This window comes from Hyaena hyaena, unplaced genomic scaffold (assembly GCF_003009895.1).
Source record: "Hyaena hyaena isolate Hyena2069 unplaced genomic scaffold, ASM300989v1 scaffold_256, whole genome shotgun sequence".
Classification (NCBI taxonomy): Eukaryota; Metazoa; Chordata; class Mammalia; order Carnivora; family Hyaenidae; genus Hyaena; species Hyaena hyaena.
In genome coordinates this window covers 132,427-203,002 of record NW_024080885.1, presented here as the reverse complement: position 1 = coordinate 203,002, position 70,576 = coordinate 132,427, and the positions used below count along the sequence as shown (strand labels likewise).

Sequence of the window (70,576 nt, the reverse complement as noted above, 5' to 3'; positions counted from 1 at the left end):
TCTCCCTGTTAGGGAACCTGGCTGTTTCCAAGTCCTAGGACCCTTGGGCTACTTCCGGAAGTCAGAATTGATGGCCAGTTGCAGCCATTCCCACCATGTCCCCAGCAGGGTAGCCTCAGGGAATTTCTCATAAGCCGATGAAGTTTCTCTGGGGCAGGGCCTGCTTATAGGAGTGGCCAATAGAGGACCATCAGGAGTCCTGTCCAAGTTAAACCATTCCCACTTGGGAACAGCACAGGCTGAGAAGAGAGGTCTGCTTGCTGGGGGCCAGCGAGGGTGACAGGAAGTGACTGGCCTGTCAGAGAGGAGGTGCACAGGCCCTCAGCCAGCCCTGGCTATTGTTGCCTCAGCATCTCCTATACAGCCCCCTGCATCCCATAGCCCCCTCCCTGGCTGGTGCAGGGTAGGGGTGGAGGTGAAGAGGCCCCTTTCCACCCCCACAACCCCAACCGGGATCTTGCAACACTGGGATGGGGGCCCTGGGGGCCCAGGCATGTGGCAATCCATGGGGGGTGGGGTGGGGAGGTGTGCACTGAGCAGGGGAGCAGCTTTCACAAGCAGCCACTGCAGGACTGACCTTGGCTGGGCTCACCTTGGGCAGCTTCCTCTCTCTCTTCCCGGTATCACCAAATAGGCTTCTTTCTCCTCAGCCGTTTCCCGGGGGCCTGAGGTCCTGTCTCACAGCTCAGCACTCTCATCCTGGTCTCCAGTTCAGCTCGTGAAGGAAAAGTGGGCCTGAGCCCACTGCGGAGCCTAAAGCAATGGGAACACACGTGTGAGCTGCTTGGACCTTGATTTGCTGGTTTCTTAAAGTCACCGCATCCTGAGGACTAGCACTTCTTTCTGCCTCTTCTTTCCCTCAGAAAAGGGGGTGAGGGTGGGTTGGAAAAGGGGTTGGGTGCTGGATGCTTGCTCTCTGTGACACCTCAGTTTCTTAGGGACTGTCCTGTCCCACAGAGGGAATGGAAAGAGAATGCTATGCAATTCCATTCTAGACGGAGGGAGGTGTTTTCCTGCTTATCCCTTTCCTCCTTTCCGTTCAGCCAGCCTCACGTGGCTTTCTTTCTTTTTCTTGATCACCCGGACATCTTAGCACCTTCGCCTTTGCTCTCCCCTCTGCCAACCCTTCTGCCCCAATGTGGCACATCTGCCTCCTCCTTGACATGTTTTCAACTCCAGTGTCACTTTCTCAGAGAAGCCTTCCTTGACCACCCCAACTAAAATAATCCCCCTTCCTGCTTATTTATTTGGTTCCCCCAAATGGAGTTATTAATGGATTGACCAAAGGTGTTTGTAAAGGTGTGACTGAATGGGATTAACAGAGCCTGCAAGATGAAGAAACCGGCTCGCTGCAGTGGGGGGTTATTACAGCCCCCAGGGCCACCAGAGCAGGGATCCTGTGGAGGAGAGCAGTGGACAGTACTTGTCCCCCACTGGAGAGAGTTGGGGAATAAGCACCCAACTTTGCCCTCCTGCTGCCCTCCAACGCCCCGTCATGCCTGGAACCCAGCAGGATGACTAAGGATGGGGGCACCTAGGGGTGCCTGGGTGGCTTAGTCGGTTAAGCGTCCAACTTTTGCTTAGGTCATGATCTCTCGGTTCGTGGGTTCGAGCCCCGCGTTGGGTTCTGTGCTGACTGCCAGCTCAGAGCCTGGAGCCTATTTCAGAGTCTCTCCGACCCTCCCCTGCTCACGCTGTCTCTCTCTCTCTCCTAGAAATAAATAAAAATATTTAAAAAAAAAAAAAAGGATGGGGGCACCTAGAAGGGCAAAGGAAGACAGTGCATTTGCTTGTTGCCCTTTTCTTCCTACTCATTCAGCTAAGAGCTGGGTCTGGCTCGGCCACTACCGTGTTCTCAACATCTTGCAAGGGCCTGGCACAGGAGAGATGCTCGACAAATACTTTTTGAATAAGTTACTTTGGCCCAAACCAGGGGAGGTCAGATTAAAAGCCTCATTCAGAACGTGTGACTTCTGGCTACCTGTTGTCCCCCTGGGATGTGACCTGCCAGAGAATTGGGCCATGCTCGACACTTCTGGTCATGCAGGGACCAGGCGTGTTCTTTTCTCATAGCGCGGCTGGGACCCTTCTCCAGCCCCGGTGCCAAGCACCTGCCCTGAAGATGGAGAGGGGCTGGGAGGAAGCCCAATTCAGAGCTGTGGGAAAGAAGCATGGAGTTGATGCTGAAGCAACCCAGGTCCCATCACCCAGAACCTTGGAAATAAGTCAAGGGGCAGTGGTCTTGAGCTGAGAGGAGGAAATCCGGAGGTTGAGTCACTTACCATGTTCTGTACAAACCCCCCTTATGCAACCCATCCCCCTGGGCTAAAAGGAAGGTGCGGGATTCTCCCGGACATCCACAGAGACTGGCGCCTCCTCCCTTACAAACTCAAGAGGCCCCACAGATGAGGGAATAAACCATCTATAGAGGTTCAGCTCTGTCTGCGCAGACCAGAGCTGGGCCAGTGGGATCCAGGAAGAGATGTACGACCGGGTGCTGAGGGACACAGAAGCAAAGGCAGGAAAGGGACTGAGTCCTGGGTGAGGCCGGCTTGGTGCACACGGATGCCCAAGATGTAGGAAGTCTCTGCCCTTGGGGATGTGGAGATGAGGGGAAGGGAGGGAGAAGGTGAGAGAGGTGACGGGGAAGATCCAGACTTTCCCTCCTATCAGAAAGTTATTCCTTAATGTCTAACTTGGGCCTTCTCAGCAGCGGCCTACAAGTCACTGGCAGCCCAGGAGAGACTCTAGCCCCTATTGTGTCTCATGTCTCTCACTGTGCCCATAATTCCTGGTTACTTATTGAAGGGACTCTCAGGCCCACCCTGTGCTGTGTGTCTCTGTGGGGAGGGTGTGAGCACGGAGTAGAGACAAATGCTATGTACTGACACAGCAAAGGGACAGAGAGAGCCTCAGGAGAATGACTCTTATCCCCTCTGGCCCTCAGCTGCTTTATCTGTAAGATGTGGCTCACACTATCTTGCTTGTCTGAGGCCAAAGCCCACCAGCCGATCTCTTGAGGTCTCTTCTAGCACCTCTTGAGATCTGTGATTTTTGTGGAGCGTTTTTTGGTTCTGCCTATAAGCAATCGTGTGACTCTGGCTAAGTCCTTTTCCCTCCCTGAGGCCTCAGTTTCCTCACCTGCAAACTGAGAAGTTTAGATGAAATCTTGAGGTCCTTTCAGTTCTAGCAAATATTCATTCGTCTTACCATGTGCCAGGCCCTGTTTATCCATGAACATAACAACACTGTGAGGTGGGTACTAATACTAGTCCTGTGGTACAGATAACAAAACTGAGGCACAGAGAGAAGTCACTGGTTCAGGTCACACAGCTAGAAAGAACTGGAGGGAAATTCAAATGGAGCCTCTTGGACTAGAGTTCTATGCAAGAAAGAATACTTTGCATAAAGGATTTTACTGGTAGGAGTGCCTGGGTGGCTCAGTCAGTTAAGGGTGCGACTTCTGCTCATGTCATTATCTTACCTTTTGTGACTCTGAGACCAGCGTCTGGCTCTGTGCTGACAGCTCGGAGCCTGGAGCCTGTTTCAGATTCTGTGTCTCCCTCTCTCTCTGCTCCTCCTCTGCTCGTGCGTCTGTTCTGTTTCTCTTTCAGAAATAAATCAACAATAAAAAACAACAACAGGGGCGCCTGGGTGGCTCAGTCGGTTGGGCGTCCGACTTCGGCTCAGGTCATGATCTCACGGTTCGTGGGTTTGAGCCCCACGTCGGTCTCTGTGCTGACAGCTCAGAGCCTGGAGCCTGCTTCAGATCTGTGTCTCTCTCTCTGACCCTCCCCTGCTCATGCTGTCTCTCTCTCTCTCTCTCAGAAATAAATAAAACATTTAAAAAATAAAATAAAAACTCTTTAAAACAACAATAACAACAACAAAAACCAAGGGGTTTCACTGACAGGGGATTGTTCTCGTAGTTATCAACTTTCTCCTACGCACACAGGTCTCAGGCCTTTCCCAACGGAGTCCTCCCCCAGGCACTCAGATTCTAGTGCTTTGGGGAACCCGAGCCCCAGAGAATGAGGGACAAAGAGGGAGTGGGTGAGTAGGAGCCATGGGGGGATGTCAGCCTGGTGGGCTCAAGCTGTGGAACTGGAGGCAAGGGGTCGAGTCCTGGATTAAGAGCTAGAGGACCATAAATGTGGCAGAGCTATCTGAAAGCTGGCAGGCGCCCCCAGACCTATATATCAAGGTGCTGGGGTCAGCAGGCCTAGGCAAAGGGACTGGGTGGTGCTGCGATGCCCCCACAAGCCACAGAACCCTGATAGGGAAATATCCAGAGGCTGCTCCAGGCCTCTGGGGTTGCAGGGGTGGGGTGCCTTCATTATCCAGACGGATGGAGTGGGTTGGGGTGGGGGCAGGGGGAGAGAGGAGCAGAGCGACAGACACACAGCCTGGCTGTGTGGTGTGTCAGGGGAGAGCTGGGGGCAGTGTATCTGTATTCTTGGATATTTATTTGTGCCTGAACCGAGAGGTATGCAGTCCCAGCCACGTGCATTCCCCGCCCTTGAGGCCCCCATGCCACACATGCAACACGCCCCCCTCCCCGCAATGCCCAGGCCCAGTGTGCAGGCCCATTCCTGAGTCATAGTGCAATTTTATTCAGCCAAAGAATCATCATGCTGGGGTCTGCCCTTCTCCCTTGCCACCCGCTGCGATTTGTCCACGGTCTATGTCTCAGGCTCGGCCTGTGAAGGCCTCTAGGACCTCAGCAGGGTCAGGCCGGGCTGGGGGCTGGTGCCACAGTCTGCCAGCCCAGCTCAGCTGCAGCCCCCCACACCCTTGATGAGGTTGGCAGCCTCGGGGATCTGGCGGAAGAGGTTTCGGAGGGTGTCCAGCTCCTGAGTCAGCTGTTCCACACGGCTGCGGAGGCGCTCATTCTCTGCCATGTACTCCAGCACCTTCTGCTGCGTCTCCAGGATGCGCCTCTTGGCCTTGTCCCTGCTCTTGCGGACGGCGATGTTGTTCCGCTCCCGCCGAAGCCGGTACTCCAGGCTGTCCTTGTTCACCGCCTTCTTGCCTTTGTGCGAGGGGCCAGCTGGGGACGGCGCCTTGAGGAGGGGGCTGCAGGGGGGTGCGGCAGCGGCCACAGGGGCCTGGAGGGGGCACAGAAGCACGAGAGGTGAGGCTCTGGCCAGGAAGCAGAGTGGAGGCAGGGCAGGAATCCCAGTGGCACGGGCACCCTTGGGCGGCAAAGAGGTACGGGATCCAGAGCCAACTTTTGGCTCTCAGTAAGAACAACCACTGCCCTGCCACATGCAGAGGGTCCCCTGCTCTGACCAAAACTTCCTTTCGTGTTCCCACATGGTCTGAGGACACTGTCGTCAGTCTATCTCGAGTCTCTAGTCCTACGATCAGTGGGTGTTTTCTCTTCTAGAAGCAGGCGGCAGAGAAACAAGAGGAAAGGGCTGATGGGCAGCAGAGAAGCTGGTGGGATCTGAGGTCAGGACAGGTTGGCTGGCCACAGGGGCTGCGGGACACACTGGGTTCCAATCCCTGGGGTACAGGAAAAGCGTGGATTCACAGAGAAGCAAAGAGGGGTCCTAGCCGGGTGGTGAGCACAGAGGACTTTGGGCTAGGTCAGTTCCACAGAGCAACACCAAACACAAGACTCATTAGGGTAAGCGGGGAACTCAGAGTCCGGCACCAGCACAGGCCTCTCTCCAGCACCTGGGTGGCAGGGACCGGAGACCTGCTCTTACCTTGAGGACGCGCAGGGGCTGGCTGGGCGCTGCCAGGGCTGGGGGCAGGTGCATGGCCGTCTGCCCACAGTGTGCTACTTGGTACTGCAGAGGATTGTAGCCACCACGGCTGGCCCCTCGGCTGCCCTCTGGCCCCCGGGGCTCCTCCTTCACGGCCACGGCCCTGGGGTCGTAGCTCCCCGGGCTGCTGTAGATGCCAGGCCCCAGCGCCTTCCTGTCAGGGCCGAAGGTGTGTGGCGGGTAGGCGAAGGGCCGTGGGTCGGGCGGCAGGTAGTGGGGGAAGGCAGGGGCTCCGGGTCCCTTAAGCCCTCGGGCCTCAGGTGCCGGCTTCACAGTGAAGAGGTCAGAGAGGAGCTGTTCCTCCCCAGACTCGATGTAGGCGGAGAGGTCGATGGAGGCCTCATGCTCGCACATGTCCCCCAGCTCTCCGGGCCCCGCTCGGCCCCCCGAGAACTCGAGCGGCTGCTGGCCAGCCCGGGGCTCACACTCGTAGTAGGTCCCGTGGGACATGGCCGGCCCGCCCCCTCGCCTCCCCGCCCCTGCGGCCCTGCTCTTGGGGCACCCTCTGGGATGCTTGGCCTGCCCTCTCCCTATCTCCCCCTGCCCTAGATCTGCCCTAGATCTGCCCTCTCCAGACTCCTCTGTCACCCACTCCTGTGTGGCCTCTCCTCCCTCCTCTGCTGTTTCCTTTTCCTTCCTCTGTAGTCAATGCCTCTTTTCTCTTCCCTTTTTTCCTCCTCTCTCCTTGGGGTGACTTAGGGAGGGGCAGGGCACACCCCAGGGGAAGGGGTGCAGAGCTTAGATAAAGGGGGCCCCTGGCCTATTTAGCAGTTGGGAGCACTCTTTGGTCAGGGTCCAAGCCAGGGTTCTCAGATGCCTGGGAGCTGATGCTTCTGGGGATTCCTCCCCCCTCCCTGTTGAGTCCAGGGGATTCCAGAGTCCTCCCTGAGGGCAACACCTCACTCTGAGTGTCCTCCTCCCTCCGACTTCTAAAAAGTTCTGTGCAGATGAGGTGCCAAGTCAGAATGAACAGAGAAAACCCTCTGCCAGTGCCGACCCCCTGCCTGATCTGAGCTCCTCCCTTGACACGCCTCCCTCTCTGCCACCACCCCCTCCCCCGCCCCCCAACGCTGGGCTCCACCTACCCCCAGGGGCAGCCCCTTCCTTTTGTAGCCCCACCTCCCAGGACATTCTCTTGGGTTCGGGCCAGAGGGTGTTTGAGGGGTTTAGGAAGTAGTGACAGGTCCTGGGACCAAGCCACACCCGGGGCCTGCACTGTGGCGCAGAGCATTTGCTAGGTTCTTGTACAGGGTCTGTGCAATAGCCCGAACACTCTTTTATTTTTCCAGCCCCCGGTTAGCCCTAGCAGCCTGGCACTGCCACTGACTGCCAAGGCTTGGGTGAGGCACCTGCTCAGGACTTGGGCCCTGTGCCCCAGACGCAGGCAGGCTGCTGCCCTAGGAGCCGACAGCCGCACTCCTCTGGTGACTCCAGTGCTCTCTCCTCCAGCTGCTCCGCACTGCCAGAGCCTCAGGCTGGCACTGTGCACCCCCCCCCAACCCCCCCTGCTCTGGTCCTGGGGCTCTGCCCTGTTTCCTGTGCCTTGTGCCGCAGGGCTCAGGCACTCACTGCAGCTCGGTTTGCTGTCTTTCCTTCTGCATAGCCGTTCTCTGACCTCGATGCGTGTCTCTTGGGTCCACTTCCTCTTGCAAGGCTTGAGAAGACTTCTCTTTTGTCATCACCTCTTCCTGGGACTCTGTTGCAGGGTTTCCAGGAGAAGCCCAAGCTCTGCACCTTTGGTCTCATGCTGAGCCCCCTCTCCCTTCCCTTTTCTTTTCCCTCTGGGAACCCCCCACCCTCTCCTGTTAGAGATATTACAGTTGCTCTGTTTTTACCTGTTGAATTTCACTTACAAAAGGGACTATAGGTCCAGAAAAGGAAAGGACACAGAAATGTCACCAAGTCTTTTATCACCAGCAGATGTTGTGAGTAACCTGTGGAGGCCAGAAGGTTTGATAAATAGGGTACATGAAGGGCCAGACCACCGTGGGGGCAAATGCAGAGGCGATATGTGTGGCATTGAATGCTAAAATAAAATATGCAAATACAGACATGGCTGTTTACCTGTCAGGCTGGTTAGCGTCTTCCTCCCTCCCTATCCCCCAAGGGCACAGCTTGATGTACTTCTCTGAGAGCCCTGTCCTGGAATGGGGAGATCAGCGTGCATCCTGGAGATGGATGTCAGGGACCAGATGGGGAGAAATTTGGCTTATCTCCTTTTCAAAGGACCTTGGGTCAAACAGGTACCAGGGCTGAAGTACTTCAGTTTGGCAAGAGTGCCTCTATTGACCACCAGGTGGCAATGTTGGTCCAGAATTCAAGATTCGAGGGCTTGCTGTGGTCAGGCATCAGGTGGACGGCAGAGGGCAGTCTTCCACAGCCATGGCAAGAGCAAGCCGCCCCTGGGCCCCCAGGAGGAGGAAGAATCATGGCGGGGTGGGGACTTGCAGTGTGGTTACTGGGAGAGTGGCAGGATAGAGGACTGGGGCCAGGGCCTTGTCTCAATGAGAAGAAATTCTAGCCCTCTCCGACTTTGGAATAGTGACGATGGTTAAGGCTTGGCATTTTCTGGGGTTATGCTTTTTTGATCGTTGAAACATTTACTTTTCCATGCTGATCATTTCCCTGTGAGTTAAGGATGAAGGTAAGCAAGACAGAGGGTATTTTTTATCTCTGCCTTATAAAAGAGGAAAACAAGGCTGAAAGGCTGAACCTCCCAAGGTCATACAAGGATGCAGCACTGGCCCTGGGGGAAAAGGCAGTAGGCTCGTTCTTGAAACCCCCAGGCAAGAAGGGGTACGGAAAAGGGGAGCTGTGTGACTCAGAGAGCCATGTTTGCCCTCAGTCAGCTGTCCTGGGGGAGGGAGAGACCGTGTCAGTAGCCAGCAGCCAGTGAACGGTGGGGGGTTGGGGGGGGCAGCGCTGGAGGAAGCCGGGAAGTGTGCAAATAGAGCTGGCAGGAAATGAGAAAGGCTGGGGCCACAGGGAGATAAGTGATCTCGGTCCCTCACCTCCCAGGCTGGTGGCTGACGTTGCTGGAGTACTGACATCAGTGTTTCCCAGTAACCGAGGGGTTTCGCGGGGGTGGGGAGGGTGGTATTATGGATGTCTCTGCAGGGGAGGAGTGGGCACTGGACAGGAACAAGGGAGGGGAGGTCAGTGCCAGGTAAGGGCTGGGGGATTCTTGGGTTCTGTGGAGTTACTCTGGAGTGGAAAGGAGACTCCTTGGCCAGCAGGATCATTTTCTCCTCTACTGCTTCAGTTGCTACCTGTTTGCATTAACTGAAACAATGCATGATATATTATCTTAGTGACTTTGTAACAGGCCTCAGTTCAAAAGTCACCTCCTTCACCAGCTTCTTCCAACAGGGAGGCAGCCAAACAAGGCAGTGAAGTGTCGGAGAGAACTGGGCTTACATCCTACCTCTGTCATGTCCCAACTGGGTGACCTCAGGCAAGGTACTTAATCTTACTTGTAAAATGGTGGTAAAGTCTCCTTGGTTGGATTGTTTAATTAAACTTTGAATAAGATAATGTATGGAGAGCAATTGTTGTCAGTAAATGTTCAGTCTTCTTCCACCCTTCCTTTGACCACCTCTTGTGGTTTATCTGTGTCTCTTATATAGACAAGCTATCTGCAGCCTCCGGGGATCTGGCCGACTCAGCTCGAAGTCCACCCAGTGTGGGCAGTCAGCAGTGCCCAGAAATGCACACGTATGTGCCATGTGCCTTCTTTCCCTTGAAGACTATTTGCTCCTTGAGGGCAGGGTCAGATCTGTTTTTTGGACTTCTTTAGCTGTGGTGGTCATATTGCCTGAATTACAATTAGGAGAGGTGGATTGTCAAGTATGAATATTTTCGGGGAGTCAGTGGGACAAAGTATTTGAAATCTGTGCTGATCTGGAAAATCCAGGAATAAGTTTGCTATTCTCATAGCATATAGCAAACCCCTTGGACACGATGGTTCTAAGATATGTTGTCCGCCTAACAAATGAATGCTCAAGCAGCTATGATTTCAGTGACCCTCAAAGTCCCTAAGGTCAGAGCATCCGAATTCCTACCATTAAAGTGACTGACAGGGTTAAGACAGGGTAAAGGCCCAGGTTAAAAATAAATGCATGTTGCCCAGGAGGAGACCCACATTCGCCCATTTGGCCAGCTTAAAGAGGTCAGCAAATGTCACCTTAGGGGGATGGTGGTGGTGGATAGGAACATGTGTCCCCACAAGGTGAGAGGGGATTGGGAAGGGCTAGACTTGCTGGAGTGAGGCAACAGGGAGGATCCGCTGGCAGCCCATGGAAAGCAAAAGTGTGTGTATCGGGGCAGAGGGGGTACAAACGGATGGATGTGAGTCCTGGAGAGCAGCCTCTTGCACAAGACTGGCCTCTGCCCCGTTTTGCCCTTGCTCTCCGGGGACAACTTGGGCTGGGAGATTGAAGGGCCCTTTGAGATTAGGTTTAATCCTATTTTTTTTTTCTTTTCTCCAAAAGTGCTATATAGGTTAAATGACTTGCCCAAGGACACACAGCTGTTTAGTGGCTGCTGACCTGGGACTCAGAGCCAAGCATCTGTGCCCTGTGACTGGCACACCTCCAGTCTCAGTCTAGAAGAAATGCCAGGCACAAATGAGGAGAGTTGGGGCCAGGCCAGGACTGCGAGTGGAGGCATGTTGCCTTCCTGTGTCCTCACGTGTCCCAGATGGTAGGAGGTGATGTCTTAATAACCCCCCTCCCCTGCCTATGTCTGCCAGAAGTGCTGGCTCTGGAGTAATGCTGCCCCAGGACAGGCAGCTGGGAGGCTGCCCACAAAGGAGGCACTCCAAGCAAGGACTGGGTCTAATCCCATCAACTTCCTCCAGCAATTAACCCAAAGCACCAGGCAGACTTGTTCCTACTGTATCTGCTCCTTCTTTTGTCCTCACTCAACAGCCTTCCTAGTCTTCCGACCAGACGCAGTCCTGTCAGTCTGCTCTGTGCAGCTGAGGGGGACCCTGCCTCACCTCCTAGTCCCCCCAGTCAAACCCCTCGGATCTGGCCGGGTGCTTTCCTAAGTCTCCCTGGCATCTCTCCACAGGCTTAGCCTGTCCCTTCCTTTCCCACCTGGCGCCAGCTGTCCTGGTGCCAGAAGCCTTTGCTGACCCGGCCTTGGGGAACCACCCTGCCTTTGCCTCCCTCCACTCAGCTTAGTCCTGTCTGTCATCCACATCCCACTGGGCAGTGAGGAGGTTCTTCTTCCCAGCTAGTTTGCGGGCTCTCTGTACAGGGCACAGAGCAGGAACTTTAACACTTTCCGACTTTACTGAAGAAATGAGAAAGCTTTTGGTTCAAAACGAGAGGGGATTAAAACAACAACAACAACAGCAGCAGCAACAACAACAACAACAGACCCAAAGAGGTGGTTGTTTGTATGGCACTGGGTCCCTGGGACAGAGCAAGGGCCATCCTAGGACAAAGCTGGCAACCAAAGCCTCCTCACGAGATAGGAAACGCCTGGGGACTCTGTCTCAGAAGATCATTGAATTATTACCACCAACAACTTCATTTCCATTTAAAATTTTATTACATCAAAAGAAACAAAAAACAAAAAACAAACAACCCTCCACAAAACGAACTCAACCAACTCAACCCTCAACCAACTCAAAGACAGAAGATTATTATCCAGGTATATAAGGCCCTCCCCCACCCCCACCCCAAACAACCTTACATTAAAAAATCCAAAAGAAATAGAAATACCAGCTTCAAAAATATTTATCCAAAAAAGTAAGGCATTCACTTTATGAAACAAACAAACAAATCAACCCCAACAATTGAAGGAGGGATGGAGGTTGGAGGAATGAGAACAGAGAACAGGAAGACAGTCCCCTGACCCTCCAGGGGCCAGCCCTAGCCCGCCCTCCACTTGGAAGTGACCAGAATTCAAACCAAACCTGGCAGCTCACCAGTAGGGGGTCAGGCATGCCAGGTGGGGAGTTGGTGGAGCCAAGCAAGCCAGGACGACTCCCCACGTGTTCTAGTCTAAGCAGATGGTACAGGGAGGTAGCAAAGGGGGACTCCTGCTTTGCGATGAAAGGATCCTATACCTTAGCACAGCAGGTGTGGCGGGGAGGCTGCAAGACGCAGGGCAAACATGGTGGCCTTCCTCTGGAGTACAGGGAAAGGCAGCGTCCGCCCACAGGATGGCCAGAAGTCCACATACCATAGAGAATGTGTCTCCAAAATGGGTACCTTCTGCTGCTGCCCTTTCATCCTGTCTTGGAGGCGGTCTAAGACAGGCAGGGGTGGGACCAGAGAGGGGGCTATCTGAGTTGGAGGAGGAGGAGATATGAACTAGCCTTCACAAGACACTCTCTCCCCAGACAGTCTCCCAGCTTATGGGATGGGCACTTCTGGGGGGTGGGTGGGAAATTGCCCTCCATTCCAGGAAGGCTTTTCATACCAGGTCTGTCCTGAGGGTTAGAAATCAGGGAGTATTTTTAGGTCCAGTTCTTGGATGGGAGGTGACTTAAGGCTGATTTGGCTTGGGTTTCAGGCCTGAAGGGCTTGAGGAGCCTTCACATTGGTTGGTCCGGGAGCCAAGCCAGAGAGGAGGAAAAGGACATGATGGGGGCACCAGCAGGAGGCATGTTGGGGGCGGGGGGGGGGGTATGGCTGCAGGGATAATGGAGTGACTGCTCCTTCTCATGGGAGTGGGGAGGGAAGAGGAGCTGAGCAGATTTGCCATCAGGAGAGAAATGTCCACTACATTGAAAACAAGAAGACTTTCTGGCTTTAGGAAGCTTTGGCACCGAGTGGGGGTCAGGATGCAGGAGGGGCAGGGCTGGGTTTCTGCAATTTGAGCCTTTCCCAATCTGTTCCACAGGCCTGGCTTGGGGTTAGGAGGAGGGGGTAGTTCTCCTGCTCATTGGTCCTTAGCTCAATAGGGAGGTGGTGTCCTGACAGGAACCTTGCTCTAGCCAGGGAGCCCAAGCTGGGGTGGGGGGAGGTACACGGGGAGGGAGAGAGGAGAGGGCAGAGGGAAGCATATCTCTGATTTCTTGGGTCCCTAGTGAAGGGCAAGGGATACTGGTCTCTCCAGCTGACTTTTAAAGAGACAGATTTGCTTGAGTCTGTCCCTCCCCAACAGACTCTCTATTGCTTTCATTTCTCTGAGGGGAGGCCTCTCTTGGGCTCAGGAATGGGGAGGAAAGGCAGTACTGAACTGGGCTCCTGAGGAGGCAAGTGAGGTTTGAGCCCTCAGGGTGGTGCGGGGAGGCCCTGTAGGGTACCCCCAGCAGCTCCACTCTCCTCCCACTGCTTGGAGCAAACTCTCACCAGGGTTTTAGACACAGGCCCTGGTGGCAAGAAGCTGGTTCTTTGGGTACAAGTGTCAGTGTCTTTGTTTATAGTTTTTTACACCCACACCTATGATCCACACACCCAGATCCACACACCTGTGTGCGTGCCTGTGTGTGTGTGTGTGTGTGTGTGTGTGTGTGTGTGTATGTGTTGGGGGGATCTAGGCCGGGAAGGAGGGTAAAAAGTGGGTGTAGGAGGAAAGAGTCAGTTGAGAGGGGATGGTAGTCCTTAGGGCTGGGGCTGCTCCGAGTCCTTGTCCTTGCTGGCAGTGGGTTGGTAGATGGGCTGCCGCTGTTCCTCTGTGTCCTCATTTAGCTCCTCTGTCCCCGAGCCCCCCTCCACCTCGGGGTACACAACCACACACATCTTCTGGCTCCCCAGAGTTAGCAGCTCTATGGAAGGTTACACAGAACAGATCAGTGCTGAGCATCCTACCAACCCTGCCCAGATCTCCTGCCCCAGATGTAGACTTAGTAGAGCTGCCAGCACCTTCAGGAGACTTCCATTCCAGGAGATAGCTATCTTGCCGCCTCCTCTGTCTCTGGGCAGCCTGTTGGTGGCTGCCCAATCCCATCAAAGCCTAGCTCTTCACCTTCCCTACTATGCCTGCTGACCACCACTTCCAGGGTCTCCTCTGGCCTCCATCCCAGGCAGCTCCTGCAGGATGGCTGTCAAGTTGCCTATTCTTACAGGGCTAAGGTCTGTGTGCAAACCTCAGCTGTTCTCCTCTCCTCAGAAGTCTCTGGGAAGGCACCCACCCTTTCTCATCCTGTCTTCTTCTATGGAGCTCTGTGGACCAGCCTAGGCCTTCTGACCAGGACACCCAGTCCAGACCAGAAGGCCCTCTAGCCATCCAGCACCCTCAACAACTCACCAATGAAGTTATTGAAACACTTGGGCTTGTGTTGCCAGTAAACACCCAGGAAATAGACGGGCACTCCTGTCAGCATGATGGCCAGGCCAGTACCACACACCACGGGCTCCGACCACAGGCTAAAGATCAGCAGGAAGGCCCAGAACAGCAAGTAGATGATGGGGAACAGCAGGTTGATCTGTGGAGCAGAAGTGCTGTTAGCTGTGTGGACCCCATGGGCCCCAGGATCAGGGTGTCCTCCTTCTCAACCTACAGGGAGGCATCTTTGAGGGCAAAGGGTAGGCTTCACTCAGCTCTGTGGCTTCCACACCCCTATGCCTGACAGATCAAGTGCTATGTCAACAAGCGTTGGTGAACTTGGGTAGTGGGACAGGAAGAGGAGAGAGGAACTGGGAAGGAATGATCCTCACTAGATCGTCTCTTCTGGGCAGGATCAAAGAAGGCTTTGTCATCCATGCCATGTGTTTGTGGCAGCCAGAGAAACCCACTGAGATTGATAAGCTTGCTGGTATATTGGTATATATTTGCTGAGGTCATAGGGTGGAGGAGAAGAGGAGTAATGAGGGAGGGTAAAGAGGGAAGTGGCCTGGATCTGTCAGGCTCCTTGCCCCTTGCCCAGCTCTAGGTAGGGCCCTCATCTGAGCACCATGTGGGCAAATGTCCATCCCTCTCAATATGGGAGTTCTGATCCCAGGGTCAGTCTCAATGTGTTTCTCTCAAGCAACTTGAGAAGATAAATCTGCCAAGGCCCAAGAAATCAGGAAACCTACCATAGTATAACGCAGTCTTGGGCCTCAGGGTTTTCAAAAAGAAGCATCAGCTCTATGGGTTTCATCCTATCTGGTTGGCCACAGGTAGGAGTTCCCAGTAGAGTCTTCTTCAAGACTCTAGATTCAGCTGCCTTTCTCTTCCTTGTCATCTCTTCTCAGAGAGTATGCAAGGGTTGGGGGAGGGACGGGTTATTCTACATTGTTATACTTCTAGCAGGCTTTCTAAGAGTGGTAGGAAAGTGGCAGTAGAAAACAGATTTGGAGAGCTAGAATTCCTCAGCTGGAACAACCTTCTGGAAGGATCTAGTCACCTCTGTTTCCAGAATAGGATTGTTCAAATAGCTCAGTGGTACACTCTATTCTTCTAATCTGCAGGAGAACCCAGGGTACTCTCACATATTTTGTTCTGAGCAATCCCATTCATTCCCACCACACAATTATCTCTTGTAGCCATCAATAGGTTCACCAAGCACCCTACTACATATAGGGCCATCGCAGTTTAAAAAGGGATGCTCATGGAGGGCTGGAGTGGACTGGGGAGCTTCAGGGAAGAGGAGGAACTTGAGGTCTATGTGGAAAATGGTTAGGATTTGGATAGGCAGATGGGAGAAGGAAACTCATTCTGGGATGGAGACATAGCTCAAGTAAACTCAGCTATCTGGAAGGATGAGGAGGAGACAGGCCAGACCAGCAGGTTCAGGGAAACGTTGGAGATAAGGGAGTCTGGAAAAATCAACTGGAGTTTATAAGAGTCATAGGAAACCAAGAAATGACCTGATGAAAGTACCATTTAATCTAACTTATTCTTCCAGCTGCAGTTTGTTCTGGTCCTGTCTCCAGCGGAAAATGGAAACAGCTGGCCCATTCATACATAGCCCTTGCTTCCCAGAGGGTCTGCTACCATCATAGAGATTATGATCAGTGGTCAGCAGCTGAGAACAAGGTGATTTAAAAATCTGAACTGAAGCTAGAACCAGTAGAGGAGAGGGAGGGGGTCCCAAGGGCAAGTTCTCGCACCTTGATAGGGCGGGGGATGTCAGGCTTCTTCCAACGAAGAACTATCTGTCCAGCAATTGTGACTCCATAGAAGAGGTAGTTGATAAAGCCCACGTAGTTGATGAGCGTGTACATATCGCTGGTGACCAGCATCAGCAGGGTTGAGACGCACTGCGGAAAATGGGAGAAATTCATCATAATCAGAAAGGTATTTGGACACTGGAGGAGCTATTTACAGGTCAGGGGACTGTTCTGCCTCTAGGAAGACAACAGCATTTTATGATGAATGTCTCAAAATGGAGACTTTACAAGCATCTCCTGGTCATCCTGGCCATTGCTAACACCCTCATCGCCAGAAGTTATTTCTTATTGCAGGAGTGATAATAAAAACATTTAACCACTGGTATGGCATGGGCACTAACGAATCAGAACAGATACTGGCTGTAAACAACTGGATTGGCCATACAGGTGGCAGTGGCTCTGTGTCTGCCATGGTCTCACTTATATTTCTTCCTTGGTTGTAGCTCAAGCTGTTTTTTGTTTTTTTTAATCCCTTAGGGAAAATTGTTAACTGCAGATTAAAGCTTTATTCTTGCCCTCACTCTCTTCTCTTGGCTGAGTCATCTAATTTATCCCCCCCCATTTTTAAAAAATATCACAGTTTTATAACAATCCCAGCCAAAAATATAACTGTTTATAACAGTTATAAAGCACTTACTAGGTGCCAAGCCCTGTTCTTAGTGTTCTACAAATATTACCCCATCTAACTCTCATAAAATACCCATGGGGTTTTCTTGACAGAGTCTACTTTCCAACTTGAAAGTCATTTCAGTGGCTCTCTCAGAGCTGTGTTCTGCCCCTTTGTTAACTTGTTAAGGCCAAGAGAAGATTCAGTTCTCTTATAAGATCTGATGGTGAAAATAATCTAGAAGATTTTAACAGATGAATAAGCCAGATTCTGACTGTACTTGTCTTGCAGTCACAGGACTGCACCAATGGCTCAAACTGGAAACATGGCTGTGGCTCACTGGGAGTACTAGGTGGTCTGCAGGCACCTTTCACAGCTAACCAAGCACAATGGCCTTCATCCCATATCTGAACATTCTGAAACTCCCCCTCAAGTTGTACAATGTTTACACTTGACTCCTGAGACCTCTATTATCCTGGTCTAACTGCTTCTCTGATGGAACAAAATCATTTTCAATATTTCATTCAGGATCCAGAAAGAAAAAAAATAACTCAAAAGACTCAGTGGCTCAGTGGGGACAAGTCTTTGCTCTTTCTTTTTGCCCCTCTAAATGACTCTACTCTGGGCCATTTTATCTTTATTTCTTCCTTATCCCAAGTTTCCTTTTCTCCATTTTCAGTTACCAGTCTTCCTTTCTTTATGATTTTCTTATTTGGTGTACCTACCCAAAACACTGAATTTGTTTCAGTGATGTTTCCCAAGAGATAGGCAGAGCCTCCCGCAGTAAGAAGATTGAGGGGAGTGGTGGGAGTGTACAACAATTGGCCAGGAGCAGGGGCCCAAAGCTGCAACCCTGTGTGCAACAGGTGCAGGAGAGAGCCAAGAAAGTAGAAGTTTCTTTATGACGCTATAGAGTTGTGAGACAGTCCCTTCAGTCTGACCCAAAAGGATGGGAGAATAGAAATGAGCCAGGGTGAGAGCCTGAAGGTGTTTCATGACTCAGGGTTTTTCCTTGTTATTTTTCTTGATATTCACAAAGCTCATGTATACCATTTGCCATATTATTTAAGACCCAATGAAACCTAGGAGCAGGCCAGAAGGGGGACAGGGATGTGTGTGGGAAGTGTGAACTCCCATCTCAGGGCAAGGGCAAAGAGGGAGGGTATATAAAAGACTGGCAGAAGGAGGGGCCCTTACTGTGAAGAGTAAGGCTGGGATTGGGGTGCAGCGCTTCACATGGATCATGGCCAACACACTGGGAAGGTGACCTTCTCTGGCTCCAGCAAAGAACAGCCTGGTAGAGAGAAAAGGAGGTCAGCCTGGTATGGCCCATGGACTACCCAAGGAAGCTCCCTTCCCAGCCCAGTTTCCCTCATCCATGCCTACCTTCTGCTCACACAGGAGCATCTTCCCCACCCTAACCAGGTACCCACCTTCCCATGCACACTCCAGCCCACTTGTCCCAGGACCCACGTTCACAAGTGCAGGTGCAGGCAGACCAGAGGCAGCCAGTGGATAATGGATGGATTCTGGGTGCATGGAGACCCTGAGTATAGTCTGAGTGGTTTGGGGTTACTGATGATTATGCCTTCATTTTGTGGGTCTCACAATGCTTTAATCCCTTTAAAAATGTGCTTCCTCCATCCTGGAGGGACACAGGTTCTCTGATACATGGAGACTGAACTGCCTGTCCATGGAAAGCCTTAAAAACACTGATATCCTAGTCAAGAAGTAGTTGCTACTTTGGGGGTGGAGAATGGGTGGTAGACCAGAAAGAGAAACTTGGGTGATATGTGGAAATATTCTGTATCTTGTTTTGGATGGTGCTTACGTGGCTGTCTACAACTTTCTTTTTTTTAATTTTTTTATTTTTACTTTTTAAAATATTTTTATTTATTTCTAGGAGAGAGAGAGAGACAGCGTGAGCAGGGGAGGGTCAGAGAGAGAGGGAGACACAGACTCTAAAATAGGCTCCAGGCTCTGAGCTGGCAGTCAGCACAGAGTCCGACGCGGGGCTCGAACCCACGAACTGCGAGATCATGACCTAAGCGAAAGTCGGACGCTTAACCGACTAGGCCACCCAGGCATCCCATGGCTGTCTACAACTTTCAAAACTCATCAATCTAACCACTTATAGTCTGTGTATTTTGTTGTAATGTATGCATTGTATTATGTTATACCTAAAAATTTATATCCTTAAGCTATTTTTTTTTCTATTCCCAAAAAAGCCATCCTAAGGAAATTAATAGTGAGTTAGTGAAAGGTATATATACAAAGATACTCTAATGATGAAAAGGATTGGAAATATCCTAAATGCCCAAAAGTAAGAGATTGATTACATAAATTATGGTGTATCTATAAGATGAACTATTTTACAGTTATAATAATGTTTTAAAAAATTGATTACATGAGAACAAGCTCACAATACAATGTCAAGTGGTAAAGCAAGGTAGAAAACTGTATGGTTCTGGGGCGCCTGGGTGGCTCAGTCGGTTAAGCATCCGACTTCACCTTAGGTCATGATCTCAAGCCCCGCGTTGGGCTCTGTGCAGATAGCTAGCTCAGAGCCTGGAGCTTGCTTTGGATCTCAAAAATTTAGGGGTGCATGGGTGGCTCAGTTGGTAGAGCATCCAACTTCGGCTCAGGTCATGATCTCATGGTTTTTGGGTTGGGGCCCTATGTCGGGCTCTGTGCTGACAACTAGCTCAGAGCCTGGAGCCTGTCTTCAGATTCTGTATCTCCCTCTCTCTCTGACCCTCCCCTGCTATGCTGTCTCTCTCTCTCTCAGAAATAAATAAAACATTAAAAAAAAAGAAAACTGTATGGTTCCATACAGTATAATTCCAATTAATTTAGAAATTATGGACATGTAAAAACATACTAACTGATTATCTCTGGGTGATAGGATTATGAGTAATTTTAATTTTCTTCCTTAGACTTTATTAAATATTTTAATTTCTAAAATAGACAAGAAATTTATAATTGGAATAAAATTATATTTTAACCTTTTTAAAAATTAAACTTTCTTTTGGAAATAATTGTAGATTTATAGGCAGTTGGAACAAATAATACAGAGAGATCCTAGGTATCCACCCTGTTTCTACTGGTAACATACTGCCAAACTGTAGTACAATATCATGACCATAATACTGATGTTTAAAAATAAATTGAAAAAAAATTTTTAATGTTTATTTATTTTTTGAGAGACAGAGAGACAGAGCATGAGCAGGGGAGGGACAGAGAGAGAGGGAGGCATAGAATCCAAAGCAGGCTCCAGGCTCCAAGCTGTGAGCACAGAGCCCAATATAGGGCTTGAACTCACAAACTGTGAGATAATGACCTGAGCCAAAGTTGGATGCGTAACCAACTGAGCCACCCATGTGCTCCTAAAAGTCAATTAAAAATGTTTATTTATTATTAAAAACATTTTTAATGTTTATTTTTGAGAGAGAGAGAGATAGATAGCATGAGTGGGGTAGGGACAGAGGGAGTGGGGAACAGAGAATCTGAAGAGGACTCTGTGCTGAGAGAGAAAGCCCTATGCGGGCCTCAAATTCACATGACCTGAGTGAAGTCGGACACTTAACCAACTGATCCACAAAGGCACCCTAAAAGTTAATTTTTAAAAAGAGAAATTTTAACATAAGGCAACCCTTCTTCTCCATCCCTTTTCAGAGAGAAAAGAATACAAGAAGCTGTTGGAAGTTATTTACATATTAATGTGGATTAGCTTTTTCTTTTCTCTAGAATTTTGTGGGGAGAAAGAAGCACTTACCGGGTAGGAAGAAGGGGGACAGAAAGGACAGAGGCAGCACTAGGTGTTCTGAAAAAAACTGTCACTTACATTGTAATTTGTGTGTGAGGGGGATGGACCAACAGCAGCAGTTTGGCAGAAGTGTGGGAGTCCATTATGGTTCCAAGTACCCATGTGCATCACTATCAGTTGCCATCATCAACTACCTAGGCCACTGTCACTAGTTTCATGCAGCAACACAATATCGCCCCTCTACGGTACAGCCTCATGCACCCATCTCAGCCACAGGTGCTCTGTGGGCCTCATCATGCACATAGCCAGGGCCCCGCATTCACATCCCTCCTCCACGTGCAGCCAGGACCAAGTGTAACTGTCCAGGTCCAACAGCATTTGCAAGAGTCAAGTTCACAAGAGACAAGTCTTGCCCAGCTAGCTGACAACAGAAGAGACAATGACATTAAGCATGACACACGCCACACACACGCCTATTCCTCAGGAAGGATCATCCTCTCCATACACCAAACACAAAAGAATAAGAGAGAGGAGGGAAGTAGGAGGAAAGAAGGAAGGAACTGGAAAGATGAGGAGAGGAGGCCTGGTGGGTGAGCTGTGCCTCCGAATCAGAGCCCTCACACACCAGGGTCACCGTGTCCTGCATGCACACACAGCTATACCACATGCATGCAGACCGCTGTTTGGCCTGCCTGAGGGACAAACCCCACTCTAAAGTGACTGTAGCCAGTCATTCTCTTCCAATAGATCCCAGAGAGCCTCATGGGTCACTGCTCTTCCACTGCTCGCCCTCGGTTGAGGCCTCCAGGTGGCCACTGCTCCTGTGTAACATGCACACGAGGTTGCTGTGGGTGAGTCTCATAGGGTCCTGGGGTACAGAGGATAACTACACTCCCTCTTTCTTGCCCTGTGTCTTGAAAACATGGCACTCCTTTGACATTTCATGAGAATTTCTCCCTGATGTGATACGTGCCTTTGGAAGCAGCTAAAAAAACCCAAGGACTCACCACTTTTATTGTATCTTTTCAGTAGACTGTGCCCTGGGGACAGGGAACTTTCTAAGAAAACTGGGAGAACCCTTTGAACCACACCAATGGAAACCACCCAGCATCTGCTTGTCTCAACAGCCCATTCTGGAGATAGCAAGAAGAGATACTGAGGAGGGGCCAGATTCCTAGAGGTATAGAAGCAAGAGCTAGGGATTCCTGGACCCATTTGAGCTTCTGGCTTCCCTGAGAATTCAGGAGCTCAGGGCATGGGTCTGGACAAATGCTTTCCTTCAGCTCTTCCGCATTTCTCTTACTTCACATCCTTTGCCCTAGTCTCCTGAGCAGCCATGAGAAGGCCACCCGCAGCCACATGTCTGTTAAGCAGGGAGAGGCCACAGGGCACTCTGAGATGATCCATCCCACCTGCAGGTTGGTCCCAGAACTTTCAGGAGAGGCCAGCCCAGAAGCCCCAAGCCCATGTTCCTCCTGTTCCCTTGTAGAGTGGGGTTCCTTTCTAGCCAGCATAGCCTGTTTCCAGTCAAGTAGTGAAGGGGCTCTGGGCTGCAGGTGCAGCTGAGACACTGTCCTGTTGCTAATCACAGTACTCAGACCTAGGACTGCATCAGGCATCCCGGGACCTCCTCAGCCCTGGGATCCTACTGAAATGAGGTGGGACGGGGCTTCTCGCCACTACATGTGAAGTCACACACATTGCAGGTAACCACGTGAGCAGCACACACCCCTCTGCGTCCAAGTTAACACACATCCACCCTTATGTGAGCAATCACCCCTTACAAGGTCACCACCCAGGTGCCCACACAGACTCCTGCTGACAGAGACAATCCCCTCACATATACACAGAGCAATATGCACAGCAGAGTGGCCCCTGGTCCAGGAAAGGCCTGGACAACACTCACCGGGAAGAAGTGAAGAGAGACCCATTGACTCCTCCAAATGTGGACAGGGCAACAGAAATGGGCATGATCCAGGCCATGACCCCTAGGAGCTTCTCTCCAAAAGTCTGGGAGAGAAAACAAGGGGGTGAGCAGAAAAGGTGAGATCACAGCCCTCCACTTGTACATCACTGCTGGCAATACTCCCTCCCATCTCTACCCTTGCTGAGTCTCTCTGACTAGGGTCCTTTAGGGGAGGGTTGAGTGCCCCAGGTCCCTCCTGTACTGCACCGCCACTTCCCTTCCCACGGCAATCACCATACAGTGTAGATTTAATCAGTGTTTTGGGCTATTAACTGAAGGAGACAGTGGATGGTGGTAATAATAATAATAATCACAACAACAACAACAACAACAACAATGATGTGCTAAAATTTGTTTTCCTTGTCTTATGAATGAGGAAACTAAGGCACAAAGTGAGATCACAAACCCAGAAAGTGGAGGGCCAGGACTAGAAGCCAGCTGTGTGAATCCAGGCCTCATGTGTATTATACACTAGTGAGTCAGGCCCCCAATAGTTTGGAGCTATGAGACTTTGAGCAAGATCCTTAATTTTTGAGCCTCAGTTTTCCCATCTGTAAAATAGAAATGGATCCTAATTGATAGGATGAGAATTTCTAAATTCATAGAACTAATATGCTAAGAAGAGAAAAATTGTAAGAACAAGCAACTATATAGGCTGAGAAAGAAAAGGCAGTGAAGCCATAGACTAGTCTTCATATATTAAAAGAATAGAAAATTTCAGGGGACTAGCCTTTTCTATGTTCTATGAGTCAAGTACACATTCAATTTCTAGCACATTATGGGGGAGAGGTTGTTTAGAGTAGATGTCCTGCTGGAGGGTTAGACTGGAGGTCATGGAAACAGGCTACCGCTGAAGGGCTTCTTTCTTTACAGTCTTCTGAGATAAGCCATGTGATGACAGTTTGGCAGGGTAGCCATCTGGGCCCAGGTGAAGACAGGTGAGGGAGCAGCATGGCTCCCAGGTCTTCCTGGATATCAAAGACCACAGTGCAGTGGATCTACATGATCTCTTTCCCCAAAAAGCACAAACCATTCCCACTTTCTGACTATTTACAGGCACACACTTTTCCCTGATGAGGGAAGGAGTCAGGCTGCATGATTTTCAGAGGAAGAAATGAAGGCAGAGAGAAATGGTGTTGTCTCAAGCTAGATTATATCTTTCTGAGGAGGAGCCTGCCTCCTTTATACAATCATCACATTTAGAATTCAAAGTGCCCCAGATCAGGAGTTAGCAAACTTCTTCTATAAAGGGTCAGATAGTAAGTAATTTAGCTTTTCAGGCCATACAGTGTCTGTGGCCAACTAGTCAGCTCTGTCGTTTTTGCTGTTGTAGGTGCAACACAGCCATCAGTTTGCTCCTGGGCACTTGAAGATGTGGTTTCTGTCCTGAGTACTTGGGCTGACTTCTAATTCCACAAATCCATTGATCAGGGAAAAGTGAGTGGGCTAATCAAACAGGTCTATGTCAACATTCCTGGTTTGAAGGACTGTGAGTTTTATTTCTTACCACAGCGACTGCGTTTGATGCCAGCAGCTCCTGGGGGGACATTGCAGTGACATAAGCGACATTGGCAAAGACATACACAAATGTGACCAGTGGGATGGAGATGAAGATGGCTCTGGGAAGGTTCCTGTAGAGGGAGAGGAGGTGAGAGGGGGAAGGCCTGGCACCTGGGACCACCTGCCTTGTGATGGGGTCTGGGGAGTGCCTCTTGTCTTTCTGCATGCAGCTGACTTTGCAGCCTTCTGTGATGCTCCCTTCTCCCTTGGGGTGTGTGTGTGTGTGTGTGTGTGTGTGCGGATTTTGTCTCAATATGGGCAGTACAATTTAAAATAAATGAAATAGCATAGGCTGGGAATCCGCTCCACACCTGTTGATTCTTTCCTTACTGGAATCTCCATGATGTACCTCTCTCCCCTGCCTCAAGACACAAAGACCCTCCTGTACCAAGACAGGTAAATAAGATATCAGGAAGCCTCTCAGGGCTATTTCATCCTCTAAGGCAGTGGTGCTATCTCAGCCCTGTTTTCAGCTTTTAATCTGCTCTGGGACAGTCATGGCATCATTTTTCTTTTCCTGGCAGGGTGTATGGCAAATGGTTAAAGTTCTTGGCAAATAACTCTTTCTTCAGAATAGAGCAAGTCACGGTCAGATGGGGACTGGAGGTGGAGAAGTAGCCAGGGGACACCTGGCTCTCTTTTACTAGTAGCAGGTGCCATGGCCTTTAGAGGGATTTGGGAAGAGCTGGGCTATTTCAACTCACTTGTAGGGATCAACAAGTTCCTCAGTCACGTAATTAAGAAAGTTCCAGCCTCCGTAGGCAAAGGAGCCTTGAAGGAAAGCCAGTGCGATGAGGCCGATGTTGGGTTCTTGGAAATTCTCAAATGCATTCTTTGGCTCCAGCCAGAAATACTCTCCTGTAGACACAAGGGGAAGGAGGCTGCTCAGAGAGACAAACCAGAGGCCTGACAACCCTTAGCCTGCCTAGTCCTGTCTCTGCCCCTCCCTGCAGTGATGGTCTAGCTCTTTGTCATGTCTCCAGTTAACCCTACACATTGGAGAAGTGGGACCAAAGGAGCAGGGAAATAGAGATCTAGGACTTCCCCAGAACCTGGTAACCAGGAGTCCAAATGGGCATTCAGGTTCAAAGCACAGTTCTCAATGTTCTTTTAAAAGGCAAGTTTACTTGGAAGGAAAGGCCAGGGGAGGTCACTGGTTAGGGCAGGGTAAGTCTGGGGCAGGTGGGGAGGTGGGGGGCTGGTTTGTTGAGATCTGGAGGTACAGGATTAGGGCCAATGGCAGTCTCCTGACCACCTTCCTTTATATCTAAGATATATCTATATCTATTTTTTTTTTTTACAAATGTACACAGTTTTATTTAGAAACAGATAGGTACCTGTTTGCATTATAGAATATAAAACTTGATTTACACTCTATAAAAAATAACCAGCATCCAAATTCAAGAGAGCTAGTATTCACAGAACATACAGTGTGGGTGTGTAGCTACTGCTCACCAGCCTCAGGCTTGATTTAAACCAAAAAGATAATCCAGGGGGATTGTTAGAGATTAAAGTACAATGCTTGCTGCTGAGAAGCACCCAGTATCTAGAAGTTGCCATTAGAAAGCATACGAAGTTTTGCTTTCTAAGTGCGTAACTTTAATAAGGACTGGGTTCTCTGTACCTAGTGAGCTGTGAGGCTCTCCCGCCACAAAGTTTTCACAAAGCATGAAGAACAACAAACACTCACATATAAGTTTCTATAATGCCATATGAGTCCATGCTCACTCTTTCTTTGTCAATAACCTTCTCTCTCTTTCTAAGGTGTGTGTCTTTCTAAGAGGTATCCCTCTTCATGGTATGGATTCCCTGAGGACAAGGTCCTTCAGCAAAGAGATTTTCTACTGCCTTCTCAACCCTTAGCACAGTGTCTTGAACACAGTGGGCCCTCAAGAAAGGTTGCTGATGACATTGTAATGAGACATAGATTAACTGCCCGTATTTACTTATTCATCTGTAATCCAGCATTTGGGCAGGAAATAAGATTTACAGTGATCAGAAGAAAGCATTGGGGCCAGAATAGGAGGGACTTATTATTTCTGAAAAGACAGCACAGTGATTTTTTTCTTTCTTTTAGAAGAAAGCATGAGCATAATCCCCACTACCACAAATTATACAGTCACGTTTCTCACATTTGGAGAAACTGCAAGGGTCAGCACATCCGGAGTACAACGGATAAGCCTTGTCCTGGGAACACCATCTTTATGATCATGGTATCTCCCCTGCCAGGTAAGTATGCACAGTGATTTCTTTAAACAGTATAACCTGCTAAAGAACTTAACATAACTGGTTGAAATAATTAGTTTCCTGGAGTAAATATCCAGGCACCCCACATGGCCTTTAGAGCTTGTAGGCAGATGGGAGGTCTTTCTGTTTGTCATCTGACTTTCTCCAGGAGGCAGTGAAACTGGGCAGAGCCTAGTGGTGCCATGGTTCCCGTGGAAACCACATAGAGACTCAGGCTTGGAAAGGACCAAATCCAGCGGGGAATGTTGGCAGGGGCTCCAGGAATGTTGAGCTCTCTCTTGTAGAGATTATGAGTAATTTGAAATGTGTAAAAATTTCCCCCATTCCTCATTTCAAGATATGGACAACGTACAATATAAGATGCAGGGAGCTTCCCTATGGCTGGAGCAAGAGGGCAATAGAAGTCCAGAGATCTGGGGTCTTTACGTAGCTATGCTGGAGCCATGAGGTCAGCAGGGGAGAACTGACTTCTGCAAACCAGGTGGGGCATGTTCAATTTCCAGCCACCCCAGGAAGAATGGTTTCTTTTCCCCTTTGTCAAGCAAGTGAAGAAGAAAAGTCATTCAAGGTCAGAACTGGGAAATCTCGGGGTGTGCACATGTTCAAAGACAGTGTGAGGGGGTAGGTACATGCAAGGTGTGGAGAGTTGGGTGGGGCCCTGATGTTCAGGTGATACTCACCCTTGCAGATCTGTACAATTCCCATGACGATGATCAGGGCCAGGGCCAGGAGCTTCCCAGCTGTGAAAATGTCTTGAACCCGGGTGGCCCAACGAACACTGGCACAGTTGACCCATGTGAGGAGCACTGAAATGACAGATCCCCAAACATACCCTCAGGGATATTAATGAGGCCCTCTGCACAGAAGCAGAAATGCTCCTGATGATGGGATTGTAACAGGCAAGCCAAATTTCCCTGAAGCTCAGCCCAGTGTCCAGAAACCTTGGCTAGGTTAATGGGTTAGAAATGGGGATTATGTGCCACAAATTACAGCTTGGTCAGAGCATGCCCTGCCCAGGGCTGGAAGCCAGAAGCAGTTTGGGCACTGGTTTTGGGGAAAATCAGCATCTGACCAGGGTGCAAGCGTGGGCTTTGTTTTCAGGTCACTGTATGTTCACGGGGAGCCCTAAGCAGTTGGTAGATCCTGAATGTCATCTTCCTCAGCCTGATTTTGGGGTAATAGAAGTTAGGGGAATCTTTTGTTACCTGAGGTATAATTTACATAGAATGAAATTCCTTTTTCTAAGTGTACAGTTTGATAAGATTCGACAAACATATTTCATCATTTAATCACTTACACACTCTTTAATGTGTATTTATTTATGAGACAGAGACAGAGCATGAGTTGAGGAGGGTCAGAGAGAGAGGGAGACACAAAATCTGAAACAGACTCCAGGCTCAGAGCTGTCAGCACAGCTCCCACTGTGGGTCTCAAACCCCAAACTGTGAGATCATGACCTGAGCCGAAGTTGGACACTTAACCGACTGAGCCACCCAGGTGCTCCACTCCTACACTCTTTATATAGAACATTTTCAACACTTTAAAAAGTGCTCTTTCTTGTACACTGCGCTCCTTTGAGGTCAATCTCTTTCCCCTACCTCTGGCAACCATTAATTTGGTTTCCTCCCCTAAAGTTTTGCCTTTTCTAGCATGTCCCGTGAACAGAATCATATAATATATAGGCTTTTGTGTCTGGCTTTTTCATTTTACGTTGTGCTTTTGAGATCCATTCATGTATGGCTGTGTATATCAATAGTCTGGGCCTTTTATTGTCAGCTGGGACTCCATTTTATGTATTAGTTTTCTATTCACTGGCTGATGGACATCTGGGTTGTTCCCAATTTGGGGCTATGATGAAGAAAGCTACTATAAACACTTGCACAGAAGTCTTTAAGTGGATTGTAGATGTCTCTGAGAAGAGTTTTCATTGCTCTACCAGGAGTGAGATTTTGAGTCATAAAGTAAATATATGTTTAATTTTATTATTATTTTTAAAGTTTATTTATTTATTTTGAGACATGGGCAAGGGAGAGGAGAGAGAATCCCAAGCAGGCTCTGCACTGTCAGTGTAGAGCCCGACATAATGCTCAAACCCACAAACCATGAGATCATACTTTGAGCTGAAGTCAAGAGTCAGATGCCTAACTGACTAAGCCACTCAGGCACCCCTAACTATTATTTTTTATTTTCTTAAAGATTTTATTATTAAGTAAACTTAATTTTTTTTTTTTTAATTTTGAGACAGAGAGAGCACAAGCAAGGGAGGGGCAGAGAGAGAGAGGGAGATAGAGAATCCCAAGGGCAGTGCAGAATCAGATGTGGGGCTCGAACTCATGAACCTGTGAGATCATGACCGGGGCAGAAACCAAGAGTTGGATGCTTAACTGACTGAGCCACCCAGGCACTTCAAAGATTTTATTTTTTTTTTTAAAGTAATCTCTACACCCAGTGTGGAGCTCAAACTAAAAAATCCTGAGATCAAGAGTAGCATGCTCTACAGATTGAGCGACCCAAATGCCCCTGAATGTATGTTTAACTTTATAAGAAAACAGCCAAACTGCTTTCCAAAGTGGCTATATCAGTTAGCATTCCCACCAGCAATGTGGATGAGTCTTGTTGCTCTGCATCCTTTCAGTGTTTGGTATTGTCAGCTCCAAAAGTTTGGCTATTTTAATAGGTGTGTAGTGGTATTTCATTGTACTTTCCATACAAGGGCTAGAAGAGAGCTGAGAGGCTGAATCCTACCAACACACTTACCAAGCAACCTGGGGAGCCTGTGCCATAGGAACAGGACTCATACCTGCTTGGGAAGAGCTTGAGATCAAAGGCAAGTTAAAATCCTCTTGTTTCCCCTTCCTCTGAAATAGTGACCAGGATGCCCTGTAGTCCTCCAAAGGTACAAGTCATACATGTAAAAGCACCAGATCTCATTTGCAACTAAGTGGATGGAACTAGAGGGTATTATGCTAAGTGAAACTAGTCAGTTAGAGAAAGACAAATGTCATATGACTTCACTCATATGAGGATTTTAAGATACAAAACAGATGAACATAAGGGAAGGGAAGCAAAAATAATATAAAAACAGGGATGGGGACAAAACGCAAAAGACTCTTAAATACAGAGAACAAATTGAGGGTTGCTGGAAGGGTTGTGTGTGGGGGGGGATGGACTAAATGGAAAAGGGGCGTTAAGGAATCTTTTCCTGAATCATTGTTGCACTACATGCTAACTAACTAAATAAATTATTAAAAAAACACAAAAACCCACCAGATCCCTTCTCAAGCTCTGGCCAAGCCTCTGACTTCACTTGAACAGCTGATCAAGTTATATCAATACCTGATCCTTAAACTGCACTTTTACTTTTCAAAAATTTTCCAACCTTACTTGATTCTGAGAGCATTTCTGCAAGGGTAAGGACCTGATGTTATTATCTGCCTGTAACCTTTTTCCCTGCACCTCTTCTATCTGGCAAGCTCCTTCTCATCTTTCAAGATCCAGCTCAGATGTCACTTATTCTGTGAGTCTTTATTGTTTTACTTATTCCTGACAACGTGACTGCAAGGTAAGGTACACCAGCTGCATTTTATAGACAAGGAACAAAGTTTGCCCTTCCTCTCTATCCCCAGACCACTTTCTTTTTTTTTTTTTTTAAATATTTTTATTATTTATTTCTAGGAGAGAGAGAGAGAGACAGCGTGAGCAGGGGAGGGTCAGAGAGAGAGGGAGATACAGCCTCTGAAATAGGCTCCAGGCTCTGAGCTGNGGGAGATACAGCCTCTGAAATAGGCTCCAGGCTCTGAGCTGGCAGTCAGCACAGAGCCCGACGTGGGGCTCGAACCCACGAACCACGAGATCATGACCTAAGCGAAAGTCGGACGCTTAACCGACTAAGCCACCTAGGTGCCCCAAGACCACTTTCTTTATATTTAGTTTTAGCATCTACTTCTTTGTATTATAATGATTTGTTTTTTTTTCTCTCTCTCCATGTAGACCAGGAAGGCAGGGACTGTGACTTTTCATGCTTTTAATCCCAGGGGATCATTAGTGCCTGCAAACAGCAGGTGCTCAACAAATATTTAATACTTGGATAAAGAAAATGCCCCACATCATTAGACCTGCAATCTCATCTCAGTCTATACATTCTACAATGCACAGAATCTCCCCTGCTCCCCAGGAATCTCATCAAAAGGAGACATGATCCTCAGATGGTTACACAGAACCAAAAGAGCAACAGGAAACTTGACTTCAAGAGTAGAAACTCTTGACTCTTCATGGAGGAGCTGTTATCCAAGATGGTGTCATATAAGGAGAACCAAAACATGTTGTCAGAGGAAGGATTTTAACTGCCTGAACAGGGAGAACATCTTGTAAATACTCGAATGTTCCAGATGGACTGAGACATTCTGATAAACACACACATTTGGTTTATCTTACTCAATTCAAAAAGGATTTCAGGATCACATGCCTGGTGACAATCCAACCCAAATCACTCTAAGCACTGAGGCCTGTGATCTGTCTCCTCAGGGCCCTGAGGCTTGCTAAGTATAAGGCTGCCCTGCCTCCCCCAGGCCCTAGGAATTCAGGCAGACACAAGCAAGGACTTAAGGATAAAAAGAGCCTGATACATGAAAAGAAGATTAGGACACAATACCCATGAGGCTCAGGGATAGGTAAGGATTACAGATTAAGGAACCAGATTATGATCACAGAAAAGAAAATTATCCTCTGCCAAAGGGGAGGAGAGGGCATGGTGGAGAGGACACAGGAAAGTACTTGGAGGGAAATAAGAGATGAGCAGGACAACTCACAGAAACTCCTCTCCCCTAGCAGGTTGGGGGGGAATGTGGTCCCCTCCTGGTGGGCTGGTATAGAAAACACAAAAGAATCTCCCTAGGAGGGGACCTTGTCAAGGTAGCCAGAAAGATTCCTTCAAACAGTCAGCTCCACAATAGTGCTGGGGGATGGGAGATGTTTGAAGGAAGGGATAATTTGTCAAATAAACTTGCTGTTGGTGTCTTCTGTCCCACCTGAGCTTATCTCCAAAATTTCACAAGAACCCAGCCCTTGACTAATATTTAACCTTTTACCTTTACAGGGATCTTTCAGAAATAAAAGGAGAAATCCTGAGAATGAGGTAGAGAGACAGGTTGCCGGTGACACTAATCTCCTTAGAACAATGGCTGCAGGCCCTATATCTGACCTTTTACCCTGAAGTTCGGTGATCACAGCATGTGACTGAGGGGAAAGGGGGCACTTTGAGTCTCCTGCTACCACAGGACACCTTTCCTCACAGCAGGCTGAAACTTGAGCCTCCAACCAGAGAGAAAAGGTCAGTGAGTGGAGGCAACACTGTCGGCACTTGCCAAGCCCCTGCCCTGCTCAGGCATCCTGTATCTGCTTGTCTGCTATCCAGAACCCCTTTATGTTGTTGATGACTATGGCCCCTCTCTCTTCTCAGCCAGACCCTGCATTTTGCATGCTTGAGAGACAGTGACCTCAGGGGAGCCACATGTAGATGGGGACCAGTGGCCACTATAGCTTGGAATGTGAGGGTTTTCTTCTATCCATCTCTCCATCCATCCATCCATCCATCCAAACATCACCTATAAAGGGCCTACATGTTCTAAGCACTCTGGTAGAGTGCCTAGGGGAGTTATAAGTAAGACACAAGTCCCTGCCCTCAGGAAGTTGAGAGCATGGGGGGGAAGTTGGGTGAGCTAAAAGATGATCATACAACAATGATCATTCCACAATGTGGTGGTAGCAGAGCTCTTCATGGAAGCCAGTGGGTGTCCATGAGGAGTCCCTAACTCAGCCTAGGGGAATCAGAGATGCTTCCTATAGGAGGGAGACCCTAACAAAAAGAAGAATTTTATAATTTTGGCCCAGCTGGATAAAATAAATAAGAAGGCATAAGACTCTTGTTCTTGTCCATTGTAATCTGCCTGTGAGGTAGTTGCTGCTTCTCTAGAAACCCCAATGGAATCTTGGGCTTATCAGTATTTCTCAGGCATTTTCTCCTCTGTCTTGTTTCCTTTCTGTTTGCTGGGTAAACAAACAAAAAAAAACCAAACAAACACAAACAAAAAGGGCTATCAAGAAGATGATACTTTAAGAAGATGTTTAAGTCAGAGCTTGGTTACTTACTCTGCCAAGTTGGAAAAGGTGACAAAGTGACACCTTAATGTCAAGGGACAGGAGGGATACAAAAAATAAGATAGGCAGGAATAGGGGATTCAGAACCCAGCAATCTTTTTTTTTTCTTTTAAGTTTACTTATTTATTTTGAGAGAGAGTATGTGAGCAGGGAAAGGGCAGAGAGAGAGGTAGAGAGAGAATCCCAAGCACACTCTGCACTATCAGTGTGGAACCCAACACAGGGCTCAATCCCATGAACTGTGAGATCATAGCCTGAGCCAAAATCAAGAGTCAGATGTTTAATTGACTAAGCCACCTAGGTGCCCCAGCAATCTTGTGACCTGCTCAGAGCCCAGGGCCTCTTAACTGACAGATAGGAGAGGTGGGCTCAGTGCTTCCTGCCCATGAGAAAACTGTTAAGACTGGCAGAGGATGTAGAGTTCTCAGATCGATGACAATGCAGATCCTGTCACTGACCTGGGCAATGTCCACTGTAGAGAGGGTTGGCAAGCTCCTGTTTCCTGCAGAGAAGGCTGAGCCCCATCTCAGCCCTGATCCTCAGACTCTGATCCCTTGGGGAGTCACAGAAGCTTCTCTTTCACTTTCCCCCTCTGATTTTGACATCAAAACTCATGGGGCCAGTGGTAGGCAGAGAAATTGGCATTCCAGAAATGTCAACATCCTAATATTGTTAGTATGTTACTTATATGGCAAAAGAAAAATTTCAAATGTGATTAAATTAAGGATCTTCAGATGGGGAGATCATCTAGGATTATCTGAATGAGTGTAATGTAGTCACAAGAGTCCTTATAAGAGGAATGCAGGGAGGGTCAGAGTTAGGAAAAGAGACATGATGTCAGAAACAGAGGTCAGAGAGGAAGAAAGAAAGATCTGAAGAAGCCATGCTGCTGGCTTTGAAGATGGAAGAGGAGGCCATGAACCAAAAAATGTAGGGAGTCTCTAGAAGCTGGAAAAGGCACGCAAACAACTGTCCCCAGAGCTCTAGAAAGAACACAGTTGTGTTGACACTTTGAGTTTAGGGTTTGACCTCCAGAAGTATAAGACATCAAATCTGTATAATTTTAAGTCACTAAGTTTGTGATAATTTCTTGTAGCAGCAATAGAAAGCTAATACAGGGCCAGGCACCATACAGAAAGACCAGAAAGCAGGTGGCATACCTTGAAAGAGCAAAACTTTTAAAGAGTAACCAGGCAGCATATCCAAGACCCCAAAGGAGTGCCTGTCCACAGACCTTCCAGAACACCAGTGGAGGAAAGAGATGGGGCCCTCTAGAAGTGGGCAGTGAAAGTGAAGTCACCCATGTGCTGACCTAGCTGGCAAATTTCCACACCACATGACAGCATCCCAACTCTTCTACACCCCCAGGATCCTATAGGTAAAGACTTACTGCCTCCTGTTCCTTCCCTTTATAATTCTATACCGTAAAATTCTATATGGCTCACCCTCCAATAACTCTAGCTGTGATTTTCTTCTCACAAAAATTTGGGGCAAAAGACATTCTTAGTATCCCTCCTTCATGCAATCCCAGGTTCTTGTCCAGTCTCCTCCATATTCCATGTAACTTCAGGCCCAACTCAGATATATATACAACACGCAACTCAGATATACATACAAATGGAAGCCCAAGAATCCTAAACTTCTTACAAGGTGAGTATAGCACTGGGATGCTCACAGACATGGTTCCTTTGTACTCTGCCTCCATCATTTTATTGGTCTCCTAATTTAACTGACCAGAGGCTATAATCACAGATCATAGAAGAAGTCAAGATGGAAGGCCAAGAGATGAGCTCAAGTGTCCTGAGACTGGGTTCCTTCCTCAAGTCAAAGGGTAGAGTGGCCACAATGTGCACTATCTTGCAGTGGACAACACTGAAAGTGCCCTGACAGAGACTGCTCTGGGACTTTCCCAGGTGGAGTCAACCCAATCCAACCTCCCAGAAGGGGAGGTGAGGTTAAAGGATTACAAGTTTAGAAGGGAAGAACAGGAACAACATGTTTTGGGAAACTTTGCCTTAGATGCATAAATTACAGATTATAGGTAAAAAAGATAATTTAAAATTAATCTCTCCAGTCCATTTTAAACAGAGCATCAGTGACTCGCAAGCATAAAATAAATAAATCTCCATTTAGAAAATGTTAAGCATGGACTAGGGGATGGTGGCAATGGTTTTAATGTAGCCAGCACAGGCCAGGTACTCCCTTGCTTCTGGACACAGGACTCTGGTCTCTTGTTGAGTTGGGCAGGCAAAGGGTCATTTTATGTCTTCATCAAAAGCCAAGTGAACACCTTCCCACATGGACTCCAAACCAATCTCATTCCTTTTGTTAAGCCAGCTTCTGCTCCATGTACCACAGCATTCGGGTGTAATGAGGTGAAAGCCAGGATGAGGATATTTGGATAGGGGGCTGGACTGATTAAAAAGATTTTTTTAAATGTTTATTTTTGAGAGAGAGACAGAGTGAAAGTGGGGGTGGGGGTGGGGGAAAGAGAGGGAGACATAGAATTTGAAGCAGTCTTCAGGCTCTGAGCTGTCAGCACATAGTCCAATGCAGGGCTTGAACTCACAAACTGTGACATCATGACCTAAGCTGAAGTCGGATGCTTAACCAACTGAGCCACCCAGGCGTTCCCCCACTAAGTTTTTTTTTTTAACATTTATTTATTTTTGAGAGAGAGAGAGACAGTGGGGTAGGGGCAGTAGTGGGGGACAGAAGATCCAAAGCGGGCTCTGTGCTGAGAGCAGAGAGCACAATGTGGGGCTTGAACCTATGAATCATGAGATCATGACCTGAGCTGAAGTCTGATGCTTAATCAACTGAGCCACCCAGGTGCCCCTGGAACAGAGCTCAGGGGGCATGTGGGTGGCTCAGTTGGTTGAGCCTCCAACTCTTGATTGTGGCCCAGGGTGGTGGGATCGAGCCCCGTGTCGTCTGGTTCTACACTGAGCATGGAGCCTGCTTAAGATTCTCTCTCTCTCTCTCTCTCTCTCTCTCTCTCTTTCTCTCTCCCCCTTTGTCCCTCTCCCCTACTTGCACTCTCTCTCTAAAAAAAAGGAAAAGAAAAAGAAAAAGAAACAGTGCTCAGAATAATGAACTAGTTGGGGCTTTCCTTGTAGACAGCTCCCAAACTGGAGGGAAATGTTTGAGGCTTTTGCCCTACTATTCAGAGGCACATTTCTAGCCTCATGAGCAATCAGAGCCAGGAATTAACCTGAGGGACTCAGAACATCATTTTATACACGAGTGGAGTAAGACCCCAGTTAATGTCCTCCTGCCCCACAATTCTCAGTTGCTTATTCTCCCACTACATCAGCCTTTCTTCAATCATATACACATTGCCCTGTGTTCCCTTTGCCCATTCCCACATTCTCCCTCTCCCCTCCTCCTGTCAATGGTACCCAAGATCGTTGCTAAGTGCCACTCTGAGTCAGTCACCTGAAGATACTAGCTAGTCTGCTTTCAGGCTAGCAGGAAGTAAGATGCCAATGTGGCAAAAAGGGAAGACTAAGATGGCTACTCCTCAGAAACTAAGAAAGTAGCCTCCATTGCTCCTAGAGCTTTAGAAAATTATTTCCCACTGGCAGTCTTGATTCTCTGCCTTTGTATCACCTTCTCTGGCCCCTTGTTAATGTCACCATCACTTGTTCTCTTGAACTCTGGGAACTTCTTTAGGATTTCTTGGTCTTGCTGTCTCATACCTTTCTCAGGAATGGGCTGGAGGCAGCTTGGACCAACTTATTTTCCTTTAGCACTTGCAGAACTAGGCCTCTCCATCTTTTCAGATAAGAGAAAACAGGCAGTAGAACCTGGGGGAACATGCCCAGACATGCCAAAGTCCATAAAGACAGGTGATGAAGAAGAGAGGGAAAGAGCCAGCCTGAGAAACAACAGTGGGGAGGAAGGAAGAGGAGGAACAGTACACATCGTTATGAGTAAGGGAGAAAGAGCCCGAGAGATGCAGCATAGAGAGAGAAGGCCAGGACAGAAAAAAGATATAAGGCACCAAGCAAACAGCTGCTGAAACGGGAAGCTGTGACGCCACTTTGTAGAAATCAGAACACCCTGTTCCTCTCCAGAGCTTCAAAATAAGCACCTTTCCGGGATGGAGCTCCCAGCCCTCTGAAATGGCCATAAATTTCACCTGGGTCATAGGCCTGCCAGAAGCGTTGGTTTCTTAGTCTCACCTTTTGCTGGGGCACACACTTCTTCTGCCTTCCGCCATGCTCTGCCACCTCCCCCTGACTCCCTCCCTCCAGACCTGGAGCAAAAGGCGCAAGGTGATGCCCCTCAGATCAGCTCTCCAGTGCCCGGTCTGGAACAGCGAGCATGTGAGCACCCAGCCCCTCGGAGGGGGTGTGGTGACACTGGGCTCTGTGATAGGCTGGACAGGATTCCTTGGCTACTTCTCCCCGTCCTGCTCTTGGAAGGATCTGGGCACGTGTTTCTAATTGTGGAGAGGCTGCTTCAGCTTGGCTTGCCTAACCTCAGCCATTTCCAGAACTAGGAGGTTAGCAGTGCCAGCTGCCAAAAGACACTGATAGGAAAAAAAACAGAGCCCTGTTTGAGTTCTAACAAACACAACCCAAGGCTCTGATAAGGTTCCAGGTTTGCCCACACGGGCCAGCCTGAACTATCTTTCCTTCTCTGAGTCTTCAGAGAGATTTTGGGGGAAACGGGTATAAGTGGAGAGACACAGCCAGCTTCCTAGAATCCTTCCCTGTTCACCCAGGGCGAGACATTTTTCACACAGGGTGAGGAGCTGCATTATAAAGTCTCATGATGTTGCCTATCTAAAACAAAGGCTGGTATTATGGTAAGTATACAGGAACTTGACTGATGAAAGACATAAACATCAAAACAAAGCAGCAGCAATCCAAAATCAATTAAAGCAGCCCTTTCCTATAAACTAAGCTTTGATCCCAGCTTCTGTAAGGTCCACAGTGGGGCTGTGAAACAGATCTTGCACCATGTTACAGTAACATTTTGTCCTTCTCCAGCCCTTTTCATCTGGAAGCATTCTTCCAGCTAAGGTCCCCACCCCCCACACTGCCCTACCCCCTTCCCTGGCTCTCTCTTCCCCTTCCTTCTCATCCTGACCCCTCTGTGCCAGTTGCTAGACCTGGAGTTTCTGCTGAATCACCATCTGGTACTTAGCTTAGCCAAGAAGCCCAAACTCCCAGCTCAGCATTTTCCAAGAGCTGAGTAGTTCTCTCTTCAGCATGAGCTAAACGTGGCTCCTGAGCTAGGGTGGGGTGGGGTGGAGTAGGTGGAGAGAAAAATGGAAAGCAGAGGAGACAAACCTAGTGCACCATGCTACCTCTGGGAGCTCCATTTTAAGCGTACTCATTATTGTCCCAGCACTGGCCTGAAAAATTCTTGTTATCTCACGCCCCAATTTTCAGGTCAGATGCCTTCCAGACAGCACAGCAAAGGGAATGGGGTGGGTTCTGTGGGGTCTGCACAGAGCTCAAGAGAACTAGCCTCACTTTCCATCACCTTCAGCCTTGGAAGAAAGAGTGTGGGTCCTGGGAGGTCTGGTTGTTTCTAGGACTAGAACACTTGTGGGCTCTGTTAATGTCACTGAAGCTTCTAAGCATGGACCCACGCTGCAAAATTCTCAGGACTGGTTCAGTTATAACCCTATTACAATGGCAGGTAGTACTCCAACTTGCTAAACTCTCAAAACAAATCTTCCCTCTCATCTTTCCCCCATAGCTCCCCGTAACACTAGGCGCCACTCCCAATAGTCTTCTAGTTTTTTACTCTTGGGTATGTGATACAAATTTGGGGTATCACATTAGGTCTTAAAAATTCACCAGATACAATTAATGGGTGAACTTCATAAGCCACAGGCTCTGGCTCCTCCGGGAAAAACAAAGTCAGCAACAAAAGGCCAGAGGAGAATTTAATCTTCTAGGCTGGTTTGAGAAAGTTAGCAAGTTGTTTTCATCCTAGTGGAAACTGAACTACTAGAAAACTCCATGTTTTAGGAAGCCTCAATCCCATTCATTATTCTCCCAAGAAGGGCTGGACACATTCCCAGGAACAAGTTCCTCATTCCCCATTTCTAGGACTTGAGCTGTTTGGACCCTCTGAATAGCAAACCCCAGTCTGAGAGTGAAAGCTGGAGACTAGAAGAGAGACATTATGCAAGGCCAGGGAAGACAAAGAGATGTGGGGACACCTGGGTGGCTCAGTCATTTAAGTGTCTGACTTTGGCTCAGGTCATGATCTTGCGGTTTGTGGGTTCCAGCCCCGCATCGGGCTCTGTGCTGACAGTTCAGAGCTTGGAGCCTACTTCAGATTCTGTCTCCCTCTCTCTCTCTGCCCAACCCCTGCTCACATTCTATCTCTGTCTCTCAAAAATGAATAAACATTAAAAAATTAAAAAAAAAAGGAAGTGATCTGGAGCAGGAATTGAAGCATACTGAAACTAAAAAGAAGACAAAGAAACTGATTTGAGAACGGAACTGGGTTTAGATTAATGGACAGAAATGTCCAACATCAATGGATCTCTAGGGAAGAAGACCTCCATAAAACTCTAGAATTTGCTGTGATATTTGTAATTGCTTTCTATGATATATAAACTATAAAGCACTTACTAGCAGTTGTTCTTATTAGAGCTCAAGATTGGGTCACTCTTCTAGAACTGTTACGATAAGGATACCTTCACTCCCAGGGCAATAGGCACACGGGATACTCCAGAGGTCTTATAGGGCAGGGAGAAAGTGAAATGACATGTGTTTACTCTGCCCTTATAGGCATGGAGTCCAAAAGCACATGGAATGCCTTCCTCAACTCCCAGCAACAGATCATGAGTATTGGAGAGTGAATGGGAAGGGTTGCAGAGACAGACAGGCCAACTCAACAGAGTATGAACCACACCAATGACAAGGCATTAATATATGATCCAGTGTTATCCTCAATTTATTTCACCTGCGTTCCAATGAGAATGTGCCACCCTTGACTCCCAAATCACCATAGTCACCAGGTCCTGTAAATTCTACCTTGTGAATGCCAAACACATCTATTTCTGTATACCCCCACAGCTCTATCCCTGATTCACATCATTGTCATCTCTGTCGTGGATTCCTGAAACCACATTGTAACTGGTCTTCTTGCCTCTGATCTTATTCTCCTCTCCAATTTATCCTTTACCCTTGCAGCCATGAGTTTTCTAAAATGTAAATATGATCATGTCAATCCTCTGAAACCCTTTAATGCTGTCCCAATGCCCCTAGGATAAAGCCCAATCTCTCTGGCATGGCCCAGAAGGCCCTTCCATGGCTGAGTCTTCATGTCTATCTACATTTCCTACCTCTTAGTCTATGCTGTGGCTATACTGAACAACCTGAAGTTCCCCTAGGGGGCCATGTTCTTTCCTGTCCCTAGACCTTGGCACATGTTAATCCTTCCTGCTATCACAGTCTCCCTGTCCCAGCCCATTCCACTTTTCTCTCCATGCTGAATACTGCCTAGTTATCTCCAACTGGTCTTTCCTCAATTTACATGTAATTTTCTCCCAGATTTTCCTCAACCACAGTCCCTACTCCCATTTCTTTTTGTTTTTAATTTTTTGATGTTTATTTTTGAGAGAGACAGAATGTGGTTGGGGAAGGGGCAGAGAGAGAGGGACACACAGAATCTGAAGCAAACTCCAAGCTCTTGGCTGTGAGCAAAGAGTCCTATGTGGGGCTCAAACTCATGAACCGCGAGATCATGACTTGAACCGTAGTTGGATACTTAACTGACTGAGCCACCCAGGTGCCTCTACTCCCATTTCTGTTATATCTAGCTCTGCCTGGATGTTATCCTCTTGGGGAACTTACTACTTAGAATGCAAATTCCTTATGTCTTTGTCAAAATCATCCATTGGACTGTGGGTTCCTTCATACAGGAACTAAGTATCCTCACATCTAACACAGTGCCTGGAGCAGAACAGACACTCAGATATTTGACAGTAATTCAATGATTCTGTATCCTCTGTGGTACCTAGAAGACACACAAGTGAACTCAATATATGCCCATTCAGTCTTAATTTCCTGCTGCTGCTGCTGCAAATGAGAATGAGGTTTTTTGGTTTACTGTTGTATCTCCTGTGCCCCAAACAGTATCTAGCACATCATGGGCACTTGATAAATCTTCATTGAATGAACAAAGTGTTGAGATTCTTGTTTATATAATGCTTCCCAAGAATCCCAACCTCTTTATAAGTTGTATTGCTCTACAGCAGACTTTTGAGCAACAACCTGGGGTAACCATCCTGAGGAAGACTTCCAACCAAAGACCTGCTCAGTGCTCCCCAGGGCTTTGCGGAGGTGGTGGAAGGCAGCAAGAGAGAACACATTGTGACTGCTCATCACAAACACTAGATAGTTGAAACATTTCATTTTGATTTGTCCTAGATAAACTACATTGCCACACTCTTAGTAGTCAATCACCATGTCCAGCTGACTCTACTCCTAAATCTTTCTGGTTTTTGTCACCTTGTAACTTTATTTTTATTTCAGGCCAGGACTTCTCTGCTCTGGACAAATGTTTAGCCTGCTAACTTGTTTTTTGCTTCAAGTGTCACAGTTTTCACTCAGATGTGAGCCTAATCATGTTACTCATCTGCTCAAAATCCTTCGGTGGTTCCCCATGCCTTGGATGAAGCCTGTTTTCTCCTGTATACAGAATCCCTCAAGGTCTGGCCCCTTCTCTCCTGTTCAACCTCATCTCCTATCGCTCTCCTGGGCTCCATCCACACAAATGTACTTGCTTTTCTCCAACACGTCATTTCTCTCTCTCTTTTTTTTTTAATTTTTTAATGTTTTATTTATTTCTGAGAGAAACAGTGTGAGCAGGGGAGGATCAGAGAGAGAGGGAGACACAGAATCTGAAACAGCCTCCAGGCTCCTAGCTAGCTGTCAGCACAGAGCCCGGTGCGGGGCTTGAAGCCACGAACCATGAGATCATGACCTGAGCCAAAGTTGAACGCTTAACTGACTGAGACACCCAGGAGACCCATGTCATTTCTCTCTTGACTCAAAGTCTTTCCTGCACCCTTCCCTCTACCTGAGTGTTCTATTTCATGCCTACCTGGAGCCCACCTACTTACCTTTTTAGATTTAGCTCAATCTGGGAACCTTACCTAGCATTCCTCTCACAACTTTGAAGGGCATTTCTTTGTGTTGCACACACTTTTGTCACTACGTTGTATTGTAATTATTTGTTTGTACACCAATGTCTTTATTAGCCTTTAATCTCTTCCCAGAATCTATAAATAAAGCCTTATCACCTCTCAGTGTTGGAGCTCAATATAGTGATTAACTGATAGATTTGCAGTTTCTTTCTTTTTTCCTAGGAAAGCCACTTACAAAATAATTTTAGTCTCTATGAATCATAAAAATGAAAAATGAGATTTTAGTCAAATTGACAACTGAATAAAAAATTATACAGGTGACCCTTGAACAATATGGGTTTAAGTATCACAGGCCCACTAAAATGTGGATTTGTTACAGCACAGCACTATAAATGTATTTTCTCTTCCTTATGATTTTCTTAATGTCTTTCTTTGGCTTACTTTATTGTAAGAATACAGTATATAGATAATACATACAACATACAAAATATGTGTTAATTGGTTGTTTATATTATTGATAAAGTTTCCAGTCAGTAGGCTAGGCATAGTTAAGTTTTTGGGGAGTCAAAAATTATATGTGGATTCTCAATCAGCATCCCTAACCCCTCCACTGTTCAAGGGTCAACTGTACTTAGATTTTAAATACTAGCTAGCTAGAAGATGTATGGGGAAAGAAGACAACTTGGGACATACACTGATTAAATCTGGGCAGTCTGTGTTTTTCTGGATTCATATATACAAAGATTATGAGACACCCAGAGAACTTTGGGAATTAAGGAGGGCAAGAAAGCAAAGCTGTCCAGGCATCTGAGGCAACAGGTTTAGTGCATAGAGATAAATTTGGGGTTAGAGAATGTCAAAGAAACCTCAAAGGAAAATGAGCCGAAACTAAGGGATTTAGAAATTAGGAAAGACTAGAACCGTCTGATGTCAAGGGATTAATTTGCAAGAGACTTGCAAAACAATACACGTGTTATCTATCATAGCATCCTGCATCAAGGACCTGGAACTTTCCATAGAGGAATTGCAGAGCAACTCAGAGTTAAAAGTTATACAAATAGTAAAGCCCTTTCTCTTTCAAGATGCTCAAGGAAGAAGAAAAAGGAGAAAGAGAAAAAGATGAAAAAGAAGGAAGAGGAGGAGGACGAGGGAAAGAGAAGGAGAAGGAGAAATTTGAAGCCCTAAAAAACTAGCTTCTTAGGAATCTCAGTGGAAAGATAGAAAACAAGACAAGAAGCATTTTTTTACTTGTGAAATGCATGCAGGGCACTCTTGTCCCCTCAGGGTGAGAAAGGAGAAGGAGAGTTTTTTAGTACAGGCATTCATGGGGGAAAAGTACTTGAGTGAGAAGAAAAAAATTCTACTTTACCTCCTGGACATGGCCCTAGCCCCCAAAGAGAGGAAGGAGGCCAGGAGCTGCTTGAGTGAAAGGTGGCCCAGTCCCAAGGAGAGGGAGACAGATCCCAAAGGAAAACCCAGAGTTAGGAAGCAAGAAGCACAAATGGGGGACCCCAGAACGCCTGATGCTCCTTCAGCATCACTGGGACCACTTTGCTTATAACTAGAAACTCAGGCAATAGCTGAAAGATATAGCTAAATGATAAAAGGAGCAAGCTGCAGAAATAACCTGTCAGTATGTTTCTCTATATTTCCAGACACATACCTGCAGAGATGCATTTTATTTAGAATTGGAAGGATACCTATCCACTGTTAGCACAGCTACTGGGCAGGGGAGACTTGTGATGATAAAGGGAAGCTTTCACAGTAGACTATCTTTATATAATTACTTGAATCTTTTACCAAGAGAATATAGTCATTTATAAAGTAGTAAAAAGACAAAGAAAGAAAAGAGAGACACTCAAGGACATCACAGAAGAAGGCATCAAAGCCAAGTTTCAACACCTCCTGTTCCCCCCCTTTCTTAAGTCCTTCCTCCTGCTCTGGAGAAGGGAGAAAGGCTTTTCATTTAATTAGAATGTAAAATATATTCTTTTTTTTACTGCCTGGTGGCTAGGGATATTCTGCTGACTCAGCAGTGAATAATCAGCTTTGACCTACATAATAGAAGAACTCAAAGTGGCAGCTGCAGTTGCATAAGCAGATCCAGATCTGCAGTTCCATTCCCCCCGCCTCCCCCGGCTCCTAGCAGGCAAGCCAGTTACAGCAGGTTCTCTCCACCTCTCCACCCCCATCTGGTCATCCCACAGCCATTTCTCATCCGATCTATTCTGGCCCCACCACAGAACCAGACTTGACCTCATCTCCCTCCCACAGCCAACTCCAGCCAGGGGCCCATGGGGGCTCTCCCTGCCAGGCTCCCTGCCCAGTCTTTCAGCTTCCTCCATGATATACCTCTCCCAGTGGGTGGCTTTTCCTTTAAAAATTCTCATCCTACAGTGGGTCAGGCATGTCATCAGTATGCCAAAATGACACAGCAGAAAGCAGAGCTTCTTATTTCAATACATTCACACCATCCCAAGCTCTCTACTGATTCTCTCTAAAACCTGGCTGGACTGGGCCACTCTTGGCTCTATTGCCAAAGAACACTGGGCTTATTTTTACACAGCTGGCTTGTCTGGCACCTGCTAAGAAGACAGGGTGCTGGAATAAAAGATAACAGCATTTAAGAGAAGTAGCATCCATCAAGCCTTCCAGACAGTTGGTTCCTTTTTCATTGGATACCTTAAGAGATGATTAGAGGGCCTACAGAAGTTGATTCCAAAAGAAAATAGAAAAAATAGTATTCAACAAACCAGAAAACAGAACCTTTCTTTGCACAGACTCAAAGCAACTGGGAATGTCTGGAGAGAAAGTGTGAGTGTGTGGCTAAGTCTGCATGTTCACCCCTGCAGGGAGAGGGGTCGTGGGCTCCACATGGCCTTCACATCTGGGAAGAAGCAGGTAAGGTAGCACATGGGGTTAGGTAAGGAGCTATTTTCCATTTCTGCCAAAAGAAATAAGGAGAAATAAGCTTGGGTTTTAGATTTTTCTGTTTATGAGGGTGGAAAAAGTACTTGAATACCTAGCTCAAGGACATTGAAAAATTCCTGTCTCTGGAGGACAAGATTGACCAATGTTAAGTTCGAGATAATCTCCCCGCAGTGCTACTTAGGAGGCAGAGGACAGGTCAGATAAGCTTTATTGAACCTTTGATGGCAGGAATTGGGAGAGGAGAGGACTTTGTCATTTTGTCATCAGAGTTTCTAAATTCCTCCTTGGCTTGGTGCTAGCAGCGTCCAGTTAAGAAGTGGGCTGTGGAGGGGACACTGCACAAGTGTCTTTCTAGAGCTGGGCCATAGGCAGGAGACATCCCTATCTGGCCTGAGGAGGTATCTATGGGGCTATACTACTGTAGAGGGCCTTGGCACAAGGGCCTACCTACCATTGGTAGGTTGGGGGAAGGCAAAAGAGGCTGTAGGGTCAGCTGCCAAGGGAACTCCACCCTGTGGTCTGGTTTTTCTCTGTGGGGACAGAGTGACCAGTCTCATAGTTCTCAATTTCTTGTTAGAGAGCAAGGGTGGCCTCTTGTCTGAGATACTTTAGCAGTATCAGCAGGAAAAAGGAAGCTGAGGCTATGTGCACGAGACGCTGAAATAGCAGTGGCCAGCACTTATGTGGTCCCCTTTCCTACCCTCATTAACCTGTCTGATGGCAGAAATAGTAACTCTTCCTGCATTCCCACGCCACCTTCCCCCTCCCCATACCTTTCCCAGCTCTGGATCCAGCTAGCAAGCAAGGACTGAGTAACCACCCTCAGTGACTACGTGACCCTGTGCTAAGAACATTTATTATCTCATTCAATCCTTACAACCATGACCTCCTGTGCAGGCAGGATTATAACTTCCATCTCACAGTGGGGTGGGGTGGGGAACTTTGCCAAGCACTTGCCACAATTAGAAAGTGGTGCAGAGATACAGCCTCAGGGAACCTGGTTCTGGAGTCCACATTCCTTTGCCTCTAGGGCCATGAGCAGGCCTGACCAAGCACAAGGGAATATATCCCAGATAAGGATCTTGGCTCCATAGTACAACCTGCCTGGATGGTAGGGGTCTATCCCAAAGCTGTATAACACTGCCAAAGAGGGAATGCTTGCCAAGGATTTTACCCCTGTGAGAGGCTTTGGGGTGGGCAAGTGATTCCTCTTCCTCTTTCCCACCAGCCTGACAGAAGGAAAACGTCAAGATCTGGGAAAAGAGGTGGCTCAGTTGGTCACTGTCCTCAGCTAAGTGTATGTGTGTTGAAAGGTATGGGAAGGCAAGGATCATGTTAATTCCAAAAAGTGGAGTCTCTGAAAAAAAATCCAAATATTTACTTTAAAAATTAGTTTTTGGTTAAAATATATAAAACATTTCAATCTATTGAGATCCCTGAGATTCTTAAAAATACAAGTTGCAGAACTCTATACAAATCTCTAGCCTATTCCAGCTCACAGACATCTTTTCCTCTTCTTTGAATTTTTAAAAAATGTTTATTTTTGAGAGAGAGAGAGAAGGGTGGGGGCAGAGAGAGAGGGAAACAGAGGATCTGAAGTGGACTCTGGGGCTTGAACTCACAAACTCATGAAGTCATGAACCGTGAGATCATGACCTGAGCAGAACTCAGACACTTAATGGACTGAGCCACCCAGGCACCCCTGTCCCTTCTCTGAAATTTTACTGCAATTGAATCCTCACTACAGAATCTGTTTCTGTGGCTTTTCTCCTCAGTTAGGCAGAAAGCATATCAAGGGCAGGGACCACAGACAATGCATTTATTTTCTCCAACACACAGCTTTACACTCTCCTCCCAGAGAGTTTTAAGAGGGGTGTCTGGGTGGCTCAGTCAGTTAAGCGTCCGACTTCAGCTCAGGTCGTGATCTCATGGTTTGTGGGTTCGAGCCCCGTGTTGGGCTCTGTGCTGACAGCTAGCTCAGAGCCTGGAGCCTGTTTCAGATTCTGTGTCTCCCTCTCTCTCTGACCCTCCCCTGCTCATGCTGTCTCTCTCTCAGAAATAAAACAAACAAACAAACACCCAGAGAGTTTTAAGATGTGAGCTGGCAGACTGAGGTAAAGGTAGATGAAGCCAGAAAAAAATCTTCCTACAAGCAGCAGGGAGCCTCCATGGTGTATGTACTGGAAAGAGAAGGAATTAGGAGATCTGCCACCTTGAGTATTTATTTGCCTGACTCTTGTACTTACCTGCTCTAGGTAAGTGATAATACTGGCCCTGCTTACCTCATGGATTTGTCATGAGGCTCAGATCAGATAATATAGGTGAAAGTGCTGTGTATGATGTAAAGAACTTTGCCAGTGAAAATTACTATGCCCCTGAGCAGCTATTTATGTTTCTTCTTCTTCTTCCTTCTTTTTTTTTTTTTGAAATTTTTTGATGTTTATTCATTTTTGAGAGAGAGACACATACACAGAACGTAGTGGGGGAGGGACAGAGACAGAAGGAGACACAGAATCTGAAGCAGGCTCCAGGCTTTGAGCTGTCAGCACAGAGCCCAACTTGGGGCTTGAACTCATGAGCCATGAGATCATGACCTGAGCCAAAGTTGGATGCTTAATCGACTGAGCCACTCAGGCACCCTAGTTTCTTCTTTTTAACACCAGATAATTATATGCAGAATCAGTTCATCCAAAGCACTCATGTAGGAAAATTAATGAAGAGGGGGGTGGAAATAAAGGAGGGAAAGAAAGAACGAGGGAGAGGAAGGAGAACCAGAGACAAGCGGGCCACCAGGAAGGCCAAAAGAGGCTGTCCTGAGAGCAAGGCCCAGATGGCACTTACATAAGCAGATGGCAGCCAGGAGTCGAAGGCCAGACTCTGGGGGGAAGCAGGTGGGGAAGAGAGGCTGCAGCACATAGTTGGAGAAGGTGAGGGCAATGACAGCCTGGTTGGTGGGGTAGATCACCAGCACTGCAATCCACAGCCTCAGGAACCTGAAAGGGAAATAGGACAGAGTTTGACCCAAGACAGCCACAGAGACCCCTGTCCCTAATGACATTCATGGCAGGGATTAACTAGTCATCAAGAGAAGTCTGGGCAAGTCACTGGGAAGGAGAGCTGGGTGGGATTTCATTTTCATTTTCAGGGGTGCTGAGGAGCCCAGCCTCTTCTCATGAGACAGCTGGCCCTCTGCAATGACAATAAAGTGGTTTGACGATGAGGAGCTAAGTGTCTGCTAGTGCAAACACACGTCTTGGAACTCCTTCTCTCTCCCCTCTCCTTTTATCATATCTTCTCTATGCCCTGGCCCCCAGCATCCAGCAGTGGAAAATAAAATTGGCAGCCTGAGAATTCTGACAGCCAGGACATGCTTAGGGTGTGGCCACCTAAGCAACTCACAGGGGTGGCACTGAGTGGGAGGATGAGGGGTAAAGTTCCCTCCATATCCTTGGCTCCTTGGTGAGGGCTCAGCTCCTCAGTAGCAGAGCTGCAGAAGCTGAGGAAATTCAAGATCAGAGCCTGGCTCTGCTGGGAGGCCTCATCCTTGACAGTGTGAGAAGAGGGTACCCATTTCTTAGGTGTTCACTCTAATTTGTCAAATAAAAGGGCTTTGTTTTGTGATGTGCTTTCTCTGAGAGTCTATGGTCAGAGTTGTCATAAGTTCAATTTGCTATCACTTATAGAATCTTGCCCACTGAGATCAACAAAGAGGTAAAAACTACAACCTGGTTCTTCTGCCATCCTCAGGAGAATCAAAGGGACACACAGCTACATTAGTAACCATGAGAGGAAGCAAAAGAGGAATCCTATTCTCTAGCTCTCCTTGGCATGCTGGAAACTGCTGGCCTCGGCTTCTAGATCACCCAGCCCTCTCGGGATCCTCTTACCCAGCCAGTCCTCCGAAGATGTCTTTGACATAGGAGTAGTCACCTCCAGATTTGGGGATGGTGACACCAAGCTCAGCATAGCACAGGGCTCCCACAGCTGTGATGAGACCAGTCACAATCCAGACAATGAGAGCGAGGCCCACAGAGCCGGCATTCTCCAGCACACCTTTTGGCGAGACGAAGATTCCGGAGCCAATGATGTTCCCTGCATGAAGCACCAAAGTTGCCAAGGAAGACAGTGAGTCAGCACAATTGGCAAGACTGGCATTTGCAGGAGTGGTCTCATCTCTGGTTTGATCCTAAAATGCCTTTGGAACACACCTTCAGGCAGGTGTCTAATAATAATTTACATGTCTCCTTTGGTCCTAAGGATACCCCTATGGAGTCAGATATAATTTCTCTCATTTTACAGTCTGAGATATCAAGTGCATTGTCAAGTCCACATGGTAGCAAGTAGTGGCTCAGGTATTGAACTTCAAGACCCTTTTACTGCGCTGTACCATGGTTTACTTGAGGCAACAAAAATCTTAAGACTAACTGGAAATGGCAGGACTGGAAAAGCAAGCTCTTCTCAGAGACAATCTGCAGAGTAGAAAGCTTCAAAAATGAGCCTAAGGGCAACACATTTTGGATAGATTGTGGTCATACCCCATGGCTGGGGTTTTTTAAGAGCCAGGAGCATCGATAGCACTCCTGTAGGCTGGCTTTTACCCCAGACATGCCAGCCCCACCCTTGGTAAGAAATACGAAATAACTCTATAAAAACAGTCCTAGTAGCTTGGAAGTGGTTTGTAGGAGTGCAATACGTGCAAAGGTTCAGCACTATATTCTTTCAAAGGTCATTCCCCTCCATTGTTTCATGCGACCTCACAAAAACCTTATGAAATTTGGGAAGAGGAGGAAGAATAGGTATTTCTCTCTTTATTTTATAAAGAGACTAAGACATAGAAGGGTTAAGTGACTTTTCCCAAATTCCACGGCTACTGATGGGTAAAATTGGATCTAGAAGTCAGTCTCCTGATGCTTAATCCAGTGCATTTTCCACTAATCTATTTCTGCTTCTGTGTGCAGAAAGGCCGGCTTTCTCCTGAGAGGTGAGATGGGTAGCAAGGAATAGTTGACTACTGGGAAGTGTATATTGGGCAGGGGAGGAGTAGACAGTGGGGAGCACCTGACATGCTTCCTCCCAAGCTTTCCTCTACTTCTTTTGATTCAAGGTGATCAGGGTGCTCTGCACAGATACTTTGAAAGAAAGCTCTTTGAGGGCGAAGGGAAGAAGCAGAGACTAAGTGGATGCAGGTAGAAATGAAGAATTGGAGTATTATGAGGCCAGCTCACTTTGACAATGTTCTGAGGATATCTGAAACTCCCAACACCTCTCTCAGAGGGTTTGGAATCAGATCTGGGTTTAACAAGACACAGAGTATGAGATTTTACACTTAACTTTCAAAAATGACTTTCAGATCTCAACCATAACTCAACCTCAGTCCAGTCCTGAAAGTTTCACTTCTAAACCAAAGTTCATGCATCTGGTTATTTCAGTCAAAGGGAACAAGAAGAAAATATTTATATGTAAAAAATAATACATCTTATTCCTCTTGGATAAAGAATATGCTTCTCACACTAAAAAAACTGCAGCATGAGATGACTAATGGGAGAGGAAAGGGGTCTAGGCAGGTATGACAGCAGCAACTGTGAGACTGACATACAGTATCTGTAGCTAGATTCAGATGGTAAGGAAGCACATTTGTCTCAAACCTGTCTTCCTTCTGTGCGGATAGTCTATCTCAACAGAACCGGGCTTCACACACAGATGAAGCTAAAAGAAGTAACAATCCCTCATGTTCAGCTTTGTGATCTAAACATAGGGCAAAGAGAGACAGAAAAATGAAATTTTGGACCTCATTAGTTCTTAAAATTTTTTTAATGTCTTATTTATTTCTGAGAGAGAGAGAGAGAGAGAGAGAGAGTGAGCAGGGGAGGGTCAGAGAGAGAGGGAGACACAGAATCAGAAACAGGCTCCAGCCAGCTCAGAGCCCAACACAGGGCTCGAACTCACAAACGGGAGATCATGACCCGAGCCGAAGTTGGACGCTTAACCCACTGAGCCACCCAGGTGCCCCTGGACCCCATTAGTTCTTAAAGACTGTTCCTTTTCTTGTATGTTTACTTAAAGTCCTATGTAATAGGAATAAAAGGACATTGTTCAGCCTCCCTGTCTCCTCCACCCTCCATATGTGCTTTGCATGAAGGTTAGGCTAGAGGAGACTAAAAGACCTCCTGGTAGTGTACCAAGACTCAGGACACAGTTACCCTAGCAAGTGACTTACTTAACTTGCCAAATGTAATGTGCTGCTTTCCTCTGGAAGACATCAAATGCCAGGAGCTAAGAACAAGAGATGGGGCTGCTCACAATGCTGAAAGGTGATAGTAAACTCCTTGCCTAGCAGGAATTTATCAGAAAAGTAATTTGTAGGCATTTCAAAGCCAGCCAAGAAGAGAGTAATATAGCTAGAGTTATAAAATAGTTCAAGGGGTTAGAGAAACAATCAGTATAGAGAAAAACAAGGTTTGACTTTGGTCTTTAAGGTGCTGGAAAGGGAGATGGTGAAGGAATGGGTAGGTGTTTCCCAGAGCCAGGAATGGCTGTCACAAGGAGGAAGTGGGAGTGAACGTTAGTTATCAAAGAGATCCTGTCTTCTCAGGAATGAAATGTCAATGTTCTACCAAGGATTCTCGGAAAACAAATATTGCAGTGAGGATCAGTAAGCACTTCTGTTCTCCAGCTTTTGTTCTGGCATTTCCAGAGTGTGTGCTCCCTTCCTAATTCCAGGTGCAGGCAGCAGCTGGAAGATGGGATGTGCAACACCAACAGCCCTTTTCGAGTCTGATTATTTAACTGCCTTTCCTTATTCTTGGATAACATTCTTATTCCGTGGAGCTGCTGGGATGATGGTGAGGGTCATAATGGGTTGACAGTGAGACAAAAGTCTTCATTTTATAAAAACTGCACTCTACCCCTGGCCCTATAGTCTTAATTTTGACCAAACTAAAATTACGAAGATAAAAGCTAATAAAAGAATTACGTTAGCAAAAACATAGTGCTAGAGAACAGGAAGAAGAGGAATGTCTCTCTGATTCTAGGAAGCTGCTACCTAGAAAACCAGAATCAGATAACATTTCCTCCACCTTAGTGGCCTCTGGAGCTTCTGCAGGGGAAGGAATGTCACACAGAGCTGTGTTTTAGAGTTGAAAGAACATTCACATTACATTTAGTCAAGAGTAATGCCAACTATTTACTACTTCCTCTCACTTCTAAAGGGTCACACAGTAGACACTCCATAAATGGTTACTAAATTAATGATGTCAGACATCCATCTAGAACTTATGTCCACAGAACAATTTAATGTACATGTTTCTTTGGAACCTCCAAATCCTGTAAAGTAGGTCAATTGTGTATTGTGGGCAAATGAGTAAACAGGCCATTTCTTTCACTGCTGAAGAGAGTGGCCTGGCTATTATTACTGTCTCCAATTTATAGGGGAAGAAAATAGGGCAACCATTTTTCTTTTTTTTTATTAGTCCCATTTTTCAAATGGGGAAAAAAAATGAGAGAGGTATTACTGTCCCTATTTTATGGATGAAGAAACTGAGATCAAGAGAGGTAGTTACTTGTCTAAATCACAGAGTAGGTTAGTAGTAACTGGATTAGATCCTAAATCTGTCACACAGCCTCAAGTTTTTCCCAGGAAATAGTCAGCTTTACTAAGATGATACTTATTAAGGAATGCTTATTAAGAGAAGATGCTTATTAAGGAATTAGAACACGGACCTGATTCCTTCCTTCTAATGCACCATCTTCGATAGTGATTTACAAAGAGTTTCATATCCATTTCTTAATTTGATTCTCAGAACCACTTTCTCAGATGAACAGGGCAAGTACTATCATTCCTATTTACCTTTGCTAAGACTGAGTTTTAGAGAGGTGAGGAGACTTGGCCAAAGTCACATATTGCATAGGCAGCAAAGCCTGGACTAGAGGCCAAGTCCTTGGACTCCTGGCCTGGGTTTCCTCCACTATTATACACAGCCTCTCCTCTAGAAATTGCACAATAGAGACTTTAACTGGAGGGATTTTACGCTTGGACCCTGTTCAAGTGAGATTGTTCTGGAGTGGCTTTGAAAAAGGAGAGGTGGGAAAGGTCTTTTCTATCTTGACTATGGACCTTTCTTGATGAGAGGACGGAAGAAAGTTGATTATCATAGGGATGTTTTTCTCCATTGTTTTACTCTTAGACTCATTGTCTATAAAACCATTTAAGGATAAGATGCCCATTCATCTGGTATAGTCAAGGTTTCAATCCTCCCTTTCATCCACCCCAATTAGTAATATAATCGCCTTATCATAAAGATCTCCTTTGGTAAAAAATGGGTCCTAGGATGTCTGGACAATGAGGCCCAGCTTGGCTTCTTCTGTCAAAGAAAAGTCAAGCAAACCACTCCATTAGAAAGGGGCCAAGTTGTATCAGTGGGCAAGTCTTCACTAGAAAAAAATGTTGGAATTAGGAAAATACACATTTGCTGTATATAATTTGATTTCCCCACTTGTGGGCCAATACTCATGTGACTCCTATTAAGGCCTTACTCACATCCAGGCATGTCCATACTAGAATGCTGTAGGCATCAAAGAATTTCCTAGGGCCTGGAATTATAGACTTCTAAGGCCCAACAGACATTCCAATCCAAAATTTTTTGGCCTTCCTTAATAGCTCATGCTAGTCTTGGAGTCTAATCAGAGCTCCTCCTAGGGCTTGGAGGTTCTGTCCATTTCTACGATGTTTAGAGAAATCCAGCTGAACTTTCTTTATGCTTCTTCCTTAAAGTGGCTGAGAAGATCTCAGGATTTTCAGAACTGGGGGAAGTGTGCAAGCAGGGTCGGGTATGTTGGGGCCTTGATCCTCACAGCAGGAAGCTTACCATGTTTCCTGCCCTGTATACACTTTCCCATCAGGATCAAACAAATAGCTACATCAGGGTGACAGCAGGTCAAGACTCTGACACATGCCCTGCAGAGTTGCTATCTCTGGCAGAATAAACATGTGGAAGGTGCTTCAAGACCTTACTGGATTCCTTACTGGAAAATGAAAAGGGTGGAAGGCTCAGAATTGGAGCCATTGATTCCTTGCTTTGCCACTCACAAGCTGTGAATTTTTCTGACAGCCCTTTCCTTTACCTGCTGAATGGGAATAATTGCTCCTGCCCTGCCTACCTCACAGGGTTGTTATGGGAATCAAGGGAGGTCACATATGAAAAAGGGGGGGGGGGAAGGTCATGTATCTGTGGGAGCACTTTATAATCTGTGAAATGCTAGCAAATATAAGGAATTGCTAGGATTTATAACAGTAGCAATAGAGTCTATTTCTAGAAGAATCCAATGGGCTTGCTTTGGAGGCTTGGCTCCAAAACAGTGCTATAGAGCCAGGACCATGAAGCATTCTCTGAGTCATTTGTCTGCTTGTCTAGGTATAATTTTTAGATGCTGTAGGTGGGCGGCCAGCAGGTACTTGCATCTCAAGAAGTATTTATTGAGCACCCACTCTGTACATGCTTGCTTTAAAAGGTAATTGAGAAGCACTTGTTCACACATGGATTTTTAATGGCAAGACGGAGCCAACCACCACCCACCAGCCCCTGAAAAGCCTAAGGGGCTTCAAGTGCTGCATCCTCACATATACCCACTAACATTCACATCTAGCCTCCAGCATCTCTCTGTCTTGTTGGGGAAGAAGGCACCAGCAGATAAAGGTTTTTCCTATGTCAGTGGTTCTCATCCAGGGCAATTTTGCACCACTTCCTCCAGCCCTAAGGAACAGTTGGCAATGACTAGAGATACTCTTGATTATTACAACTGGGGGAAGGGGTGCTACTGGCATCTACTGGTAGAGACCAGGGCTGATGCTAAACATCCATCATTCAATACGTGTGATGGCCCTCCAACAACAACAAAATATCTGGCCCAAAAGGTAACAGTGCTGATATTGAGAAACATTGTTCTAACTTCAAGCCTCATTGCCATTATCTGGTTAATCCCTAAAGTCCCTTTTAGATTGGAACTTGGATGATTTTTTTTAAGGCCAAGCACAAATATTTACTGTTCATGGGAATAACTCAATTTTAAGCTAAAGAACTTTTGTTGTAGCAAAAACATATAACATTATATTTACCATCTTAACCATTTTTAAGTGTACAGTTCAGTAGCATTAAGTATATTCACATTATTGGGAAATATCTCCAACAGATGATTTGTTTTTAACTGGATGCTATTATTCAACAAATACTTTCTAAGCACTAAGCCATGTCCAGTATTTTCACATACTCAGGGATGTGAAAATAAGTAAGACTCAGTCTTTACCCTCAATGAATTGTATGAAGTGAGGGCATGTAAGTGGACATGGAGCTAGCTGACAACAACTGCACTATATGACAAGATATCAAGGATGGAAAGGTCACTGGTGTGGGCCACACACAACAAGCTTCCTGGAAAAGGGGAAGTACAAGATGGATGCTGATGAGTAAGAAGACACAAATCAGCAGGGAGGAAGGGGAAAGCATTGGCTGGTTGATAAGCAGGTCAGATTTGAACTGAATTGGCCAGTTCTTCTCTTTGCCTAATCAGTCCTATCTAAATTTCTTTCTTTCTTTTTTTATTTTAGAGAGAGAGAAAGACAGCACATGTGCAAGCAGGAGCCAAAGGAAGGGTGGGGGCGGGGTGGAGAGAGAGGGAGAGAGAGAGAATCCTAAGCCGGCTCCATGCTCAGTGCAGAGCCTGACTCAGGGCTTGATTCCATGACCCTGGGATCATGATCTGAGCTGAAATCAAGAGTTGGAGAGCTGGATGTTCAACTGAATGAGCCACCCAGGCACCTTCCAACTTAAGGTTCTGAACAAGAATTAGTGACTGTGTCAGAGGACTGGAGGTGGGAGGGGAAGAGGAGCTCAAGGAAAGAAAGAAACTAATATTTATTGAATATATATCATAGGATACCAGCTTTATTTTAATACCCTACAAAAAACTTCTGTTCTACAGGTAAGTAAACTGATAATTAACTTGTTGCACGTTATGAAGCTTATAAATAGGCAAGCAGTTTACAAACCTAAGACTCTCTTCGAAGCCCTTCTTCCTCTGCTACATCATCAATGCTTCTTCCCTTTCAACAACACTCTGATACAAATCATGGACGAATTCATTATATGCCTTCTACTCCAGTATCAGAGCCTACTTAACAATGCCTCCTTATCTCTAAGGCAACCTGATCTGAGTGTATTAGCTGCTTACTAAATACTCTATGCAGAATTGTACTCTAAAGAAGCAGCTAAAGCATTTATGTATTTCATAGATATACAGACAGGTACCTTTAAAATCTATATACAGATGAAAAAAGTACACTGATAATTCTGGAGCAAGGGTGCTCTCTCTGGATAATCCACCTTCACACATGAAGAGCAGTGTGAGGGTGCCTGGAATATCTTCCGGCACATTGTGAAACCCTCTCTCCAGAAGTGACGTCAGTGCTAATGCTGAGGATATTTATGGCAGGGAGCAAACCAATGGGAATACTTGTGACTGTGACAAAGAATGAGGGATGATATGTAATCAATAAAGCTTCTCAGCTCAAACTTCATTCATTCTATAAATACAATAGCTTAAAATAAACCTGAAGGATAATTTTGCTTCTTAGAAATAAAATTGACCAGTGCTCAGCACAGGATCTAGCATATAATATGTCCAATAAGTGTTGAATGTAATCCTACAGTAACCAGCATCTCCCACCTCTGTCCCTAGGAGCAGCCTGCAGTTTGTCATTTCTAGATCTCCAGGGAGAAGGGACTCAGGGGGTCTCCTCTGTAGGCATGTTCTGGGAGGAGAGCAAGGTATAGTCTTTCTTGCTCTATATGCTCAGCCGAGAGTTAAAGATTGCAAGGGAACAATTCCTAGTTCCCTGGGCTTCTGCATGGTTGTTGTTTTTGGGGTTCAGAATATATTCTTGGAATTATTTGCTCATGCCTGCTCCTTTTGACACCCCTCTTATCACTCCCAAGCATTAACAACAAAACAAGAGCAACAACAGAAACTCCTGAGGTATTTCTTTATAGGCAGCTGTGATGCTGGATTAACCCTCAGAGGGAAGCAAAAAACCCTGGTAGCCAGGCAACTTGAGAAACCCGAATCTGTATGCCCCATACCTCCACTTTAATAAGCCAGTTTAATTCAGAAAAGCTATATATATGGTACCAGCCTGTCCCAAAAGGTCATTTGATCTGGGTACAGGGTATTTTTGTTGTTGTTACTTTTCTAAATAAGATGAGCCATTTGGTTCTGTTTTTTGGACACACTTTTTTACCTGCTGGGTTCCTATTTTCTTCTCCCAATCCCAAGAGTCTCCTGCTAGCCACTCAATCTTCATAGCTCTGCTCTTTGGGAGAACATAATGTAGCCCTGCCAGTAGCAGCCTCGACCAAATTGTTCCTTGAGTTCCATGGTTCTTGGAGGCAGGAAGCATGCAACAGAATCCGTGTCCCCAGCTGCCCCATACTACATGCTGTGGAGAGCTTTGGTTAAGCGAATAGCTTCAGAGTTCAATGACCTGGTGGGAATCTTGGCTCTGTCATTGCCTACTTATTCATTCAAACCCTTCCTTTTTATAACTGTACTAATTAAATGGTATTAGAAGAGTATGTTCATAAAGCACTGATCAGGTACTACTATCAGTGCATAGTAGTGCTCAGTAAATGGTAGCTACTTACTATTATGATTACACTGCCGGGTATAGCCTTTCTCTATTAACCAAGATGTGTTTGTTTTGACAAGCCTCCTACTTGGCTTCTGTCTCAGAGTTTCCTCTGAGAACAATGAGTTTTAATAATGTTTGCATCCTGAATGAACCAAATTTTAATCCCTTCATGTTTGTTTGTTTTTTAATTAAAGTACAAACTAAATAAGAAATTTCTACACTCAAACCCTCTAGTTAACACCCAAAAGACATTTTGGGAATTAGAAAGTTAATACATCATATTAGAGATTAAAAATGTAAAACTTTCTAAAGTGTAAAACTCATGGGTCTGAAAATCTTTTGGACTTGAAAATTTTCCAAACCAGCCCAGTGCCATTTTGAGATGGTTATACAGGTATCCACACTTTTTTGTTGACAAATGGCCTTAAAAAAAAAAGTTTTCCCCCAACCTTTTCAGTACCAGACATCCATGGTCATTCCTGGTTCTGATGCTCTTATGTCATAGTTATCGTCCTCCCTATGGCCCACTCCCACACTAAAAATACACAGTAGACTTATTCCTTTCTCTCTCTGTTACTGATTAGAAATAAGGAATAGCTAAAAGCTTTGGCTCTGCAGTCAGACCATCTCATTAATCAGTTGTGTGACCCCTGGCAAATTATCTAGCAGCTCTGTGACTCAATTCCCCATGTTTAAAAATAGAGGGGCGTCTGGGTGGCTCAGTCAGTTAAACATCCGACTTCGGCTCAGGTCATGATCTCATGGTTAATGGGCTGAGCCCCACATGGGGCTCTGTGCTGACAGCTCAGAGCCTGGAGCCTGCTTCAGATTCTGCATCTCTCTCTGCCCCTCCCCCACTTGACTCTGTCTATCTTTCTCTCAAAAATAAATAAACATTAAAAAATTTTTTAATAAAAAATATAGACAGTTATGATATCTACTTCCATGAGATTGTGGTCATGATTAAATAAGGTAATATACATAAGAAGTTCATAGCACAGGAACTGTGGGCATTTAGTAAAAACTCAATAAATACTACTCTTTTAGTTTTACTCTTTTAAAGATTTTATTTTTAAGTAATTTCTACACCCAATGTGGGGTTCGAACCCGTGATCCAAGATCCAAGAGTTGCATGCTCCACCAACTGGGCTAGCCAGGCACCCCAATAAATACTATTTATAAAAATATCTCAGAGGTGCCTGGGTGGCTCAGTTCATGGAGCATCTGACTCTTGATTTCAGCTCAAGTCATTACCTCATGGTTGTGAGATCAAGCCCCAGGGCAAGTTTTATGCAGGGTGTGGAGCCTGTTTAAGATTCTCTTTCTTTCCATCTGCCCCTCCTCCATGTTTGCATGTTCTCAAGAAAGAGAAAAAGAAAAAAAAACCCAAAAATATATATATAAACAAATAAGGACCTCTCCCACAATCTAAAGGAAAACTTTCCTTTAGAACATAAAAGCAGAAATAGTAGAGAATAATGCTTAAAAGTTCAATTCAGGATTTGGACAAACTTTGCCTTCAATACTTTTTAGCTATGTGATCTTCAACAGTTTGTTTATCCATCTGAGTCTCTATTTCCTTATCTGGAGAAAGAGATAAGTGTCTACCAGGCCAGGTATTGTCAAGGTAAATAGGATAATGATGTTGGGTAACTGCACAAGTTTCTGGCATTAAGTGCTTAATAATGATAGCTTTTGGGGGTTCCATCAGTGGAACGTGCAACTCTTGATTTTGAGGTTATAGGTTTGAGCCCCACATTGGATGGAGATACAGCTTAAAAATTAAAGTCTTTAAAAAAAATAACGAAAGCTCTTAACAGTGCTTTTGTTATCATTAGATGAATTTTGTTGCTCTGTCACACTTTTTTGTCACACTCTCTTTAGATTTGGGGGGAACTATGCATTCATAGTGAAATATACATTCATCTATTGTCAACAGATTTCATTAGCCAAGTACATGGAGAGCAATAGTCTGGTTAGATTAAGGTAAAGGTGATATTAAAAATTAAAATGGCCTGGGGCACCTGGCTGGCTCAGCCAGTGGAGCATGTGATTCTTAATATCAGGTTTGTGAGTTGAAGCCCCATTGAGAGTAGAGCTTACTTAAAAACTTTTTTTTTTTTTTTAATGGCTAACCTAATTGTCTATGTTGATGAAATCATTCCTTGCTTAAAGATTTTCAAGCCAGGTTCCCAACAGTCCTTCAGATAAACACTTGTTATTATTACTATATTCAGACTTTTGACCAATAGCCAATTAAGTCCAACAATCATTTGAGTTATTGTTCCATGTTGGGCTATGCACTAAAGATTCAGAGATGTAGAAGATTCTTTTTTTTCCCTCAAGGGAATAACAGTTTTGTTGTTTAACTTTTACCTATTAAATCTCCCAGAATCCTCTTCTCTATACCATCTTCAACACCCTTCAAGATATTTTTTAGTCTAGTGCTGAGTGAGACTTCTCTCCTTGTGCTTCCTACTATTCACCTAATTTTGCCCTTATTCAGCTCTTATACAACTCAACTATATCATTAAATTTTAATATTATTTGTTTAATATAAATGAATGTCATTTCCCCAGTCAGATTATAAGTAACTCTAGGGCATGGGTTTCTATTAGTTCATTCTACATTCCTGTAACACCTACCATTCTATCATTCCTACTTTATATCATCAATGATGCTTGTTAATGAAATTTTATGAGCTTGTATGAAACATCTAGTTTAACTTATCCCTTTAATTGGGTATGAGAGATAGATTTGGGGCAAATGCTACTTTCCTATACTGTATCACCTGACCCACTTAGGAAATTTCTGTTCTCTTTTTGCCTTCCAGTTTTCTTTCTTCCACAGTGTTGATGTTGAACACCAGATCACTGAATTCTGCATGGAAAATGTCATTTCTATTTTTGCATTTGGTCTTGAAAAACCTTGAATCCCTGTCATCCACTCAGAAACCCTTCTAGAAGAGGACAGGACTTCTGCTCAGCATATCTGCCATTCAACAGCCATGAAGGAGGGGAAGCAAGAAGAATTTTTTTTTCCTGGAAGCAGATGATCCTCCTCTGACAAAAGCAGAAAAAATTTTGCTCCCATATCACCCTAAAGAGAAAATCTGTGTCTCACTCTAGCTTAAATGGAGGTAAAATAGTGCCTATTAACTCTTCAAAGATTCTCACACTTTGGAAAAATATCCTGATTTCTCTGAAATCACCTATTTGGGATCTCTCTTCACCACAGAATTACTATTCTTGTCACTGTAATGTCAATGGGAATCTTGGGACTATTCTCACACTGAAGCTCAATCTATGAGGTTTTGGGCAAATCAGTAGTAACATTTATCCAACTAAGACTGTATTTCTTCAACATTTAGAAACCTGTTGAAGAAAGAGACAAGAACTACCTCATTGTATGGGAAAATATCCCCCACTTTTGAATACCTCCACATATACAGGGGTGGGTAAGCAAGGCTGAAGCAGGAAGGAGGTTTGATTGTGCTTGTGTGCAAGAGGGTGTAACATCTGCATATGAATAAGAGGAGGAAAATGCTTAATCCTATCAGTCAAACTGGTGAAAGAGGTAACAGGCTCTGGGCTATTTATAGACCATAAGTTGGCATGTGCTATACATATCGAGTACTTTGCTGATCTCATTTTTTGAGCAATTGAGATAAAGGAGAAGCAAAGAAAAGGTAATGAGAGATTCAGATCATGATTGTAATTTTCTAAAATAACATTACCTTTCTTTTAACTGTAGATGTCTGGAAAACCTCCCAAAGTCAGAGAATTAGATAAAATGAGATTCCATTTTGAAAACAGAGTGGAGAGATAACATGATCACCAAAGTCTGGGTGTAGAGGTGAAGAGGATTATCTGAATACTGTACTGATTTTATTTGATTTCAAAGGGGTTCTCCAATGTCACTATTGCTTGGGTGCCAAAATGCCTCTGTGCTACTGCATGTAACACGGGCTCATCCAGAAACACTGATTCATGGGCAATAGGACACGATAAGCCTTCAAAAGGAACTTTGAAGAGATGACACAAACATATCTGGCCTGACTATCTCTTACCCTATTCTCTGGGAAGAGTCTTTTAAGCCCTCTACCAAAAACAGCAGAAGAAATGGTCACTCTCTCAAGTAATAAGCCATTGCCCATCCAGCTCCAGGGCCTTTCTGGAAAGAGGAAGATGTATTGTTTAGAGATTGAACCGTATTTGGGACCTTCTGCCCAGTAGTGTGTGGTTCGAGGATTGGAGTAGCCTATGTCTGCACTCTCAGGGACACTTTGTCCCCCCAGCTTCAAAGTCTTCCAGCTGGGACCCATTTTACCCACTGGTTCCTGCTTTACTCCACATTCTGATCATTCTAGTTACTCCTATTTTCTTTTGAGAGCCTCATAGGGTCTTCCATGAATGTTAGGAGATGGGCGGACTCATAGGCAACTAGAGAAACTGCAAACTCTATATTTACAGAGAGGCGCAATCTGTCTCTCCTTTTCTCCATAATTTATTTCCTCATCTGTGAAATGGTAATAACAGCCCTGTCACATCTACTTTAAAAAGAGAAAGTGCTGCATAAGATGAAAAAAAGCTATTTAAGGCAAGGCATTATTACTGCTGTTGTAGCTCTTTTTATTACACATCCTCTAGGCCCACAGTTTCATAGGACACAAAACAACAAAGCATCTACTAAATATGGCTTAAAGACAGTCCCCAACCTACTAAAGAGATGGCTGCATGAAAGCCTGTTAAAAATTCAGGTTCCCTAACCCCACCTTAAGCCAACTGAATCACAACCTTCAAGTGTGGAGACAGGAAGGGGCGCCTGGGTGGCTTAGTCGGTTAAGCGTCCGACTTTCGCTTAGGTCATGATCTCGCAGTTCGTGGGTTCGAGCCCCGCGTCGGGCTCTGTNCTTCCATTTGTAATCAGCGTGGTTTTAAAAAGTATTTCCAAAGCATACGAGTAGCTACACATCAGTGCTAATAATTTAAAATACAGAGAGCCAACAAAGTCATGAGACCTCAAAAAACTACTGGAGCCCTGGGGCGCCTGGGTGGCTTAATCGGTTAAGCGTCCAACTTTCGCTTAGGTCATGATCTCGCGGTTCGTGGGTTCAAGCCCCGCATCGGGCTCTGTGCTGACAGCCAGCTCAGAGCCTGGAGCCTGTTTCAGTCTGTGACTCCCTCTCTCTCTGACACTCCCCTGCTCACGCTGTCTCTCTCTCTCTCTCTCTCCTAGAAATAAAATTAAAAAAAAAAAAAAAAAGTGTGGAGACAGGAAACTTGTATTTCCAACAAGCTCCCAGGCAATGCTGACCCCATCAGCTAGGTGTGTGAACCCTATTTGCTCCATTCTATGAACACTGGAAAGAACTGCTCAGCCTGCTTTGAAGGAAGAGATATAAGACATACACAGCTTCCTAGACCTGCAAACTTGACCACCAGGGATTGGTTACGGCACAGGTGAATGACAATCCTTTTCTAAGGGAGTAGGAAGCAAAAATAGCACTTTAAAGGGGGCATAGGTTCCATAAGAGGACGACCACCAGAGAAGGGGAGGAGTGGTGGATGGGAAATGAAATTGGACTCACCTACAATGATACCACAAGCACTGACCAATCCAATCTCTTTCTTCAGGGCTACTCCACCCCCTCCAGAACCAGACTCAGGGCTGGTGTCCGACTTGCTCCCACCAGGGTGGTTCTTTTCAGTGTTGTTTCGGTGCCTGGCTCCTTTTTCCATCTTTCCCATTGGATTTCAACCTCCGACAGGTATCTCTCTTTCTAAATACGTGTGGGTGCAAATATATTTTAAGAGACTGTCTTTCAAATTGAAATGTCCTTTTCCGAAATAAGGACCACCCCTACCCTCTTAAAAAAGACTCAAGCAGATAAAAGAAAAAACTGCAAATCTTCCTATTCCATATTGACACTTTCTTGTCACTCGTGCTTACAAACAAGGAAAGGGTTGTTAAAAGTGGGGGGAAAGAGGCATAGATATTAAAATATAAAAATAGAACCGTACCAGCTACTCCGGCTGGAATTTTCCTGAAGAGGATGTAGATCTTCAGAGACCAGAATGGTTCTGCAATGTGTACCAGGCACTGGCTTATTTTAGACGCTTCAAAGACCTAGTCTGGGTTTCATTCAGCTGTGCCCCTAAGAAAACAAAGATTGTCTTTACCTCCCTTAGCCTTTTCTTTTACGATGAAGATAAGAGTTTTCGTTGACTGAAAGGAAAAAAAGCAATCCTTCAGTACTTTCTTCTCTTCCAGAAAAACAACTGTGGACCAGACCGGTTTGCTCTAGATCTTGTTTCCACCTGCTGTGGGTTTGTTTTCCCCTCCCTGTCTTCTGCCTTCCGCTTTCTCCAGATGTCCTCTTATGTCTCGTTTGTTTTCTCGTCCTTGTTTTCTTTCTTCCAAGCTCTGTCCTCACGGCACAGACTGCCCCATCTCTCTAGGTTACGGGAGAGTGCCCCGGGCACACACGAATGTGCTTCCCTTTTAGCATGGTGTTTTATAGGCTGAGCTAGCTCCGCCCCCACCTCCTCGTTTCTCTCCATCCTCAGTCCGTCTCCTCCCTCCTTTTCAATTTAAATATTAGCACACAGCCCCCAAAGATCACCGAGAAGATGGATTAAAATATTCTGCTTTGTAATCGTCTCTCATTCTCCATCTTTCTCCCTGTGAGAAGTGGAAGTAAAATCCTTCCATGTCAACTGTTCTGGGAGAGTTCATTAGCTGGTATAGCGTTACAGGTCATACAGCATTTGTGAGCTTTATAAATAAGGGACCGGTTGTGCAGACACTTCCTCAGAAATACACTGGTGACTGTGCTAAAATATTTATGTCTGGATCATTTGAGGATACAGGAGAGAAGGTTGTAGGGACCTTGTCTTAAGTTTCTGAAAGTAGAAGGAAATGCATGGCTGGGGAAGGGGAATGGAAAGAAATAAAAATAATGGAAAAGAGGCTCGTTTAGTAGAATTGTGAGCTGTAAAGAGCATAGGTGAAATAGAATCACCAGGAAGAGGTGGTGGCCTTACTGTTCACAGCTCTATTCAGTGTTAGCTAAGGCAGGATGAAAATTACTTCCACTCTGGACCCAGAAAAGAATGACACAAAATCTAGTAGGGTGGAGCCTTTCACAGCTTCTAGTATTTTTTTGCATCCATTTGAAAGACAGCCCAGGGAAGGAGTGGAGAGCTATCTGGACCTTTCTGATCATAAAACAGATTGGTGATGTTAAGAAATGACCAACATATCATATTGATACTGTGTCTTGGCTTCCATGAAGAATTTCACCCAGGAACTGCTGCTTTATGGTGAGGGCAATGATATCTATTTATAATTGTAAAGTACTTTGAAAAAACAGCAAGAAGAAATATAGCAGACCACACGATAAATCGAAAATAAAATTATTTCAAATCTATATTAAATATATTATGTAAAAGTACTTGATTTTAAAGTGAGTCTCGGGGCGCCTGGGTGGCTTAGTCGGTTAAGCGTCCGACTTTCGCTTAGGTCATGATCTCGTGGGTTTGAGCCCCGCGTCGGGCTCTGTGCTGACTGCCAGCTCAGAGCCTGGAGCCTGTTTCAGTCTGTGACTCCCTCTCTCTCTGACTCTCCCCTGCTCACGCTGTCTCTCTCTCTCCTAGAAATAAATAAAACATTTAAAAAAAAAAATAAAGTGAGTCTCAAAAATAAAGGTCCCCAAGCTGACTGCTAAGTACAGAAATTTGGCTTCAGTTTTTGGAAAATGTTCCAAAAGACTCTGCATTTTAAGGAAAATAAATACTTAATTCCTTATAATAGGGATGGTTGAACTATTGTGGCAAAGACTTTCCAAATAAGATAAAGTCCAATCCACATTATTTTCACTGGAACTACTCAGCAAGTAAGAAGTTTCAAAGGTTCGGAGTTCAATCTCTTCTCCTTCTGCCAGCTCAAGATACAGCAAAAAAATTGAAAGCCTCAGCAAAATGAATGAATGAATGAATGAATGAATAAATAAATAGAATTTTCAATAAAAAGAACAGAGAAGTAAGGAATATGTAGCACAAAACTCCACAGGAGGGCATGAGTCATGGCAATTTTGAGTTTGGCCTTTCCTGAAGGACAAAGCATTGAGGAAATATTTGATAGATTCATTTTTAAACAATATGATTTGAAGACTTCTGCCCAAATTTCAACATTAAGGTATAAAACAAATAATCTTTCTCCTTCCCAAAAACAAGTTCTTTCAATTACATTTATATTTCTAATTTAAATGTGTGGATTTAATATGAGATAAAACATTAATGTGATGAATTTGAGTTCTCTTACCAAAATCAGTGCAAACCGACCACAAAATGGCAGGCTTTAGCCAGCTGAATTTATGATTAAAGAACTTAAGGAGGGTAGGAGGCCTGGGTGGATCAGGCAGTTAAGTGTCGGACTCTTGATTTCGGCTCAGGTCATGATTTCATGATTTTGAGCCCCACGTAGGGCTCTATACTGACAGTGCAGAGCCTGCTTGGAACTCTCTCTCTCCCTCTCTCTCTGTCCCCCATCCCACTCTCTCTCTCTCAAAAAAAAAAAAAAAAAAAACCTTTAAAACTTTTTTTTAAAAAAGGAGTTAAGGAGAATTGTGGGATCAAATACATTCTTGGGATATAGTGGTACTAAGCATGCCACTAAAGTACTGAGTACTCTTCCCTCTTTTAACAGAACCATTTATTCCTATTACATGGCTCTCTTCAGGTTGGAATCTTTTTGTGAAATAAACCCTAAGTGTGTCAAAATTCCACATGACTAACATTGAACACAAGAGAGTAAAAAAATCTTGGTGTAATATGATGAAAAAAATCTATAGAAATTATTAACTGAGGTTTCTTAAATTTTGAGCACTGAATTATTTTTTATTCATAACTATTCCACATTTGCCTTTATAGCTTTTATTCTACTTTCTACATTTAAATAGTGGTTTACAGTCTACAAAGTGTTTTATGCACAATATCTGTTTTTTTTTCCTCCTCCTTATTAAATACTTTGGATAGAGAAGGCAGTTACTTTTTCTTCTTAGAAAGATTAGGAAGCTAAGGCTCAGAGAAGTGTCTTACCTGAGGTCAAAGACGAGACAATCTACTTCTGGGCAAGTGGGATGTCAATAGTTTACACATGGAGAGCTTTTCTCAGGACACTATAGCTACTTGAAGACTTTGATCAGGGCAATGTCTACATCTTCTTAAGTTGGTGTCATAACTGTGCCTTTTATTTATTTAATTTTTTAAAAATGTTTTATTTATTTCTGAGAGAGAGAGAGAGAGAGAGGCAGCATGAGCAGGGGAGGGTTAGAGAGAGAGAGGGACAAAGCATCCGAAGCAGGCTCCAGGCTCTGAGCTAGCTGTCAGCACATAGCCCAATGCAGGGCTCGAACCCACAAACCGTGAGATCACAACCTGAGCAAAGTCGGACACTTAACCAACTGAGTCACCCAGATACCCCATAACTGTGCCTTTTAAAGAGCCCCTTTGATGTTAACACTTAACATCTGTTCAGAACATGAGACCCACAGGACTTGTGCCCTCCCCTCAATATTTGTCACCTCCTTCACACAGTCCTCAGTTTGGCCACTTTCCAACTGCATTAGCACAACTCCGTTTCCAGTATCCAGGTGACTATTTATTGTTGATTTGCGTGCTTAGGATAGGAAGAAAGTGATCCTTTTAACCTGGGAAAGAGTGGGTAAGAGGGTCATTTTCTTATGAACCAGAGCTTAGCAAGAGAAAGGCTGTATGAGGCTGACACCTACTGCACAAAGGAAGATATGGCATGGGAACATGCTACTTGTATCTGGTGAACAAAAAGTTCCATTGTCATATTCTCTTTTAAAACAACAGCTAAGAAGTATCTGGTTTTTTTTTTTTTTAATGTTTATTTATTTTTGAGAGAGAGAGTGAAACAGGGCACAAGCAAGGGAGGGGGAGAGAGAGAGGGAGACACAGATCCTAAGCAGGTTCCAGGCTCTGAGCTGTCAGCACAGAGCCTGATGCGGGGCTCAAACCCATGGACCATGAGATAATGACTTGAGCTGAAGTCAGGCACTTAACTGACTAAGCTACCCAGGTGCCCCAAGAAGTATCTGTTAATGCAGAGGAATAAAGCACAAAACTCATTTACTCCATTCTCTCTCTCTTTTTTTTTTCTGGACCCAATAGACATGCACTTTATTTGTTCATTATAACAAAGCTGTGAACTCTGAGATCACAAAGAGAGAACCCAAATCTCTTCCTGGAGGAAACTCATAGTCCACACTCGTACTCCACTCTTCTTCCTGCACCTATATGCCTAGAGTCAGAGGAAACCCTGGCTTCAATGAAAGCCAGCTTTCTTCCTAAAGTCACAGTGATCACTGCCTATGATCAAACAGTGGCTTTCTGAGGGTTCTAGAACCCTTTATTTCATTAAAAATAGAGAGCGGATGAAAATTAGTGAGCAAAGAGGAAAGGAATAAAAAGAAAAATCCAAAACATGTCAGAAAGAAAGGAAGATAAAATGAGAAGATGTAGTTTTTTAATCAGCCCTTTTTAGTGTATGCTCTATTTGCCTTTTGGACATATTTCTGAGTTCAAAGGAAGTTGTATTTTCTAGGGTTTATGAAGTCCTGAGAATTTGGATGGGGCAGATCCTGTTTTGTTATGATGGTCAATGAGTTTATGCTTTTCTGGAGATAATGATGAATCCTTGCTCTGACAATAAAGACAAAAATTCCAGCAGATTACTCTTCTGTCTGCTGCACTTGGCTAGATTCCAGGGAGCTAGCCCAGCACTAGTGGGAAAGAAAGAAAGGTGCATTCCCTGAGGCAGCTACATGTCCTTAACTCCTTTGCTGGGCCCAATCTGTCTCAGGGCCTTGGTATTCTTTCTAAGCCTTTAGGCAAATCAAGTTCTGTCTGAGTACTTAAATGTGGAAACTTCCAGCTTCTAATTGGTTTTCACTGAGGATTTATGTTTACCAAAGATGAAGCCTCATATTTTTTAGGATATGGAAAATAAGTTTCCTGAAATTAGAGATTTGTTTTGTTCACTTCTGTAACCCCAGTACCTAAAATGGTGCCTAGAACTCAATAAATATGATGGAATGAATGAATGAATAAATGGTAATGTATATTAATACATAATAAATAAATAATAGCTGATGGACTGATGTGTGGATTAATTGAAGTAAGATGCAGTCAAGTCCTCAGTGCTTGGAGAGGAGCTGAACTGTCAACGGAGGAAAAAAGAACAATTAAAGGTTTGACTTTGAAGATGATTTCATTTGGAACACAGATCCCAAGGAGGCCCCCAACACTGCCTGGCATTCCTACCACTATCTGTGGTCAACTGACTCTTCCACTCACTTTCATTCTCCTCTCTGCAAATACCATCCCCCAAACCCACACTTTTGGTTGATGCCCTTGCCTATTATTTCATGGAGAAAACAGAATGGCAGAAGAGAACTTCCACACCCTCCAACCACTCTGTCAATCTGCCAGAAGCTGCACCCACATACTCTGCCTTCTCTCCCATAGAAATGGATGTGCTATGCTTACTCCTACCTATCTCCCTCACTTGTACACCAGCTTCCCTGACCTAGTTCACCTACCCAGGGACTTTGCTCCTGCAGTTATTCCTATCTCTCCTGCATCATCAGTTTTTCACACTCTAGGGGATTATTCCTATCAGTATACAAATGTGCTATAATGACTTCCATAAAAAAACAAAAACAAATACAACTCCAACCCTAACAAGTTCCCTTGACTCTACATTCCTTTTCAGCTCTCACCCAACTTCTTTGATCCCTTGTTTTTACTTCTTCACCTCCATTTATGCTTGAATCCACTACATTTAAGCTTTCATCCCCATCACTCCACTGAATCCATTCTTGTCAAGCTCACCAAGAGCCACCACAGAATCCAATCTTGTGACCATTTCTAACTCTTCATCTTACTGATCTCATGGAAGCATGGCTCCCCCCTTCTGGCTTTCCCCTTCCTTACTGGCCTCTTCTCAGGCTCCTTGACTAGATTTTTTTTTTCTTGAGAGAGTGCACACAAGAATGAGTGAGGGAGAGGGGTAGAGAGAGAGAGAGGGAGAAAGAGAATACCAAGCAGGCTCCGTGCTATCAGTGGGGAGCCTGACACAGGGCTCAATCTCACGAACCATAAGATCATGACCTGAACTGAAATCAAGAGTCGGATGCTTAACTGATGCTTAACCGAGGCACCCCAGCTGGATTTTTTTCTTCCTAACCTCTCCTCTTCTCTATCCTCCCTAACTGGGTGATCTCTCTAACTAACTGGTAATCTCTATCCCTAACTGGGTGATCCCTATGACTTTCAGAAACATCTATACACTGAAATTTCTCAATGTTTAGATCTAGCCCTCATTTCACTCATAGACTCTAAAGCTAGCCATCGAATTGATACCTCTGTTTGGATGTTTAATAGGCATCTCAAACTTAGTATGTCTAGTGCCTGCATGCCCCTCCAAACCTGCTCTTCTTCCAGTATTCCCCACTTTAGGAAATGGCACTATTTGGCCAGGCCAAATATCCTGAAGTCAACTTTCACTTGGGTTTCTCTCACATGCCCTACATTTTTTGTCTTGTCAGCCAATTCTGTTAGCTGTAGATTTACTCTTATCTAGAAATAAATAACTTCTTACTATCTCCACTGCTACCACCCAAGTTCATCACTACCTCATCATCAGCAATCCCCTGGACTACTGCAGTAGCCTTTTTTCTTTAAAAAAATAAAAAAAGTTTATTTTTGAGAGAGACAGAGTAAGAGTAGAGAAGGAGGAGAAAGAGAAGGAGATACAGGATCCAAAGCAGGCTCCAGGCTCTGAGCTGTCACACAGAGCCCGACACAAGGCTCAAACCCATGAACTGTGAGGTCATGACCTGAGCTGAAGTTGGATGCTTAACCGACTGAGGCATCCAGAGGTCCCGAATTTGTTGTGTTTAGATAGGTTATAATTATGCTTAAAGAGTACTTCTGTTTTAGAGATAGATGCCAATATATTTATGGATGAAATAATATGACACCTTGGATTTGCCTCAAAATAATATAGGGGGAGGGTTAGAGAAGTAGGTTAGTAATGAAAGAAAGTCAACTATGAGTTGATATTTTTTTAAAGATGGATGATGGATAGATAGGAGTCACTTTGTACATGTTTACATTTGTATATATTTGCATTTTTTTCATACAAATAAAACTTGGCTTGTTTCTTCACCATTATATCCTCAATGCCTAGAGCAGTTCTTGGCATATAGGAGGAATTTGCTAAAGAAAAAAAGAGACTATAGGTTCAAAATGGAGTCACTTGTGCTAAGTCCCACATCAGCAAACCAAGCATTTATATCTAATCTAATTGTAGTTTCAGCTTCTCCCAGAAATGTGACCTTTAACCAGTCAATCTGGTATTACTTATCGGCACTAGTGAGGTAATCTTCTTGATAGACCCCCTGCCCTTCCTTCAAAGAAAGTTGACCTTGCCTGAAATGATCCACTCTTGGTTAGAAAATTCTTTTTTCTGCCTTCATCTGCCTATAAAAAACTTCCATTTTGTACAGCTCCATGAAGCTCTTTTTTCTCTCTCTAGATGGCATGCTGCTTGATTCATGAATTGCTGAATAAACCCAATTAGATCTTCAAATTTATTCAGCTAAATTTTGCTTCTT

The 70,576-nt window shown here is 45.6% G+C and overlaps 2 protein-coding genes, 1 long non-coding RNA gene and 1 other non-coding gene across 7 annotated transcripts in view; 1 reads left to right on the top strand and 3 right to left on the bottom strand.

Annotated features, from left to right (window-relative positions):
- LOC120240491 overlaps nucleotides 1-812 on the top strand; it is a 9,617-nt gene extending 8,805 nt beyond the window's left edge. The window contains exon 4 of the long non-coding RNA XR_005530639.1: nucleotides 651-812. This is a non-coding gene — a long non-coding RNA (uncharacterized LOC120240491). The remainder of the gene's footprint in view (nucleotides 1-650) is intronic.
- Nucleotides 813-4,593: 3,781 nt separating this feature from the next.
- Nucleotides 4,594-6,224, bottom strand: CEBPE (CCAAT enhancer binding protein epsilon). The gene is made up of 2 exons (XM_039245231.1): nucleotides 5,715-6,224; nucleotides 4,594-5,108 (listed from the first exon to the last, which is right to left on the bottom strand). The coding sequence occupies exons 1-2, from the start codon at nucleotides 6,222-6,224 to the stop codon at nucleotides 4,773-4,775; spliced, it is 846 nt and encodes a 281-aa protein (XP_039101162.1). The 3' UTR covers nucleotides 4,594-4,772.
- A 5,279-nt stretch (nucleotides 6,225-11,503) lies between these two features.
- SLC7A8 (solute carrier family 7 member 8) lies at nucleotides 11,504-63,345 on the bottom strand. 4 transcript variants are annotated; one of them, XM_039245167.1, is made up of 12 exons: nucleotides 62,892-63,345; nucleotides 62,459-62,650; nucleotides 48,077-48,281; nucleotides 47,031-47,182; nucleotides 26,656-26,781; nucleotides 24,433-24,586; nucleotides 23,676-23,799; nucleotides 22,109-22,212; nucleotides 17,634-17,730; nucleotides 15,770-15,919; nucleotides 13,983-14,160; nucleotides 11,504-13,500 (listed from the first exon to the last, which is right to left on the bottom strand). In XM_039245167.1, exons 2-12 carry the CDS (start codon nucleotides 62,616-62,618, stop codon nucleotides 13,337-13,339), a joined length of 1,614 nt encoding a protein of 537 aa, XP_039101098.1. In that variant the 5' UTR covers nucleotides 62,619-62,650; nucleotides 62,892-63,345; the 3' UTR covers nucleotides 11,504-13,336. The 4 variants fall into 4 exon arrangements, with proteins under 4 accessions (XP_039101098.1, XP_039101102.1, XP_039101099.1 ...); XM_039245171.1 differs by having other exon boundaries at nucleotides 63,051-63,345; XM_039245168.1 differs by having other exon boundaries at nucleotides 62,459-63,345.
- On the bottom strand, nucleotides 25,805-25,965 carry LOC120240518. The gene has a single exon (XR_005530645.1). It is a non-coding gene; the product is annotated as a U1 spliceosomal RNA (small nuclear RNA).
- Nucleotides 63,346-70,576: the final 7,231 nt, after the last annotated feature.

Excerpts from the sequence above, each read along its gene's own strand:
- CEBPE (XM_039245231.1), bottom strand. The coding sequence starts at position 6,224 with ATGTCCCACGGGACCTACTACGAGTGTGAGCCCCGGGCTGGCCAGCAG. Across the intron at positions 5,109-5,714 it reads AGCCCCTGCGCGTCCTCAAG|GCCCCTGTGGCCGCTGCCGC; the intron begins GTAAGAGCAGGT and ends TGCCCCCTCCAG.
- SLC7A8 (XM_039245168.1), bottom strand. The coding sequence starts at position 62,618 with ATGGGAAAGATGGAAAAAGGAGCCAGGCACCGAAACAACACTGAAAAG. Across the intron at positions 48,282-62,458 it reads TGCTTGTGGTATCATTGTAG|GGAACATCATTGGCTCCGGA; the intron begins GTGAGTCCAATT and ends TGCTTCATGCAG. Across the intron at positions 26,782-47,030 it reads CCTGGCTGCCATCTGCTTAT|TGCTCCTCACATGGGTCAAC; the intron begins GTAAGTGCCATC and ends CTGTCATTTCAG.